Raw genomic sequence first — 62,754 nt, 5'->3', positions numbered from 1 at the left:
AATTTTCGCTAAAGCACACCTCATATGCTGTAGAGAGATTAATAAAATATTGCACTTATATAAAAGATCAGAATTGCTGCATTCTAAATTTACAGGAATGCTAAAAGCTGTTAGGGTAAAAAAGTACAGCCAACTAAACAGTCAACAAAACAAAAGGAAACAAACAAACAAAACCCACAACTATGTACATCAACATGAAAATGTACGTGCTTTAATTGTGCAAATAAAAATGCAACAGAGTAAAATTCTGCTACCAGAGAGCACATAAACAGCAACCTGACAAACCAACGTGCACAAGGTGCACAAGAAGAATGCATAAAAAATTGTAAAATATGTTTTATACCATAGAAACATAGTACAACTTATGTTCCCGAGAATAATTTTACTGAAACCTCTTCAGTATTACAGTACCTATAATTTAATTCCTAAAGGAATAAATTCCTCCTAAAGGAAAATCACAAGCATAATTTGTAAATTAATGAAGTAATGGGAAAATCACATAACTCTACAGAATAGCATACAATGATTTCCCCCAATAAGCTTATTGATACTGTCAGTTTTCCAAAACTGAAAATTTCTCTTATTTTTCTCACACGTAGCAAGGTTGATCACTTCATACCTCATCTTCATGTCTTGCACAATAACTAGATTTTTTCAAACGAAAGTGTCACTTTGTACCCTCAACCATTACAAATACCACTATTCTACCTTCTACTATTCCAGTAATTACAAAATGTTCACAGTACTTCTGGAGTACTGTGGAGTACTACCCCGGTTCTTACTCCTCTCCTGACAACACTGAATATCAATCCTCACTAGATTCCTGAGGCTATTCACCTTTGGGAATAGATTGATATCAAATGATAAAGCTTTGTGATGATTAAGACCTTGTAGTTGATGAAATATACATTTGGCTTTCATATCTTTTAGAAAAAAAATTGTACAGCTGAAATTTTTTTGCCTTTTAAACAACCACAACAACTGTATTTTTTATTCTTTAAGTTGCTCTTTTTGGAGTCTAAATATGTAGATGTGGTTTTGCACATCCAAAGCTCCAGAGTAACATCTTTTTATTGGTATGTGCCTGTGGGGATTGGCTCACTTATGTTTTAACAAAAATTGTGCTCTTTAACATCCATTTGTAAAGCAGAATTCTTAAGCACCTTTGTTTAGCAGCAGATGTACATTCTGGACATGGAGATGGGATGCAGTGCTGTGAAACTTCGTTCTTGAAAGGAAAGTTTCCTGGAATTCTGAGACAACAATATTCACATAGCCTTTCTTACAAACGGTAATCTGATTTTTGTTTTTCTTCAGTAAGATAAAATAAAATAAATCTTAACTTACGTGTACTTACTGTATAGATGTAATATATCTAGAGTTTTTAAAATCACATTTGACTCCAAAATTTGTTCTTAAACTTCTGTAGATTTGTAAAATATTATTGATGTACTATGCTGTTAGCTGCAAGGATTGGAGAATACTACAGATGGAAGATCAAATGCATATCAAAGATTTAGGTAGAGAAAGATAACAAAGCAGGCTCTGTGAGGACAGAGAGTTAATACCATATTGTTAGCAAAGATCAGAAATATACAAAATGAAACATGAAAGTTATTTTAAAGCAAGCATTTGAAAGGAAATTACTTGAAACACATGCTTAATGACAGAAAGAAAGCTGGTATGATAAGAAAGCCCCAGGCCTCTCCATATCTGAAACCACTGCTCATTCTGTCTCTTTTTTCCTTCCAATTGCAGTCTTGTTCATTGTTCATTTCCTGTTGGTCATCTGTTCTTCGTTGTTTGGCCTTGCTTAGACTGTGAGTTCCTTGAGAAAAAAAACCTATTTTCTTGTATTCAGTTAGTGCCTGACATAAATAAGTCTCAGTTCCTGAATTGGATTCAGATTCACTGTGATAATGTATCAATCAAATAGTAATAATTATTTGACCAACCACAGGAAACAGTGAATTGGACAAGTGTGTGTAATAGAATAGAATATTACACATACAAATGACTTGATTTTGTACTATTTTGTTTTTAAAAGAGAGACATTATAGGATAGTTTAACAGTTCTTCTCTTTGCATCCAGTCTACAACTAAATATTTAACTACTATTCGGTTTTGTGAGGCTCAAGAAGTAGTTGAACTGACAAAACTCTACCAACAAATAAAAGATACTGCAGACAATACAACCTGTCACAAAACAGTAGGACAAATAGAGGAATACAGATTTTAAATGATGTAATATATATAATATACCATAGCTAACTCTTTGCTGAAGTGGGAGATCATGATAACAGTCTGTGAATATCTTGAGAGCAAATCCAAGGCAGGAGAAGTATTCAGAGCAATAAACAGGGATTTATACAGCAGTAATAGGATTAAAGTAAGAGGGAAAAAGTTCAAGTTGCGTATCAAGCTGCCTTTTGATGGCTTATTAGCAAATAAATCAACATAAAGTACTGTACACCACCTCTGTACACCTAGAATCTTAAAACAGAAAAAAAAAAAAAAGGAAAAGTAAACTTTTTCCTATTTTGTTTGTGAGAAACTGAAAAAAACTTTCAGGTAAGGAAAGTTGTAGGTAAATTATTAATTAGGATTTTAAAGTAAAAATTTACGAATAATCATCAAGTGGAAAAAAAAATTAGCCAGTGCAGAACCTAAAATTTATTATAACCCATTGCAGCTTGGTTAATCTGACTTTGGTGTGTCTTTTACAGCAATCCTCTCAGTAGATCAATTAAGAGATAGAATAATAACCATGCCTAGAAGAAAAGATGTCAATTTCATAGAATTATGGAATCACAGAATATCTTAAGTTGGAAGGGTCCCATAAGGATCATCAAATTAAATTCCTGACTTGACGCAGGACCATCCAAAAATCAGACCATATGACTGAGAGCATTGTTAAGATGCTTCTTGAACTCTCAGGCTGGTGCCATGCCCACTACCACGGAGAAATTGTTCCAGTACCAGTTCCAGGTGGTGAAGCACCTCATCTTCCTCTTCAGCCTGACCCTCCCCTGACACAGCTCCACATGATTCCCTCATCCAAAGCAGACTGGAAAGAAGAAAGCACTTGTGAACGCTGTTGTGGAATTATCTACTAAGAGCAGCTAAATATCCAAAACTAAGACAATTTTGCTTTCTAAGAATATTAAATAAACTCAGAAGAATTAGATTTATTTTCAGCCTTAATATCTTCCTCAAAATTTCTGTACTTCCTTTATTTTTCTTTAGAATGAGCATAAACCAGATATCTCTAGTCCATACCCAAGTCTACATCTTATGTGAGTTGAAATCATTAATATTGTGTAGACTAGTCAGATACAGTGGCTTATATGATGCTGTGCTTTGGATTTAAGATGAAATTATTGGTGACAGCATACTGATGTTTTAGTTGATGCAGATCAGTGTTTACACAAAGTCATGAACTTCCTTGACAGCAGGCAAGCTGGAGGTGCACAAGAAGCTGTGAGGGACCAAACCAGAACAGCTAACCCAAACTAGACAAAGGGACATTGATAGAATCATAGAATCAAAGAATGGCCTGGGTTGAAAAGTACCATAATGATGATCATAAACTAAAGGAACTCAGGCTGTTTAGTAAGGGGAAGAGGAGGCTGAGGGGAGAAGACCTTATTGCTCTCTTCAAATACCTGAAAGGTGATTGCAGCGAGAGCTGTGTTGGTCTCTTCTCACTGGTGACAAGTGACAGGATGAGGGAAAATGGCCTCAAGTTACGCCATAAAACGAGGGTAAGTTTAGGTTGGATATCAGGAAAAAGTTCTTTACAGAAAGGATGGTTAAGCACTGGAATAAGCTCCCCAGGAAGGTGGTTGAGTCACCATCTCTGAATGTGTTTAAAAACTATTTGGAAGTGGTGCTCAGGGACATGATTTAGTGGAGAGTTGTTAGAGTTAGGGGAGTATGGTTAGGTTGTGTTTGGACTTGATGATCTTTAAGGTCTTTTCCAACCTGAGCAATTCTATGATTCTATGATTCTGTGATCATCTCTTCAACCCCACTGCTATGTGCAGGGTCATCAACCGCTAGACCAGGCTGCCCAGAGCCACATCCAGCCTGGCCTTGAATGCCACCAGGGATGGGGCATCCACAACCATTCCCTCTTGTCCTATCACTATCCAGCTACGTAAACAGTCGTTCCCCTCCTGTTTATATGCTCCCTTCAAATACTGGAAGGCCACAATGAGGTCTCCCCAGAGCCTTCTTTTCTCCAAGCTTAATTCCCTCAACCTTTCTTCCTTTCTGGAGAGGTGCTCCAGCACTCTGATCATCTTAGTGGCCCTCCTCCAAGAGTTCCAAGTCTTTCTTGTGCTGGGGGCCCCAGGCCTAGACGCAGTACTCCAGATGGGGCCTCACTAGAGCTGAGTAGAGGGGGACAATCACCTCCCTCTCCCTGCTGGCCACCCCTTTTTTAACCCCTTTTTAAGGCCTTTGGGGCTGCAAGCGCACACTGCTGGCTCATGTCCAGTTTCTCGTCCACCAGAACCCCCAAGTTCTCCTCTGCAGGGCTACTCTCAAGGAGATCTTCCCCCAGTTTGTATATATACCTGGGATTATGCCCTGGCCTAAATGCAGCACCTTGCACTTGGCATTATGGAGCCATGCTGAACAGCAAAAGCTGGGGTAAAGGAGAAAGGATAGAACATTTAGAGTGATTATGTTTGTCTTCCTAAGAAAACATTACACATGATGGGCCCTGCTTTCCTAAGAGTGGCTGAACATCTGTCTGCCTATGGGAAGTAGTGACTGAATTCCTTGTTTTGCTTAGGTTGCAGGTAAAGCTTTTGCTTTAATAACTAGACTGTCTTTATCTCAGTCCATGAGTTCTCACACTCTTGCCTTTCTATTCTCTGATTCTTTCTCCCATTCTATCTGGGGAGAATGAGTGAGTGGGCGTGTAGCGTTTTGTTGCCTGCCAGAGTTACATTACAACAAGGAACTTCATTAAATATTGGAGTTTGTGTCCTAAAATCTGATTCAGATCCAAACCTAGGCATTAGAAAAGTGAAGAGTTCAATGCATAGAATTGACAATGTGAAACACCTTCCCACTATCATTGTAAGAAAGAGAAACTTTATTCTGCACAGCATATATAGTCAAAATGGAAGAAACCTTTTCTGAATAAATAAAGACTAACTTGTACAAGTGTGTGCTATTTTCATCTGGTATATTTGCATTTGCACTAGAGGTCTTGCATAGCTTTACCTGTGTTCAAATAGCAAAGGCAGTGTAGCTTGCATAGAAATAAAAATTTCCAATAAAGATGGAGATGCATACTGAAAGCATAATGCCATGCACTTTCTCATTAGACTTCTGAGTGACCTCCTTTGTATGTTAAACAGTTCCTTTATATGTTAAACATAATTCCTCTGAGAAACTAAATGAAAAAGCAAGAATTTTTTACACCTGTTCTTTGAGATATCTCCTAGAGAAAAGAACTGCTATCCAGTTCAAAAAGTCCCATGGATAGGAAAAGTCTTTGGAGAATCAGGACAAATGTGACAAAAGTTGACTTATATTGAAGGCAGAAATTAGAAATGAATGGAAAAAATATTAATCAAACAGTGAAAAACAGAATTTATACAGGAAACTGAAGAGAGTACACTGAAATATTGGGTCCCAGGACTAAGGAAAATAAGGTCTAAATTCTAGGAAAGAAAGAAAGAAAAACAATCTGAAAACAACATAGAAAAAATTACTTGTGCTATGTTTTTTTTTAGTTGACGGAGATGATGAAACTTGTTCAAGAAATTCTGGAAATAAAAATTGCTTTTTCAAAGCAACCTTACCAAAAAACAGATCAAAGAGATTAGCTTTAGCAACCTGAATTCCACCTGTCTCCTGCAAAATTATAAATGTAGTCTGAAAATTGCCCTAAAAAAGAAAAAGAACAAGAAAAAAAGAAAAAGAAAACAAGAAAGGAGCAGAGAGAGGGAGGGAAGGGGAAGGGGAAGGAAGTGGGGGGGATGGGAGGGGAGGGGGCAGAGGGGAAGGGGAGGGTCTTCTTCCCACTTCAAGTCTACAGTCCTATCAGGAAAACAGAGATATCAGTGAAAAAGTCATGAAGATGTAGCTTGTGTCATGAAGAAGGGCATGTGGTGGAGAAAAGAAAGAAGGGAAAGTGTAAACAGAACTGCCAGCATTTGAAAAGCCACATCATCTGTGGCTCTTTCAGTCTGCAGTCATGTGTTGCAGACCTATCACATCAAGTGATCATCAAGCAAATATCATGTGGTGTAGAGTCACCTCCTGAACTATCGTGTTCAAACATTTAGGAATAAATCATATGAATAGAACATATTAATACTAATGGTATTTCCAGAGTGGTGGACTAAGCAATTTGTCAATAAAGGTAAATAAAATACAGAACAAACAAGTGCTGGACATTGTCTTGCTTCATATCTTCATGTTAAAACAATATACATTTCAAGATCTTGAGATTTTTGTTCCTCATCAGAAGCAGATAACAGAACCACAGAATCATAGAATGGTTATGGTTGGAAGGGACCTCTGGACATAATTTTGTCCAACCGCTTTCTCAAGCAGAATCAACTAGAACCTCTTGTCCAGGACCATGTCCTAACAGCTGTCCAGTCATAACTATGTGACAGTCACTACGATCATGAACATAAAACATTTCTGTGTTCCAAAGGTTGAGGATATTAATATTATTCATATCCATACTAAAATGCACAAGCCAAGACACTAGAGAACTGATATCATTATTATTAGTTTGGGATGCAGAAAATCAAAGTCGGTGCTACTTTTTCCGTAAAATCCGTGTACAAACTCTGCTCTGAGGCAGGTATTTTGTATGAAGAGTAAATCCTGCTGTGTTTTATTATCTGTTGATCTGACTATATGGCACATACAGGGAGGAAAGACGTCTGAAACTTAAAAGGAGTAAAAAAAGTAGTTACAAAAATAATACCAATGGGAACAAATAGGTAAAAAATAGCATAAGCAACAGTAATAAGCTGCAAGTTGAAGAAAAAATATTTTAGACTGGTAACTTTGGATGGAAGAACCTACTGAATTAATATATGTTTTGTATAATTTCATATATGATCTCTATCACAAAATGACATTGAGGAGCTGAAAGCTATGACATACTGTAATAATACTTTGAAGATACTGACATAGATGTATAATATAAATCTTTTACCAAAGGTATCTCTCATAGCATATGCAATATCTTTGTGAATTTAATCACACAGCAAATTAAATAAAGATAATAGTCAGAGTGTCTTTTGAATGATAATGCTGTGTGCCCATATGTGGTAATGATCTTGAAATCTTGAAATATAACTATGATAACACAAACAAGTTAACTGAGAAGCATTAAAATACTGTTAAATCACTTTCAAAAACCATTTGGAAAAAGAAAAAAATCAAGATTGTGTGATTATAAAGTAAGTGATAGTGGCCTGTGGATGTTAGCAAAATATCTGAAATTCCCCTGAAATATCTACTTAATCTGTGCTTAAACTTGGCAGTACCAGTTTAAGGAAATTCTGTATATGTCTATTTTAAATTGCTACTGGAATGAAGACTCAGGATGGAAATGCCAAACAATGTTTTGAAGATCACATTTTAACCATTTCTCCACACAAGATCTGCTATTTAGCTATAAATATATCTTTGATATTTTCATGAGCAAAGCTATGGAGTAATACTGCTGTCAGAAACATCACATTAATACAATCAATAGAAAAACAGTTTTTCAAACAGCAGTTTTACAAAGGTTGCATCTTTTAATAATTTGCTATTCTTCTTTTTAATAGCATTGTACTTCAAAATGAAGTTCAGTTTTCACAATTTCTTTTCCAAATTGCTTTTTGATGAGGATTAATCTAAGGAAGACTTTCCTACTATTAGCAATATCTCCGTTAGGTACAATTCCTCTCTCCCAGAACCATTTCCATTCAAACTTCTCCATGGAGCAGCAGGCTGCAATTTCTGAGTCTGTGCTGTAATTCTACTGTAATTCTTGCACAGAAGCCTACTCAATCAACCCTGTCCTCCCCATGCTAGTCAACTGTCCTTTTTATACAGCAATAGTGTTCAGTATGAATTGAGTGAATAGAATTGCTGTGCTAGGGGGACAGTCAGCTACTACAGAGATATAGGATTGATTGACATAAAAACATATGTGGTAGAGTTATAGAAGAATTACAGCAGAATCACAGAAATTGCAGTCTCCACACTTCATGAGAGAAAAAGGAAGCTACAAGAGGCACCATTAATAAATAAAATTTGCCTTCCAGCTACAGCTGCATCACAAAGCCTTTTTCTTTTTTTTTTCTATCCCCAATTTTAATTATTAACTATGTAAACTATGTAAAAATTAATTATGACTTCAATTCTACAATGGTTACAATTCTAGGATGATTTTAATTCAAATTCAGATGACTTTTTTTTTTTTTTTAGGCAGGGTTTTCCTTATTCATTCTTTATCATTCTCACTATTGATGGAGCTGGAACAACATGGGACTTGCATATGTAATTTATTTATTTTTTTTAGTCTCAGAACAAGAATGTATTCCTTTGCAAAAGTATTTTCAATAAGCACAGTTTCTATTTTTTCAGTTGTAAAAATATACATAATTGTGTACATATGGTACTATATATTCTAATTATCCAATTATGTTTTCCTTTAATAAGAAGTGCATTAGGTTATAGAGTCACAAAACCATACAAGAGTCAAGACTGGAAGGGACCTCAAAAGATCATGAGGACCAACCTTTTTTGAGAAAAGAATGTTGAGCTGAGATTATCAAGCAAGGTTTACAACCTCTAGCAACTTGTAAAATCACATCTTGAAAATTTCCACTGGCTGGGATTCTGACATACCCTTGGAGAGACTGTTCCAGTGATTATTGTTCTCACTGTAAAACAAATAACTCTTATACCAAAATAAAGCCTCTCCCAATGCAATACATTTACCCACTGCCTCTTCATATGGCTCCTTGTCCTCTTTGTACACGAAGTACTAAACTGTTGTGATAAGGTCTTCCCTGACAATTCAGTTGTGTTCCACTGTTTCATGGCTGTATATTAATCTGTAGGAAAAGTCTGCTTCTCCATGCCAACTTTTGCCTAACTATACACAGTTGCTTCACTGCTGTGAATTTTGCTCCAAATTTTTCAAGAAAGGGCCCTGTGTCTTGTTATCTTTATACTGATGTTCTCCTAATTTCTCTCTAAGATTAAACTCTTCCTAATGAGATGACAAAATAAAATGACATGGCAATAGGTGATGGTGTCCAGAACAGGAGTATATCTGTTTTTTTTTTTATGATCTCTTTTCTGTCCTTCTATAGTGTCAGAGTTATCTGTTGGCTTTGTCTTCTTTTTCTGCCAACATGTGTTAAAAGGAAGATGCATGCTTCATCACTGCTGAAAAAGTTAGTGGTGTTTCCATACTTGTAGCATTTTCTTTAAGTACTGGACTACCAGATTATGAAACAGACAAAGTAGCTCACATGCCTCATGAATACTTTTTCCAAGTCTTCGTAGGCTCAAATGGATAACGTGGCATGATTTTCTCTGTAGTTCTGCTAGTTTAAGTTCTAGAAACACTTTTTACTGTTTTTTAGATTTTGAAAACTTTATATATCACTATGAAGGTTAATGCCAATATTTTATCTAATTTAAATCATATGGAGAGAATTTTTAGGTTTATGCTTTTTCTTTTTTTATCACTTTTGTAACTATCTGTAATGTTAAAACTTAACAAAGAAGTTCATTTGAACTAATATAAAGTTTTGAACAATCTTACTTTAAATCTTAAGAGTTCTGCAGTATTCAATGCAAAAAAAAAAAATTGCTTTTCTGAAGTCACTTAGCATAGAAAGGAAGAATAATTATATAATGCTTCATGAGATCATACTTTATTGATCTAATCAGCTTAAAACTATATGGATTTTTATGTGGCTACATTTCTATTTTATTTAACTGATACAAATGTCTGAAAAATGTAAGAATTATTAATGCTTAATTTTAACATTATTTGTTTTGTTTTGTTTTGTTTTGTTTTGTTTTGTTTCTTACAGTGATCTCCATGAAACAAATCATCCACTTCAGGAATACATATTACATAAATCAAGAGAAAAATCATTTATGTGAGTAATTTCCATGCAGTGTTTAAAATTAGTTTTGTGCAGTTCTGAGTGCTTAGTTTTAAAAGAAGTGGACCAGAATGAGAATAGGTAAAGTAAACTCCTGACTTGTAAAGAAAACTGTTGGAGATTAGAGGACTGCTTTCTCCTTGCTGTTGTGTCTCCATAGAACAGGAGTAAGGAAGATCACAAGATTGCTCCTAACCAAAATAGAATGAGTATTCTGAAGATTCATAGAATCATGAAATGGTTTGTGTTGGAAGGAATCTTAAGGATCATCTGGAGCTTTTAGAGATTTTGTGGAGCTTCTGAAACAGCACCAGAGGAGCGTCATGAAGATGATCAGAGCGCAGGAGCACCTCTTCTAAGAAGACAGGCTGAGGGAGCTGGGCTTGTTTAGCTTGGAGAAGAGGAGCCTCCAGGGAGACATCATTGCAGCTTTTCAGTATTTAAATAGAGCTTATGTACAAGCTGGAGACCAATTTTTTACTGGTCTGATAGTGTTAGGTCAAGGGGGAATATTTTTAAAATAAAAGAGATTAAGATTAGATTCCAGGGGAAAAATTTTTATTGAGAAAACAGTGAGGTACCAGAACAAGCTGCCCAGAGAAGTTGTGGATGCCTCAGCTGTAAAGAGGCGAGGCTGAGTTGGGGCTGTAAGAAATCCAACCTATGGTTGGCAAATCCATCCATGACAGAGTGTTTGGAACTAGATATTTGAAGTCCCTTCCAACCCAAGTCATTCTATGATTCTATGATTCTGTGATATAGTTCCTTGCCTCTGCCATGGGCAGGGTTGCCACTCAGTATAAGTGGTTACCCAAATACCCATCCAATCTTCCAGAAATGAGACGTTCACAGCTTCCTTGGGCAACATGTTCCAGTGCCTTACCTCCCCTTGCACCCTCACAATAAAGAATTTCTTCCTAATATCTAATCTAAATCTATTCTCTTTTAGTTTAAAATGCTTACCCTTTTCCTATCACTGGCAGACATTTCTATTGTTTATTGTTTTTCTTTCTTTCATCTAGTCAAATAAAACATTTAGAATTGGGGAACATGAATTTACACCTTGTATCTGCCAACTGTATCCCCAGGAAGGTGAGAGCTGTGTTCTTTCCTACACACCTAGCAAACAAGACCCTTGCTGGCATTCCCAACTGTAATATACTCTTATTATAGAAAATAAAACCAAGATGAGAAGAAGGTGGAAAAAACTGTCTTAGAGATATTCTTTGGTATAGGCAGTCATAGAGCATGTACTGTCATGTTTACTACCTCTGTAAAGAAGTATTTCAGAATTTTCAGACTGAATGTTTAGAGAGTCTGCAACAATCTTCCAGTAATGCTAGTTCTGTTACCTTCCCTCTCTGGATCTCTTTTTCTTAGGCATTCTTCACCAGACACAGAGACTCAGTAAGCAAGATAAACCTAACTTAAAAGTACAGTAGAAATATTTGTTGGCTAGTACTGATAAGATGTGTCTAGAACTGATATCTTCTAGAACAAACATTAGCTTGGTCACACAGCTGACTGTCATCTACCAGGTAGTGAAAGGCTGATTTCCATAGCTGTATTACACCACTGTCTTAAAAACAAAACAAAACAAAACAAAACAAAACAAAACAAAACAAAAAAAACCCCACAATTTTATATTGAGTAGATAAGCTTGTCTACTTTCTTATTCTACCTCAAGATTTTTTTTCAGTAAAATTGAGCAAAGATTTTGCAGCTGTGCTACATCAAAATGTGTACAGAAGTACAGGAAATAAAACCTTGTGCTGAGTGGTTAAAGATCTTCTGAAGGGACATTACACAGAAGCAGAAACAATCACGTAGAAAGACAAAAAAGTACCATCACTTATAGCTGCTTCTCCATCTACAAGAATAACAAATGAGTCCCTGACTAGGCCTTTGGCCACTAGACAAAACAAACCCTATATTTAAAGGATCAATCTGGAGTCAAAAGAGACATAAACATCTATGTTTAATGATCTGCTTTCATAGTGGTAGAAATGAACAAGTAGAACCAGGCGTCTTTGTAAAATGATCAAGAAAACTATTAATTACAAACTATAGAATATTCCTCTCTACATGTAAACATCCTAGTCAAAATTTTGTATTAATCATTCAACTGGAGTGTAGAGCTGCTGTTCTGGAGGACCTTGACAGCCTGGAGAAAGGAACTTAAAGAACCCTCATCATATTCAGCAAAATCCTGCACTTGGTCAGGAATAATCTAATAGAGGATAAAAAGCAGCTTTGCAGAAAATACCCTGAGCGTCTTGGTAACAAGAAGTTGAACCTGAAATAGCAGTGTGCACCTACAACTAAAAATGCCAGTATTCTGGGCTGGATTAACAAGGATGCTGCCAGCAAGTATGGTAATGCATTATTTCCCCTAATTTTTCACACTTGTAAAGTCAAAACTGAAGTACTATGTACTTTCCAGTAAAAGAAGCACATTGATACGTCTAATACAGGGCAATAAAATGATTAGGGGTACACGACAAGAGAAGATAAGAATAAGAGATATTATTCAGTCTTAGGAGGACAAGTTTTTTCAGACATTGATCAAGATACTTTTCTCCTAGTTGAACGGTATGGAGAAGATGGAGATGAAAACTCTTCTTTAGATTGCATAGTATTAGGACAACAGAAAACAGAAGAAATGCATATCATGGAGAATGCAAAGTAGTAGTAAGGATCTTTTTTCTTGTCTATGAATGTGATCAGCGAGACTGGAATCTCTTGGTATTCAAAACACATCTGGATACCATCTTTAGAAATCTGCTGTTACTGAATTGCTTTGAGTCAAATGTTGGACTACAGGACTTTCAGAGGCACCTTTAAATATAAATTCTTTTAAGATTCTGTGACATTTTCCAGAGTGTGCTGCACTGGAATAAGTATCCATTGAAGAAGACAAAAGAGGGTGGATGATTATATGGAAAGGGCAATAAAAAATATTAGAGGCAAGTAGGAAGAGGTGTTTGCAAGAGAATAACCTAAAAAAGGCAACAAGAGATGTAGATGAAACAGTAAGACACTAAAAGTATCTAGCTTCAATAATTCCATTTTCATTTGCACTTTATCAAATAAATTTTCCATGTAATTAAAAAAAAAAATTCTGGACATAAAATATGGCAGTTAGACTTAGTTTTCACATGCCTTTAAATGACTTTTGGAAACGTAAATTGAAATAAAATTGTTTAATTTTAAATATCTCGATTTCATTCCCCTTCATCCCTGATTGAGTCTTACACAACTTTTCTGAATATTCATACTTACGTTAGGGGAGAGAATGATATATGTTAAAAGAAATATTATTCTGCAGACTCTAGAAGCCTGGAAGGCTTTATCATCTGAATATGAGCAAGTTCACTGTTGTCATCGATGTTCTCCCTCTAAATAAAGATGTTAATTGATTTAAAGCATGTCAAAATCATTTTCAGCTCAAGAGGTTGCTCGGTACTGATCTTGATGATAAATGTAAGGTCATGTGGAATAGATTTCATTGTAACTTAGATTAACTTTCTCCTCTATGAAAGCAAATGCTGCAGAAATATGTCCTCTTGCTGTTGCAGCTTTGGAAAACATTACAAAGCAGAACCAATGATTCTTTCAAATAGACTGTGAGAAATATGTTCAGAGGATTGGTTTCATCATGGACTTTCCTTTTCACTTTACTTGTATTGTTTTAATTAACTCTATGCCTAGAATATGACTGTTTCATTTTTCTCTTCTTGAATTAAAACTCAACCAAACAAATAACAGCTTTTCTAGGTTAAGACACAAACTAAAGAATTATTCTAAAGAAATAGATAATTCTAAGTTGTCCCTGTCAGTTAACTTCATTATTCCCATTAAATATGAATAGTATCCTGGGTCATCCTGTTAAAAATCTTGTCTTGTAAGAGAACCTGGTTTTTCCAAATATTAATTTGAAAGAATTTCTAAAAATTTTCATTTTAAAAAATATTCTGTTTTATAGGTGCTTATGCAATAAACAGTTGCTCATAATCATAATTCTTCTGTATTTATCATGACGTTAACCATCCTAAATTTCACCTAACATTTAAAATACCCTTAAGCATTATATCATCTCAGGTTTTCTTTTAGCTGTTTCTGTTAGTGTACTTACTTATTCTTAAAATATTTATTTAACCTTTTGTCTTCAGAACATGTAAATTATGTGTTCATTTCCACAGCAAAATAAATGAAGTGGACAAGAAGAAGGTATATGAAATCACTAAAGACATTCTATCCTAAAATAAATCAGAATATTTTAAGAATAAAGTAATGAATCCATTTCATTATTTCTTGCAATGAGAACAGCAATCTGAACATTGAGAAGTTCAGAATGTAATGAATCATAGACTTCCATATAGAGAGCAGAAAAGCAATTTTAATAAATAGGCAGATCATATAAAAATGATTTGTATCAATATCTATCAGTCTGAACTCTGACAGTACTGCACCCACTGTTTCCCCCAAAGTAGGCAATAATGAAAAAGTGTCTCTTCCATTTATGCATTAATTTCAGGACTGATTGCACCTAACCACATTGAATCTGTCCACATCCTTTTCAAGCATAGCAACTAATGATCACAATTCCTGTCATGTAGATCAGTGCCTCAACATCCGGTTGGAAATTGTCAACTCTGCATACTGCAAATCTATGTTCTGTCAATAATACAAATGGATAAGTAGGCAGGCGCTATTTCAGAAGTCCTTTCACACTGCTTTAAGTTGTGCTGAGCCATTCTGTCAAATAAAGTTCTAAAATGTGTTTGAGTTCAAAAATATTTGTTTATCTTTTCCTTGTAATATATGTTATTACATTCATTCATTACCTTTTCTCTTCCTTGAACTTGATTAAATTCAAAGTTCTAATATAATCTAACACACATTTAACTGAGCAGACATTTTGCTGTAAAAAATACCTGTTCAGTCCAACTTTAGGCATACTATCCCAAACTAAACCATTAGGAAAACTTCAGAATGCTTTTCTGCGCTTGTCTTTCAACAACTCATACACAAGGCAAGTCTTATGGAGCTTGTTCAGAAAAAATCTAAAAAATTCATATTCCTTTATTTGGCTTCCTTTTTCTTAATTCCCAAACGCAAGGATGAAAAGAAAAAAAATAAAAAATACAAAAGGAGAAACAATATGTGAAACAAAAATGGCATTTAATGAATAATCTAAACTTTCTTTAATTATTACATGGAACTTAAATTCTACTTTGAAATTAAAGATGATCAGTAAATTGGATATTGTTAATTATGTCAAGTAAGGGACACTGTAGACAATTTAGAAAATATTAGTAAAGAGTAAAAAATTACTTGATAACAGAGTGTTAATTTTTCTGAAGAGATACAATTTCAAAAAGAGAAAAAGGATGAATACTGTCAAATTAAATCAGAGGAATTGTAAATCTCGATTGTAACTCAAGAAAGACAAAGGGATAATCATGCTGACATCGAAACGTATGCATAAAATAACATCTTCTGTTAAAAAGTATAAAGAATTTTATTTGTAATGAATATTTTGACAGATATGTCACACAGATTTCACCTTTACCACAAATTTCCATTTTATTAACCCAAAAGAACATATGCAACAGAAACATTTTTGGTAGTACAGTAAATGCACATATGTATGCATAAATATTTTGAGATATATATATGCACTCAGAATTTTATTGATGGTTAGAGTCTGTGGTCTGATTGTACAGGTCTGCTCTGACTTGTTTAATTTATTAATCTCCTACTTTTGAGTTGACGATATCTCCTATAGGAAACTTTCATTGGATTTCTATTTCCAAAAGACATGGAAGGCTGCTTTAGCTGCTTAAAATATGTTGTTCAAAACCTCTCAACCACAGTTAGAACAAGAGCCTTTTTCAGGTCTTGGATTTATCATGCAGAAAAGAAAGGATTGTAATTTTTTTTTTTTTTTTTTCATAATGAAAAAAATAGGATCTGATTTCTGTGCATTTTAATTTGCAGTATGATTTGCTTCAGGATATACCAGTGTGGTCCACTGAAAAAACTGTACACAATTAACAGAACTCAACACAATTCTATATATATAAATAAATCTATATGTATCTACAAATAAGAACTTCCACACTTTGCCCATTTGAAGTCTGTCATGGGTTGATGCTGATCATTGGACTGACACTCATTTTTACCTCTTATTTACTGCAGCCTCTGATGAGGAAAAAACAAAACGAAGACAAAGTCTTGTGGATCAAGATAATGACATCCTAATTAAAATAAAAATAATTTAAAAAAATTTAAAAAAGGCAGAAACATCATGCATGAGAAAAGGAAAAAACAATATTCAGTTGGTGCTTCCCATCAACATGTAGATTTTCAGGCTCTTCCTGGGATGCAGGACCTTACCGTGACTGGTGCTTGGGAAGATGAATATCAAAGCTTTGAAGATCCTGTTTTTCTATACATTTCCTTGAGCTTTTTATTGTTGAGCATTTTGTCAAATTGTATGGAGTGTTATTTTAGTCAGTTTGGGTCAGTTATATGTTCTCTCCCAGACTCTTGTCTAGACACCACATACTCATTTTTGTGGAATCTGAAAGGAAAAGAGGAAGCTTTAATGTTATGCAAGCACTACTCATCAGTAGACAAGCATTGGTATGTTACCAACACTATTGGTAGCCACAAGTGAAAAGCATAGCAATATATTTGCTGCTATGAATAAAGTTAGGTCCATCTCAGCAAAAATCAGTTCAAAGTCTCACTTTATACTATGTGGAAAGAGACAATTATTACATTGCCCTCATCTTTCAAACTGTTACCTTTTTGCTCAAAGAGAAAACTATTAGACTAGATCAAGAGCAAACCTTAAAGATAATATGACAGCAAGAAAAAGTTGTCAACTCCAGTCAGTTTGAAGAATATTTTTTCTGGTAATGGTAAGCAGAAAAGAGCCAGAAAATATGGAGAAAGGAAAGTGTACTTTTAAATTTGGTCATGACAGTCAGGGATAAAGTCTTACTATATAAATGACCCTAAGATATCTAAATAGTAGATAGAACCAGCAGAACTGTGGTTTATACTTTCTATTATTGTATTTTATTTATATTGCTAATATATAATAGTTTCATATATGGAGAACATATCAGTGTTTAACAGAACCATGGCCTTGTTGAACATAGAAAATAGGTGGACATGTTTATATCAAATGATATCCAGAGGATTTTTCAGGAAGCTTGCTATTAATTTCTAGACTCTGTATTTCTGTATTTATACTACGTGCAGTAATACTACCATATCTGTCTGAGTTATGTAGACTTTAAAAATATTTCCATTTCATTTAAATTTAATACATTTCTCCCAAAGACTGCGAAGCAGGGGGAGCAACAGACTGTGACTACTGTGTAGAAATGATCACTGAATAGAATATAGCATACAATTCTAGAATTATGTCTGAAATCATATACTCACCTGTAAAGTCTCAGTCATCCAATGGCAGGCCTTTACATATGTGAAAGCAGTTATGAAAAGACAAGGACTGAGCTTTCCAAATAAATAGGGAACTCCTTATCTTCTATCAAGTGTGTCTCTCCAAAACCATGTGCACTACACTAATGTGGCGATTCTGTCCTTTACTGCCAAGCAACACAGCTTAGTGGAGAATTAGTATCTCAGAATAAACTACAACGAAGTATTTTGATCAATATAGGGAAATGCTTATAAGAGTGATCATTAAAACTACGTTACAACATAGACTTTCTGCTGTGGAAAAATAGATTAAATCTGTCTCAAAATTCAGTTAAATATCTATAGTGCACTGAAGATGCTTTTTGTTTTCTTTTCTTTTTTTTTTTTTTTTGGAGGGAAGGAATAGTAAATGTCAAGTTGGTCATCGGACATTTTTAACAGAGAAAGTGTTATACATTATCTAACTCAAATTGATATTATCACTAACAAATATGTTGCAAGATAACAAAAGAAACAAAAAAATGCAGACTGAATACAAAATCTTTAAATAGAAAACAAATAATATAAGGAAATTAGGATGTCTCTGGAAAGAATTACTTGACGCTATTTGCAGGAGATTTCTGTGATTAGGTTTTAGGAATAATAAACATTTTTTCTTTGATAATGAACCCAGAATCTCGGGGAAAAAAGTAGTAAAATAAATCTTGAAAATTATGCTGAGATTTTGTAAATAGATGTATAGTAAATTATTCTGCTCATTTTTCCTTACTCTCTTCAACATTCAAATGACTTGAAAAAGAGCAAGTAAGAGCTCATCTTCTTCCTCTGAAAATAATTAAAGATGAATATAAAATATGCTCTATAAACGCTCACACAAACAAAAGAGTGGAAATAAGATTTCCAATAAGAGAGACAAGCTTCTCTATTATTAGTATTACGCCAAATGTACACAGTACTTTCCTTTAATGTGGAAGAGTTAACATCAGTAGAAACCTTTCCACTCACTTTTAATGTATAGTCCGAATAATTACACATCTTCCGAAGGCTGTGTAAACTTTACACTTCGAAGGCCTCTGGATTCTGTGTGTGTTTGTGATGCTGTTGCCAGTGCACTGTTTTCTGTCAAGGTAATAGAGTATATAGCCAGTTGGTTCACTGACATTCAGAAGTCCATGACTGCGCATTCTCATGCTAAGTAAAGGAGATATAAAATTTACATGTGTACAGCAAGGAAGTCAGCTTGAGAAGAAAAGAACAAAGGTTATGTTAGTGTAAAGAAAATCAAACATCTTTGCTTACTTCAGAAAACCAGACATCTCTTCAAATACAGAGAGATGTTGCAGGTGGTGAAACAGCATTTTCTTTGAACAGATGTGAGACATCAGTCTAACAACCATATATTCTTAAAATAGAACAAGAGAATTCATAACATTAATTTAGGTTCATCAATGTTATGGATAAAAGACTCTTTAGTGTAATACTGGGAGAACACTTTGTCAAGTTTTAAATCAAATTGTTTGAGCTACAGTCACAGGATAGCTGTTGAAGTACAAAATACAGTGCAAGGCCTCTCCCCTCTCCCCATTTGTAGAGTATAATTTACAGCTGCTACTGAACTGAAAATGTTCTTTCCAGGCTAATGCTGAAAACAAAGTAATCAAGTATAATTTTAACTCAAGTCTGTCTATACTACATTGCACTACTGCCATAACTTCATATACCGTATCAAACACATAGTGCATTGCACTATGCAGAGCTCCTGAAGGAGAAAGGAAGACCAGGAAAAGTTTAATTAGGGAAAGAATTAGAGAAAAATAACTAATTAAACTACTGATATAGAGTAGAAAATGATGACTATATTTATACTGATGAACTTCCTGAGAAATATGCAACAGCTCTTGCTATTAGTGATTGAGATGCAATAAGATGGCCTTACTTTTGATTAAGGTGCAAAAGAAGGAGCCTCCATACACATGACTCTCTGATGCACTAAACTAATTTTTCGAAAGTCCTATGTTTTAGGGATTATTCTTTTTCTTCTCTTTTATTTATTTATTTTTTTCATTTACTAAAAAGTGTCCCTACTTTTCAGTAGTACTGGGGAACACAATGAAGCAAAGGAATGCAATGCAGCCTTAGTACCATCAACTGAATGCACTTCAACCAACAGTCAGCTTACCAAGTAAACCAAGGTGCTTTTCCTTAAAAGATAAAGGTGCACTTGAAAAAAATGAAATGTACAGCAGCTAAATAAGTCAGAAGATGTTCAAAACATATGGTCTTTTAGAAACAATCAGATAACATATATACAATATAATAGATATTGATACAGCAACAGTAACAGTAAAGAACAACAAGAAAATAATAGAACCTTGTTTTATAATGTTTTGTTTTATTCTGCATTAAAAAATATATAAACCACTGCCTGTTTTTTTTTTTTTTTCCCCACTCTGAAGACTTAGCTCTTTATTAGATTTTTCTCAATTATAATAAGTTTTTTACTGCATTGTTTGCAAACAACAGGTACTCGACAGTATGCAAAAACAAAGAAATCATGAAGTCTAAATGAGCGGAGGTAAAAATTTGGTATAGCAAATATATGTTTTTACAATTGCTAAAACTGTCATATAAGTTTGACTAAATCCATCAGAAACCCAGGCAAATATGCTTTTAACAATTTAATACGCATATACGCCACAAATAGATGGAGTATATTATTCAACGCATCTTCTAGGCACGTGCCTCAACATATTTTGTAATAAAATGTGAAACTGCCCATTTGTAAAACCATGAAAAGAAAGGGGAGAAATGAAAAGAAATTCCATCAAAAAGAAGAAAAGGAAATTTTCACCTTCAGAATAGAGTTGTTTGCTAAAAGGAAACAAAAGTAAAACAATCAGCTAGTGGTACCGTCTTTTTAAGATAGAACTAATCAGTACAGCTTTTGTTCAAAGTTTGGCATTAACATTTAATTGTGTAAGGTATATACAAGGAAGTTTACTGATAATGCCACTGATATAAAATTACTTATTATTAAGACAAAACACAAACACTGTGAAATTCTGTTCTAATAATCACTATGCCAGTTAATTACTTTCATCAGAGGAAAATCAAAACAAAACAAAAACAACACAAAACAACAGCAGCAGCAACAAAAGCTAGTCATTTAAATAATTTGATCTAATGTCACTGGCTTCTACATCACTAGTGGAACAACATTCTCAAAAACATGATAAACAAAAGAGGAATGAAGGGCAGAAAAATCATTTTAAGTTACCTGACTTATAAACAGCTAAAAGTGACTTTGCAAAGACATTGAAAACAGGATTTTAAAGATGAATCGGAAGGGAAAAAGCTTGGTTTTCCTCAGAGACTTAAATAATTCTGGTGTGTTGGAGCTGTCATCCTATGCTTAATAATGTATCCATTACCTTTCAAAAATTTTAAATAACACCTTCACAGATAAATAACTTTAACAAACAAACAAACAAAAAAAGTAATTAAAAATGCTGCTTACTTTAATTTTGCACATGAATTTAAGATTTATGAGTAGGAAAGGATTATGTTGCTGAAATTCAGTTGTTTTTTATATAAAAGTAATTTTGACCAAGTAATATTTTTGAGGAACAAATAACCCCCCTTTTTTATTTTACAAGTAATCTCCACATAAATGTACTCATGGTCGTTGATATGCATGCACACATTCATGTTCATACAAACAAAAAAGTATCTGAAGAGAGAAAAATCTTGTAAAGATGAAAGAATAGGATGAAACTTTTTGAGGATCAAATATTTAAGTATAAAAAAGCAATATTATCTTCAAGAGCACTATATAGATGACAAAACCCCCTCCTCTCCACAAGCCCTCCTCTTCCCGAAGCAAAGTAAAATAAACAAACGAGCAAAAAGTAGAGAGAAGGAACTTACTGAAAACAAAGTAACAAAAGTAACAAATCTGTAACAGACATGTTAATCTAACTTCAGTACTGTTGTAGTAGGCATTAACGAGTCATCGGGATGTGAGGCGGTAGGACCTCTGTTACGCAAATCATGACGCACGCTTGAAGGACATAGAAGGGGCGTAGACGAGGCACGTAGGATATATAAGTCGCTGTTTAGTTGCAATAAATGCCATTTGCTACATGCTCATATTGGTGTCTGTGTCGCTGTGGCCCTAGCGAGGGGAGATCGTAGCCCCCGGCAGACCGAACCTCAAAAATGGGGACAACAAGTGGAAAGCACGGAACCTGATGATGCCTTATCAGACTGACACGGAGTTGAGGGAAGAGAACGGAGGGGGGAGGGTGAAGCAACTTTGTCTTGGGGAACTAAGAGGGGCACATTAACAGATTGGGGAAAGGTCAGATCTAGTCTGATAGATGAAGGAAGGTGACTGGAAGTTTTCCCGGTTACTGTAAGCAGTGGAGGAAACCTTGAGTGGGTACCTCTTGATCCAAAGGGCATTACCCGCCTGCTAGACTGCGTGGAGAAGCGAGGCTTGAGTTCACCCCTCACCCTGAACGCCTTAGAGGCCATGACATCTATAGGTCCCCTTCTCCTTCACGACATAATGAATTTGATGCGCATGGTGCTGTCACCAGTACAGTATACATTATGGTCCTCAGAGTGGATGGCAGGATTGTGAGCGGCTGTAGGGGCCGCGGAATTGAGTCCTAACCACCCATTACAAGGGTCCTCGTTAATGCGCTTGGTGGGAATGGTCAGGGGAATGTAAACCCCCCAGAGACAAGCAGCCAGGCTCAGGCCAGGGGAGCTTATAGCAGCTACAGACTCGATGATTGAAGCATTTAAGAGAGTAGCCAAGGGCATGGAGTCTGTGGGCCGCTGGGTCACTTTGGTCACTCTTACATTCCAAGTAAGATGCTAAAATGATGAACACTCAGCACGCTGTATGTTTTACTATTGAGGCAACCTGTGAAAGATCATCATGAATTCTCTAACATTGTATACTCAACATTGAATTCTCTAACACTGTACAGTCAAGAATGTATTAAAAATATATGCTCCTTTTTAATATGCTCCATTTTAATCACATTTACTTAGACACAATGTACTACTTAATTCAATGAAGTCTTGTGGCCTGCATTGTGCCACATATCAGATTTGATAAGAGTGTTTCTTCTGGCTTTATGACATATGAATCCATTAATATCTGCAGAATTAAGCAGTTTTATATCAAGTAATTAAAGTCTCGTGTGACTGCATTAAAACAGGCTAAAAAGTTAACATATTTTACTGTAAAATTCTTTCTAATGAACTCTTTATGTAAGTAAAGGTAATAAATATAGTCTTCAGAAAGATGAAACCTTGAGTGTACCTTCCCAAGCTACCTAGCTTCAGAAAATAAGAACTGACTAATTCAAAAGCTTAATGGAGTAATTTGCGTTCTGATACATTCATAATCCTAGTTTTATCATGAGTAACTATTTCAATTGCTTGATTAGGATTTCACTGTGTATTTTTCTTTACATTAAATTTTCTATACTCTCAAATTATTTACTAGATAAGTATATATTCAAGAAATTCATCAGGAAATTACTATATTTTTAAGATACATACTCTAATGACATTGTGTAATAAGTATTTAAAGTGCAAAGCATTTCACATGAAGCAAAACTGAAAAATTTCATTCAAATATTTCCACAATGTATCCTTGACAAACTGAATTGCTTCTAAACATTTTTTAACTGAACATTTAAATGTTTCAATACAAACACTTTGATAACACAAGCCTAAAGATGATAAGAAATTAAAGTTCAGTAAACTCTATTATACTCTGAGTAAGGTTCAGCCAAACCACAAAATTAGCACACTACTTTAGTGAAATAATACAGCAGAGAATTAATCTTTTTGTTATCTTCTGACAATGCTAGAGTAGAAAAGGAGTGTTTTCATACTACTAATTCTTTTGGTTTTCCCAAGTCTCATATCTACTCACATTCTCTCATACACAGGAAAAAAAAAAGTATGTATTATTTTAACTTTTATTTCTCTCTGGCATTAATCATTTCCTTCTAACCTTGTGTATTTATACACTGGATATTGCCCAGATCGTTGACCAGTATCTATGTGTGTCAAACATCTAGTACACTTATGAATAACAAAAATAGATAAATAAAATAATTCTGTATCATTTAATGAATCACTGCAAAAAGGCTCACTTTTCCAATCTAATTATTCTTTCATAAATTTGTATGTCTGCATTAAGATTATGATGTGTGAATGTATTCTATTATTTTCAGCTCCTTTGAAAACCTTAATGTTTGATTGGATCAACACATTCATAGAATCATAAAATGGTTTGGTTTGGAAGGGAAATCAATCTAGTTCTAACTACATGCTATATCATGGACAGCTTCCGTAAGACCAAGTTGCCGAGAGCTTCACCTAACCCAGGCTTGAACACTCCCAGAGATGGAGCATCCACAGTTTCTCTGGACAATCTGTTTCAGAATCTCACTGTCCTCATAGTGAAGAATTCCTTTCTAATCTCTAATCTAGTTTAGTTGAAGATAACTACCCCTTGTTCTATTACTATGATGCCTGACAAAGAGTCACTCTCCAGCTTTCCTGTAGGTCCACTTTAGGTACTGAAAGGTATTGATAGCCCTTGATTTCATTGAGTTGAATAAGTCGTGACCTGGTGTAGGGAACCTGCTTTGGGTGGGGGGTTGGACTCGATGATATTGTGATACATTCACTGGTGTTTCTTCAAACTCTTAGTTTCCCTTCCACATATTGTATCAAGGCTATTACCTGAGTAGGGTGGCATTTAATCAGTTTTCCCACTTCAGCATGGACCAGCTGGCTAATTTTGAGCTGAAACTCTTGTTCTGAAGGCTCTTTCTTTACATGGCAGTATCTTTCTGTGCCTTCTTCTAGTTCTGCTTTGTGATTTTCATGCTTTTTAAGCTTAAAAAGTAAAACAGTTTAGATTATATGATGTAATTTAGACGGAAAAGCTTTCATTCCTGCCAAATGGTTGTCCCATAATTATTATCCAATTTAAACAAAGAAAGAAGAAGATCTTAATCCTTTTAATCCCTATTAATTAACAAATGCAAATTATGAGAAATCAAACCTTTTTTTTTTTTCACAACTTTGTCAAGGTAGAAGTAAAAATACATGGACAAAAGAGCATTCATATGTATAAATAAACATGTAAAACATGGAGACAGAGAGAATTTGTTCTCTTGCAGATTATTTGTCTTTATTAATAGAAATGAATTTAACCTAAATCTTCAGAGTGGGAAAAAAAATTACCATGAAGTAGTACAGAATGCAAAGATGCAGTCAGTGATGTAAATTTTGCTTTGGTTTTGTGCACCCTTTTCCCAAAGTAAGGATGAGATAGCACTTTTTTTTCATTGAAAAAAATAGAAAATTACCTTCTTTTTAGTACATACTCTCAGCCCACATAGACCTCTAGTACCTCTAGTAGCTGGCTTTTGTGAATTCATTACTTGTTTGTTTTTGTTATAATTTTGGCTTCTTCACATGCATCTATTCAAGTGATATTCTTTTTTTTAATCTTTGCTGCTACCAAAGACAATTTTCTATCCTGTGATTCAGAAAAAAAAATCAATTTTATATCTCAAAGTACATATATAACTATATACACACAAATAAAATCCTAGTAATAATTACACATCTTCTGAAAATATGAAATCTCTGACTGTAAACTGCTCTATAAAAACTAAATTATTATCACAATTATTATACAGGCTTTTTTTTTTTTAATTGCAGCTTTTTTATTTCATCCAATATTATAAGTTATTAAATATTGCGACTGTATCTCTGTCATGGTTTTATCGGTATTCCATGTCGTAACATCATGCAACAGGCTGTTGGATGGAGAGACACAGTGCACTGTGGAGGTGTGTTTCCTATTTATCTCTAGCAATCTCATGTGAGCTCTGACTCCCAAGGGGAAGATGCACTGGGATGTACCGCATTTTCCAGGAGCCTCCACATGCTTTCCACTTCCAGGTTACAGGGGAAGAGCTCTCTTGTCTTTTCCAGGAAGAAAACATTGGAAGGCCTGCTGACAAAGACTTGGATGGATTCTCTCTCCTCCAGTTCCATTTTTGGTTTTCTTTGATTTTTTACTCTTATTTATTCTCTATTATCTCATATTCCTTTTAATAAATTAGTTTCTCCTACCTCAATTGGATTTTTCCCCCTTCCTTCCCCAACCTCTTTCTCCCAAGGGAAGGGAGCAGTATCTTCAAACTGCGACAAACCGAAGTAATAGTGATATTCGATAGAAGTGTTACAAAATGCCACGAATTTTTTTTTTTTCCACAAATATAAGTGTAAATTGAAATTGTATTTATTGTAAGAGCTCTGTCACAATCTTAAGGAATTTCTGATAGTAGGTCCAAATAATAAGCTTCACTTTTTAGTGATACTTTGGAGCTTTCAACACACTAATTGACACAAATTCAATTTTTCAGCAATAAAAAGAAAATGACTATTCCAGCTCTTTTTATATTGTATACTAATGTGTTACAAGATCTGGAAAGTGTATCTAGTAATTATGAATGTCAATGTGCACAATTTGTATTTGCAATATCCAATGGATGTTTTTTTGTTGTTGTTGCGTGTTTTTTTTTTTTTTTCCATAAGTACTTGTGATTAAATAAAATAAAACCTTTGTTTTTATTATTTCTTCTTCTTCTTTTTTAGTTTTCAAGAAAAATCGCTATCATTCTATTTGAGTTCATAGATTTAGAAAATTATTTGTCCACTTTGTCAACTTTGTCCACAAGTTATTTGACTTTGCACAGGATGAAAACAAGTCTTGAAATCATACACTTCAGTATAGAAAAACCCTACGTCATCTTCTTCACCTAAACTGCACAAGAGAATATTTTTAATTGCTCTTAAAATAATGATGAGTATCTTTTATGATAAAATTACTATGCTGTTATTTGCCTTTCTACACAGTTTTTCAGTTTAGTATTTGAAAATGAAGCTGCAAAACAAATCTACAGAAATCTATTTATCTTCAAGGACTTCATATCTATTAAAGAAACATATCAGAAGAAACAGTGGTCTAAAAGTAATTAAGGGGTCTTACCTGACATTCTTACAGTTATGCAGGCCTCAGTGTTGGATTGTGTTGGATTGTTCATATTCAAATTCCGGTTCATTTGAATACCATCCTATGTGTCTTCATACAATTTCATCTCACTCTCCACAGTACTCAGATTCTTATCAGTCTCATATAATTAAAAACATTTGGTGCATGGAGATGAGAGAATAATTGTGGAATTTGTATAGACAATTCTCAAGAACTCATTATCAAGCAAATAACTATTCTTCATTTTTTTCACTGGCAACTGCCTGGTAATTACCCTTCCAAAGACTCTCCAGAAATGCAGGAAGTTTTTTTTCAAGTTAGTTACTTAAAAACAAACAAACAAAACCCTACCATAATGGAGTACTGATGATCATACCTGAAAACATTCCCACTGATTCCTCCTATGAATACTTGAAACAGGAACTCTAAAAAAATACTTGGGGTTGGCTGAGGCTTGCTAGGAACTTTTCCAGTCTGTAAGAAAACAGCCACATTGTTAAAACACACCTTGAAATATTTTGGAGAAATAAAAAATTTGATCTTCAAATATCATATTCATCAGCTGCATAACAAAATGCAGTCCTGTTATGGATTTAGGCTGGGTATTAGGATATTTTCTAATTATTCATCTAGGCTACATTTCTTTTTCTGAGTTTTCCTTTACTAATTACTGCACTACCATAACTCAACATTCTGCAAAACCTAAGCACCCACAGTATCACTGCATGACTCTCCACTCCAAATTATGGAAATATTAAGCCACTTCTGTTAAATAACCAATGTGTTTATGCACTTCTCTTTACAAAACATGGTGAAAGTAGATGCAGATACTATGACAAATACTGCTTACACTGTTCAGTGATGTTAAACAAAGAGAGTTGGCAGAAATTTTTATGTTGAATAACAAACAATCTTGCATTCTATTAGTGGCAAAATAAAATAGAAGCAAATTTCAGTGAGGAAACAGCTATCAAATAGTTATAAAAGAATACACAAACTTTTAGAAGCAATGAAATGAGGATAAGTGAAAAAAATGTGTATCAGATCAAGGAGACATCTCTGATTAAAGTAATAAAGTATTAATTATTAATTAATTATTAATTAAAATTCAAATAATATATTTTTATTTTATTTTTTAGGAAAAATATTAAATTAAAAATATTAAAAGAAATTATTTGGCGATAAGACTCAGTGATTTTGCTTTCTAGCTGCAAAGAAAAAAAACAACAAAGTCATTCTGACAAATTGTATTAAAACAGTAGTTACCAATATATCTTCCACAGAACATTTAAGTCTCCTGAGAAAGCTATAAGGACAAGGATGGACTTAATACATATCCTGCGATAAAAAATTCTACTTTAAACTGACTGCCTGAATTGTGAGGCTCATGGAGATTTCTACTTAAAATTATTCTACAAAACAGGATGTAAGAACAGATGCATGGAAATTATGGAAATAATTTCTGGTATTTTTTACAGGCCTTAAAGGACTTACAAATTCCTTAAGGGCCCTCATGTAATCTGAGGGGTTGCTAGACTTCGAAAAAGAACACATATTGCTACTATGAAATTTGACAACTGTAATATCCATATAAAAGGGAAGTGCAAAACAACTTAAATGAATTAACTTACACTCAAATCATAGAGAACCAAGGCCTCCTCTTAAGCAGAACAACTCATGTAAAACAAACAAACAAAAAATTAAAGAAAGAATCAGCTGTTGGCTTTCAAAGAAGAATGGTTTTATTGACTATAATGATGGATAACCATGCCTTCCTCTATAAATCTGAGTAAAATCTTGAAAGATTGAATAAACAAGAATAGGATATTTTCCTTGTTTTAAAACAAGGATTATATATAATAATTTATATAATAATTTTTATATTATATGTAGTAATTCAATGAGCATTTTTGTATGCTATTGCAGGCTCTTATCCTTAACGGAACTGGCATACAATAGAGCTCTGACAATTATAATCAAGGGAACATTATGTTTCAAGTTTAAGTTTCTTCCATTATGGATTTTACTTGTTGTCTTCAAAGTTCCATTTGACATCTATGAGCGACAAAAAGCCTTCACATACACTCATCAGCTTCAGCAAGATGATGTTGTCAGGAAGTTCTGTTGATTTGTTTTCCTCTCTTGGCAGGATGGTAATATCTTGGTATATCGTTGTGCTGCCTATCATAATTTTTTCATTATAAGACACAGTTTTCAGTTGCTTAGTGCTATGCCAAACTTCATTTGTTTATATTGAAATTTGTCTTGCTGAGTTTTTGCTCAAGGCCAAATTATCTTGGAAAGTTTGAATGAAAATAATATGGTCTTTTCCAAGAACAAGACGTAAAAAAATGTATATGAGTGTGTGTATGTGTGTGTGTGTGTGTGTGTGTGTACAGAGAGAGAGGAGAAAAGGGGAAGACCTTGAATTCTGATATGCATTTTGTTAAAAAATTCTGATTCCTAACATCTCAAAGAAAGGTGGCATCTTGATAAGATTCTTTTTTTCTGGTTTAGATATTAAAAAAAATAAACTTTCTTTTTTTTTTTTTTTTTTTTTTTCAGGCAGACCTATGATTTTATGTCTTAAATTATCTTGGTTGGCACAAGGTGATAAAAAATGACCAAAGAAATGCATCCCAGAATGCCTGTCCTCTCCTTCTTTAGGAGTTTAGTAATTATTGAAAGGTAAAGGGCAAATATATTATCTTAGACAATATAGTGAGAATACTTGATATATTTATATAGAGAATACTTTAATTTTGCAACAGTTCTGAAAAATTTTGCCCATGCTAAAAAACAAAGCAAAATAACATTTTTGTCTACTTGACAGTTCATATTAATCATACTCACAGAACCACAGGTTTAAAAACTTTTCAGTATTCTTAAATCATAGTCCTCCGCTCAAACTTTTTTCTTAGTATGCTGCATCTTTTAAATACGTGCTTTACATCTTTGTCATCTGGCTCTGTCCCATGTTGAAATTGTTCCCTGCTGTTAATTAGAGGTGACTATGGTTTGATTAATCTCAAACATGTGTTATATGTGCACAATATGGAAAACTGTATTCTATATGTTTCTACTTAAAATATGCTTGGATGTAATGGAAATAAGCCAAACAATTTTTAATGACTCAGGACCTAATCTTATCACAATGGACAATATGGATATGATCAAAATAAGACATTCTAATCCATCTGAAGTGTTAAAAGTTCACAGAAATATGCACTAATCATGTACAGTATTTCTCAATATAATACAAACAGGATTTCAAATAAATCAATGCATACCATCTGAGCATCATCGCTATGTGTAAATCTTAAGTTCTCTACTTCTCTTTCCATTTCCACAAAGTTTTGTCTCAGTCTGACAATTTGACTTTCCTGGTCCCACACTGTTGGCATGATTCCCATTTATGCTTTCTTTGAAGGCATTACATTTTTCAGACCTAAGGAGTTAGCAGACAATGACTATAACGTTTTCATTCTGTTTTATGTAGCTCTTGGTCTTGAAAGGCCTTTAAGAGCTAGAGTAAAAATGTAAGCATGCAAGTAAATTCATTTATTATGCAAAGATTATTCTTTCACTTAAATCAAATTTTGAAGTTAATAATTATACTAGTTACATGATTTAAGTTCCCTATGTAAGGAAACTTAAGCATGTGATTAAATGTTTTCTGAGTTTATAAGCGTATGTACAGATCACTCATAGGGAGAAAAGTTGTGAATATTTTATATCACATTACTGTAGGTGCACTATGCACATTCATGAAAATAAAAGCATTGTAACTATTAATGGAAGTTCTGTAAGAGATTTAGGCGATTCAGAAGATATTTTAAATAAGTTAAATAAGTTAAATAAGTCAAATGTAATAATTTTAATTCTTAAAAATGATTATTTAATTTGCTGGGGGGTTTTGTTTGTTTTTTGTTTGTTTTTTTTTGTTTTGGTTTGGTTTGGTTTTTTGTGCTGAACTTTGTTGTTATAATTATTGTTACACAGCCTCCAGTGGTAAATGATATATAATTGTAATTAATTTTTCTTATAGATGTATACAAATCAACAACTGTAAGCACCCCAAAGGAAAAATATGTTGAATGGTCCTCCAAATTCCTAATGAATGCAAAGAAGCTGACCTTTCTCTAACAACTATGAATATTGTTTCACAAATTTGGTATCGAAATTGCTGTAATCAGCAATTACTACTGTAAATATGGAGCCAATACTAGTTGTAAATAATTATTCATTACAAGAAGAGTTATTATAGATTTACAATAGTGAAGAAACTTTATGCTTTTGGGACTTAGTTTCCTACTATATTTTGCTGAATTAGGTGTTCAAAGAAAATATGAATATTATATGTACTTTATATATATATTCCTGAAATACTTAAATTTTGTGTGTATTATTGTTTGAAATACAAACACCTAGGTCACTCAAATAGTAATGCCTTGTATTTATTTCCATGGAAACTCCAAGAAATACAAAGAGTAAAACAACGCTATTTGATATTTGATCACTATTTGATACAGCAAATTCTCAGCTACAAAACATTATTTTACAACATAGTTACTATGATGAACTATGCATTTTTGGCTGCAATGAACTATAGCCTGCATGATATGCTCATGAAAATCTGCACCAGCGGAAGTGACACACTGTCACCATTGCTGAAACACACCACCCACCACCTTACTGTTCTCACATTCACTATTTGGTCTCCAGAAATCACAGAATCACAGAATCACAGAATTGTAGGGGTTGGAAGGGACCTCTAGAGATCATCGAGACCAACCCCCCTGCCAAAGCAGGTTCCCTACACCAGGTTGCACAGGTAGGCGTCCAGGCGAGACTTGAATATCTCCAGAGAAGGAGACTCCACAACCTCCCTGGGCAGCCTGTTCCAGTGCTCCGTCACCCTCACCGTGAAGAAGTTCTTATGCACATTCGTGCGAAACTTCCTATGCTGCAGCTTATGTCCGTTTCCCCTCGTCCTGTCTCCACGTACCACTGAAAAGAGACTGGCCTCACCACTATGGCCACCACACCTCAGATATTTATAAACCTGGATCAGGTCCCCTCTCAGTCTTCTTTTCTCAAGGCTAAATAGACCCAGTTCACTTAGCCTTTCTTCATAGGGGAGATGCTCCAGGCCCTTCACCATCTTTGTGGCCCTCCACTGGACTCTTTCCAAGAGATCCCCGTCTTTTTTGTACTGGGGAGCCCAGAACTGGACACAGTACTCCAGATGAGGCCTTACCAGGGCAGAGTAGAGGGGGAGGATCACCTCCCTCGACCTGCTGGACACGCTCTTGTTGATGCACCCCAGAATGCCATTGGCCTTTTTGGCCACGAGGGCACACTGCTGGCTCATGGCCAACCTGTCGTCCACCAGGATGCCCAGGTCCCTCTCTGCAGAGCTCCTCTCCAGCAGCTCATCCCCCAGCCTGTATTGGTGCATGCAATTATTCCTCCCTAGGTATAAGACCCTACACTTGCTTTTGTTGAACCTCATCCGGTTTCTTACTGCCCAGCTCTCCAGCCTGTCCAGGTCTCGCTGAATGGCAGCACAGCCTTCAGGCGTGTCAGCCAATCCTCCCAACTTCGTATCATCAGCAAACATGCTGAGGGTGGCCACTATCCCCTCATCAAGGTCATTGATGAAAATGTTGAACAAGACCGGACCCAGCACAAACCCCTGGGGGACACCACTGGTTACAGGTCTCCAGCCAGACTCTGCACCACTAACGACGACCCTCTGCGCTCTGCCAGTCAGCCAGTTCTCAACCCACCTCACTGTCCACTCATCTATCCCACACTTCCTCAGCTTTGTTATAAGGATGTCGTGGGAGACAGTATCAAATGCCTTTCTAAAATCAAGGTAGATTACATCCACCGCTCTTCCCCCATCCACCCAGCATGTGACAGCATCATAGAAGGCCACCAGGTTGGTCGAGCACGACCTCCCCTTGGTGAACCCATGCTGACTACTAAATGTTCAGCAAGTGCCAGTGAATGTTGGTGGGTGCCATATTTTCCATGTGGAGGTACTCAATTACATACCTTTTCTTCATATGCACTTCTAGGTCAGACGCCGTTTTGACAGACTGCCTGTTCTGTTGCCATCTGTCACACAGCAACAGCATGTAACAGAATATCGTTGGGAAGGTTCAACTTCTACTGCCATACCACCCACATTTGTGTCTGATATTGTAGGCCAACATAAAAAAAGCAAAGGCATTACTTTCGGAGCTGTCCTGTATTTTCAAAACCTGATAATAACAACTTTCTGACAACAGTACCCTTTTTATTAGAAAGGTGGTCAACTTGAAATGAAAAAACAAACAAATGAAAAAAAAACAAAACAAAACTATGATTCTATATTTATAAGGGGCAACAGTACGTGAAAATGCAGCATTTCTCATGAGATGATATACAAGTGTTAATTAATTCAATAGACAATGAGCTACTGCAGTACTGCTACATCTAGGATTTTTTTCTTCATAAATACTTTCAAACAATGCTGGATGAAAATCATGCAGAAATTAAAGTGGCAGCACATTTTTATTTATTTGTTTGTTTGTTTGTTTGTTTGTTTGTTTCATTTAATGAAAAGCCTGTAAAGGCTTAGGTAGAATTGAAATTTGGAGCATTTGCAATAGATCCTTCTAGTTTCTATAAAGCAGTAAAAATATCTACAAAAATGATGTTTAGAAAAAAAACATATTATTAGAAATAATAATACTTAAACATGTTAATTGGAGATGCATGTGCCATTTTATGAATAAATAAATTAATTAATATATTTCAAAATCTTTTTTTAAGACAGAATTTACTGAATTTTTCAAAGTAATTTTAGTAATATTATTTGTTTTCTTTTTGCTATTTTCATGTTTTATAATAAATAAATAGTTGATTTAAGAAGTTTTCAGTGTTCAGAGATCATGATAAAATATCAACTAATGTCACCTTTTTGTAATATGTCACCAATATTTGTTATTTTTAAAATAATAGTCCTTTTTTCAAGATCTCTATTCTCATACTTGTAATTCTTTCATGTTCAGAATGAATCCCTGCTACATCTCACTCAATATTGATCTTCAAGGCATTTCTCCCAATCCTTTTCCCAGTGTGGTCACTGAACAGTATAAAGTTCAATAGGAAGATCAGCTACTCATCCACTTTTTGCTAAAGCAATTTGTATTATGGATTTATTTTAGCAGTCTACAGTGGCAGTTGCTGTTTTTACTATTTAAATGCTTTGATTATCTGACCTTGCTTACTTTATCTTTTTAAGTGCTGTGCACGGGCTTTAAAGTTGATCAATAAATGGGGATTCCTCCACCACATTATGTTGAAATCAATCCTGATTCAGACTATTTGTATTTCACTCTTATGAGTCTATCTGTCTTTCTTAATTTTATATTCTCTTTTCTTAAATAATTTTGCCTGCCACTGTAAATGCTTACTGTCAGGTATATTTCCGTTGCAATCAATTCAGCTTTTCCCAGTAGTAACTACATTCTACACTGCCCAGGAAGACACAAATATGTAGGATCATATTCTACTCTAGGATGGTCATCTGCTATATTATTACTATTATTGCAGTTATTTATTTATGCCTTTGTGTCAGAGGTACTGTGAAATTTAATAAACATAAATTTTCACTTTCAAGTCTTCAATTTTACAGTAATTTTAAAAAAGCATAGAGTTCATTTGTAGCTATACCTTTATAGTTCTATGTTTATGATTTATGTCTTATGCATTAAAATCCAACTAATACAAGACAATTAAAATGGTTCAGATTTTCTTTTTTTGGGAGGGTGAAACAGGTAAAGTAATGGAGTTATCTGGCCTTAGTTATGCCACAGATAAACAGATTTCTCAAGTCAAATGCAAGAAATAAAATAAGTTGTGAATTTGTGCAAATGCACTTCCTAAGAAACATTTTGCTATACATGATATCTAACTTACTTAATATAGATAAATATCTTAATTATTTCAAGGTTTTTTTTTTTTAATTTCCTTTAAATTTTAAAATTTACATTGCTTTAATTCATGATAAAAGGGTTTTGGGTTTTTTGTTTCTTTTACAACTACAAGAAGCCTCAGCATGCATATTTCAAAGCAGAAAAAAAAAGCAGGAAACTGTACATGAAATTGAGCAATGAAGCTAACATGCTGTTCACAGAGGTCTGACTACTATGGTGATTATCTACGGAGGACATAAAAAGCCTACTAACTTACTACTTTGTTCTCACTTAAACATCTCTACAAACATTCAGAAGAGGGAATATGATTTCCTCCTTCTTCAACTAAACCACATGAGCACGCACGTGCATTCTCACATGAACAAATCACATTCATTTGGATTTTTGTTAAATTAATCTAAAGTAAAATGATCAGTTGTTTCACATTTTCTACAATCATCATGACTCACAATGTAACTTCTATAATAAAGCATTGCAATTACTAAATAAAATAATGAGTAATCCTTAATATTAAAACAATCTTCATCTTAAATCTTGCAAACTCAGGAACAGTTTTTCACATGTTTATGGGGTAATTGGCTTCATGAAACTGCTGACATCTATACATGTTTGAAAGACTGAGGCCTAGGAAGCCATTAGGATGTGATGTTACTTTTCTCATATTGCTATACAATATAGTTTGTCCACTAGAAAAATAGAATTCCATCCACTTTTTACAAATTTTCTAGTTATTCATCTGATCGAGAATGATTCTGTTTCAAGGTTATTTCAGGTCCAGTGGGTACTGAGGCCTTGAGTTGCACTCTTCTTTTCTCCAACTTTCTTTGATCCTTTTATTCTTACCTTAAAGTTCCCCACACAATTTTCTGATTTTTTAGGAGAAAATAGGATTTATTCAGTAAGAGATTAGACAACTGTAAACGAGATGAACCTTCTGTAATCTATGCAAGTATTTCTGCTTCAGTGTCTCCATACAGTGCACACTGGGATGTATATGATGAGAAGGGGAGGATAAAAGGAAACATGACCACAAATATCTCAAACATTTAAACAAATATTTTAAACATTTAGACATTTAGAAGACACTAGTAATAAAATATCTTTAGGAAAAATAATGGAATGACAGAGATCTAAATCATATTAGCACCAGTGGCAATGTATACGAATACTTGTCCTATTTTGTGAAAGCTGTCATTAAACTTAAATTTCAAACATGATCCAAGTAAAAGTTACCATAAAGTAAAAAAAAAAAAAAAAAAAAAAAAAGATGAAAAAAAGAAATAATAGATTGAGATTATTTGCTAGCTAGCAATTTTATCCGCATGAAAGAATAGTGGGGCTTGGGCATCTGATTTAGAATGCAAATCATAAATCATACTGCGAAAAAAATCAGAAAATATGCAACAGTTCTTTCCAAAAAAGCAAAATGTCTGGGTTTTTTTTTCCTTTTTTTTTTTTTTTTTCCTGGAAATGAATAACTTTGGAAACATGAAATAATGATTTCTAAGATTTGTCTGTTTACTATCCCTGTACATATTTTTACATTTTTAAATGATAGATTGATAATTATACTTAAATACTTCCCCTTCTGTATTTTTACAAGGAATTTTATTTGATACAGGCTGTCACTCTTAAAAATGAGTATTCTTTTATTCACATTTTCAGGGGAGCACTTATTCTTTTCCAGTAACTAATAAAATCACCTATTTAACTATGAGACAAATTCCATTAAGCACTGCTGGAATTTGTGGTGTGAGGAGTGTGACTTTTTTTTTTTAGCCCCTTAGAAAATAAAAATAAAAATAAAAAGGAGGATAAAATTACTAGAAAGTATGAAACAATAGCATCTAATATATGGGGTGGGCAGTTCAACTTAGGTAATACTAACATCATTTCTGAATATTTTTCATTTTATTGCTGCAGCAGAGGGTAAATTTTGAAGAATTCACTGTGTCAAGTGTTATGCATTTCTGCAGAGCACAGCTTAAAAGAGACAACTCCATACTGTTTCCCTCAGGTGGGTAAATGTTAAGAGAGAAGAATTCAAGTTTCATGATGCAGCAGCACAAAGCTGGGAAGTGAAAATTATGTTGCAGCAGAGTCTTGAAAATATGACTGTAAAAGTTAATCAATAAAATGTCTATTCCTGTCTATTCACTAGAGGCCCCAGCTGCATAGCTTCACACAATCGATACTACAAATTATTACGATTTCCAGGTTCCCACTGGACATTCCGAACAAATCTTTCAAGTGTAACAGGCTTATATTGGAGGCTGGGGGAGTGTGTGTAACTTTAGGTTTATTTCATCCGGAATAAGTATAAAGCAAACAAAGCTTGTGACTACTTAAAACTTTTGGTTACACCTGGAATGGATGCATTTTCAGAATCCAGTAGAGTTAGCATAAAATATTTTTATTCTATTTTAGAAATAATTATTTTTGTAAACTAACAAAAATAATGCATGTTTTATTGTTTTTTTTTTTTTTTTAAATGGTCTTCAATGCTTTCCTTTTACACTGCTTCTAGGAGAAATATCTTTTAATGTGCGTTTACATAACAAGAAAATAAAAGCATGCAAAAATTGACTTTTTCCTAATAGGCGTCACAACAGCTATAGCAGAATCTGAACTCTCTGGATAGTTTAAATCCACCAATTTATGCTGCACTGCATTTTCCTTTGCAAGGTCCTAAGCTCTCACCTTGATACCAGCTGCATTTGCCAGAATTGCTAAGTAGGGTGGTAGGTAAAGTCCAGGACTATATGACTTCGAATAAGTCAGCACCAAAGGGACGTTACTTTACAACACGTGCTGTACCCTTCATAGTAAATGAACATAACCTTTACGACATGCCCTGTCCCAAAACACCCAAGGGAACAGAGATCCATTGTTCTTTCTGCCTCTCAAGGAACAGAGCACAGCAGATACTGTCTGGCACATGTTTGTTTTCAGGTATTCACTAAAATGTTATCTTTAAGGGGCAATTTAATATCTAAAATGTTCAATTTGGTTTCTCATTTTTTATCTTTATAATTTCAACGTTATTAAAATTTTAAATTTACTGTGTTAATTTTCCTAACTCAACAAATAATTCTCTATAATCCTACAGTAATATCACAGTACTTTTTAAAAACAAGTGTCACAAACTTAAACATAAAACTTAACCTAAGAGCCTATAAAAAATAATATTGACAACGTATAGAGCTATAAACTGAAGACTCCCATAACTCCAAATACATTATGCTCATGTACTAAATTAACAAATCTACAAAGCCAGTAAGCATAACAGTTTGGTGAAAATATAAATAAAAAACTAGAACAGAAAAAGAAAATTGAATATAAACAGAAAAAAAGGTGGGTTAGTTAATTTTTGTATGTTAACAGATTAATTCAAGTTTTGAATTGTTCACACAATGTATACTATGAAATCGTAAAAAAAAAAAAAAAAAAGTGTTTCTCAAAGTCTTGTAATGTTTATCATTTGGCTTTCTATTTCAACAATAGAGAAACTCATTTCACTTTTGCAAAATTCCTGCTCTATCAAATGTTGTACTTCATCACACATTTGATCAGATACAGCTGGAGGTTTCAATCCTCCCACATCCCCCATCCTTTCTACCACTCTATCTCGCAAAGTTACAGCCAGTAGTTCTAGAAGATTTTAACCTTTTAATTTTGAAATAAATATCTACAGGAATTTGCATAACATGGCATTTTGGCAACTGAAGAATCACTTGAAATGGTTAAGAAAGCTTACTGTAGCAAAGGAGTCAAGATAGGTTAGCAAAGCAAATCAGTGACACTAACCTCCCTAGAGAAGTAGTAGTAAGGTCTTTAGAGGTATAACTAGAGGTTGAAAACCACCAAGCTATTTTATTTAAAGAAATGAAGACATATTGCTGAAGACAATGTTTTTGTTCTTGTGCATTTTTTCTTCCCATAGAGATTTTCCAAGTCTTCAGCAGAAAAATTGACTTTACACTTTTGAATACAGAAAGAGTGAAGTTCCAGTCTAGAAGCCATTTACACTGAGCATACAAATTATAACATTGTCATATTGTGATTTTGAAACATTATGTTTACTGCATCTAAACCTAGCAAAGCTTCTCTCAGAGGAGATTTGTAGAGACAGACTTTGATGTTGCTACAAATCTGAGATAAAACATTTATCTTTAAATGTTCAATCTACCACTGAATGAATAAACTTTTTTTTTCAGTCATGCTATCTTTATAAAGCATTTATCTGTGCTCTACGACATTATAAAACAGCTTGAGTTTCTGTCTCTATATTTAGCAATTTCTTAATATAACATTTGTAACAGTTTGCATACAAAAAGGCAAAAAGAAACAGTAGTGAATCATTTTTACCATCCTGTAAATCTTGAAAAATCTGAAGAATGAATCAATTTGTGCCTCAATACAAAAATACATTTAAAGCCATTATAATTTATAAAAGCTACTTGATGAAGATTAGTATTTTTTAATTAAAATCTTCAGAGCTAATATTTTAACTTATAGATACTATTTTTTTTTTCTGAGAATAGAGTTAACTTTTTTTTTAAACTTTTCTTTAGTATGCAATCTCATATGTGCTTTACTGTTGTGACTAAAAGTTTAAACACTAAATTTCCTTTTATTTGGCAGTATCTTGCTTAGAGACAGCTTCTAAGAAAATTAAAGAAAATAAAATGCATACTTAAACTTCAGTCTCTAAAAATAGGAAGATGAGAACAACATTAAGATAGAGGTAACAAATATTATTTTACTTTAACACCACAGAATCTTTTTCTCCTTTTCATTCCAAAAGTAAAATAGACCACTAACAACAGTATTTTTTTTTTCAAATTTTAAGTGCAAAATACACACTTTAAAGTACACATTAATCAGTCTTTTAGATTTAATAGTTTATTCAATAGCTATAGAACACATTTACACTACATCTCACCTGAAATAAACACTTAACATAATACTTATTAAAAGAATTTGCTGCTGTCTTTAATGTCTTCTGTTTATCAAATACTATAAAAGCAGTAACTCACTTGTAATCACTAATTTCTTCTTCAGAAGCTATAATACGTTCTCTCAGGATCTTCATTCAGCTCTGTCTGTGATTTTCTACTGTTCTGTTCTTGGTGAACTGTTTCTGCTGTTTGCTCACTTAGCTGCTCTTGAGTTGCTTTCAAGCTGGATTCCATTAGAAGAAGTTTTTCATCTTGACTGGCAAGTTCTTGGGCTGAGAGATAAAAAAAAAAAAAAAAGAGAAAAAAAAAAGGAAAAGAAAAGAGAAAAGAGAAAAGCATTACATTTTAAATCTAAGCTGAGTGATATTTTTGTTTTAAAAGTAATACTGTGCATTACAACCCTCTGTAAAGGCTAGACAAATGTTGTTTGCAGGAGAACAGCATAATTCTGTTCCCAAATCATTAGAGAAAATACAGCACAGATATATTAATAGTTGACTTAAGACTCTTCCCTTGTATTTCAGTAAAGATAAATAGTCTTGGATTCAGTATTTTGAAAATATTTAAACTGCTACCAAATCTTACTGTATATATAAAAATTCAATATTTAGCTCATTCTAAAGCAAATGTCTATTTCTATCATATTTTGTTAATGTAAGTAATTCTAGAATTCAAAATCATAGTTTTAAGAAGATAATAGGTCTTGTACCATTTTACAATCATAATGTATACAATTTAACCACAACGTCTTCAATTTCAGTATGTTGTGGGTTGGTTTTTTTTTTTTTTTTTTTTTTTTTTTTTTTTTTTAGCGAATTACGGAGTACATACATAGTAAAAACCTGCTATTTTCCAAGGTCATCCAATAGATGGCAATCTTTCCTTAGACCAAAAGAAAGGAGAGCAGTACAGCTCTCAGAAAAATAAGTGATTTAAGACAAAGACATTTTTCCTTTGTTCTTTGTTGACCATTTTCCTAAAAGATATATGTTCATAGGTTTTAATTTAAATTTTTGACCCTTAGTGTGTGCATGTACAAGTTGTGACGGTGCATGGCTGTATGTGTACATGTGCAGACACACATATGAATTTGTTTTTATACTGTTCTCTAAATATATGGCTTCAGGCACACAGGCACATTTAGTTACTAGTTTTAAGATATATTGGAATTGAACTGATCATTAAAGCAAGTGCTTCAGTACAAACATTTTTCAGGATGCATTCCCATCAATAAGTAATATTTAAATTGTTTTGAAATTCGACACTAGAAAATTTAAGAACTGAAGAAGCTTTTAGTAATAGCAATTCAGTAAGTAGCATAACAGGAGTTCACATGATCATAAATTGATCAGGAATAAAAAAAAGTTTTTTTAAATGTGTTGTCATATAATATTAAAGAGTGATAAGTACACCAGGTGTCAATGAAGCCAAAAAACACTATTTTTCATCTGAGATGGATAGAATTCTTTAAGGAAAAACATTTGTGTTCTGTTAAAATGATTCTGCATTTATTATCTTTAATGTTCAACAATGTTGATCATATGTGCACAATCTAAACTCAGCTATCACATCTACATTTATGAACTCAGAACATCCATGTTAATTTCTTTAAATAAAAAATCACTTTATTCTTTTCTTATTGACAGGAATAGAACTCAAATTCTTACAAAACAATACAATAGCCACCATTACTGAAAATAAATAAAATACTGTATATTAATTGCCTAAATTTGTGCCTCAGGAAGGCACAGAAATGACAAGACCAGCTACATTTTTAACAAGCAGCATATATCACCTACGGCTCATCTTTACTGGATTTCAAACACATCTGAATCTCTGTGAACTAATGAGTTAAATATTTAGTAATGCCAACATGAAAAAATAACAATACAGTTTAATAATCAACTTATAACAAGTTTTCTTCTTTCATTTAAAAACCAGCTGTTTAGGCAATTTTGGTATGTATAAGACTAAGCTGTCATTATTAAAAAAGAAATATAAGACAAAATTCTATTTGTCATGGATTTTTGGACCCATTTCTTTTATAAATTTATATATAACGGTTCTGAGGTAGATGGCTTCATTAAAACCAGTATGACTGCTTATATGAGTATAGTTAATTATCTATAGGCTCCTACTATTGGAGTTTGAAATTAAAAGAACAGTAAATAGTTTACATGCAATACATATCTTTCCCCTTTAAAGTTTTTTAGTTGTTGATTTGTTTTAGTAAAAGAATATTCTTTGTATTTCAAATGAAATGTATGCAGATTTCAGAACTTATTAAGTGACTGTGAATTTTATTTGAAATAACATTTTCTGTATTATCTAGAAATAGACATTTAAAAACATTATAAAACTTCTTAGAAGTTGTTTAGTGATGTTGCCTGCTGCTTGGAGACCGAAGTTTATTCAAAAATGTATTTTATTTATATTAGTTTTCATTTGTAAACAGATTCAACAATGCATATTTTGCAATTAACATACCTACTTACAAAAAAAAAAGGTTCCTCAGTCACTATTTTTGATAATCTGTTCTAACTCACGGTGTCCTGATAAAAAAGGGTTAAATTATTTTAAGTTTACCTATGCCTTGGACTTGAGCCTTGGTTGATCCCAAGCCAGAGGCGCTAGCAGCTGCATGCTTTATTTACAATCCCTTTGTCAGACTTACAACTGCCCCAGGCTATAACATAGTGTACCTAATGTTCAAACTGGCAGGTAATCTTATGTCAAACATACTTCTTTGATTTAAAGTGATCAATAGATTCTTGTAAAGAGGTAATTTCTCTGATGTTTCCACCTTGCCTTTCTTACAGGTGATTCACACAAAAGCCTGCTTATATGATGTACGAACAATAAACAGAAAGCTATAATCATGTTTTTTCAGATGTTTCCGGTGCACAACGATTTTGGATCAATACCCTGTGTAATACAATTATCTGCAATGATCTGGTTGTATTGAAAAAGAATTTGCAGCAGACCTCTAGGGGGTTTTATCCAGAAACACGTATCTGGCAATGTTGTGAATAGTGGAAGAGAAAATTAAGGGGTTGACACAGGCTGTCTATTATGTTCCAAATGACTTCATTAATATTTTATTTGCTAAAAGTAGTATATTTCAAACTCCACTATACTGTGACTTCAAAATAGTCATATAGCAATTTCCTTTCGCATTTGCTTATTTTGAAAACTCGCTGTTTTACAGTAGCTAGTACGAAAACCAAATTTATGAAACAAAAATTATTTAAAGCAATTTTGGGATAAAATAAAACAATTGCTTATTTTTTCTATCTGTTTTTGGTTTTATATATATTATTCTTTCTTGGAAAAGAAAATCTATATTCATTACTGTGCTGCTGCAAAAACTGTTAGTTTGTCTATACTAAGGGTCCATCATACTAGTTTAAAAAGTCACCTAAAATATTATCAATATCAAATTTCTTACATTAAATTCATGCTTTGCATTGCTTGTGAATGAGTAGTGCTCAGAAGATAGATGACAGAAATAGATGTTTTACCAAATTAATACAAAGACCATGTGACAGAAATAGAAAACAGCATTTGTGTTTATTTAGTTTTGAGATCATTGTCTGTATCATGAATTTACCCAAAAGCAGTACAGAAAAACTTCCAGTATTCAGTTGATTGCATACATTATATAAATAAGAAGGAAAAATTTTCAATTAGACTATTCTAAATTCATATTTCCGTAATATTACTATTTTTATACATTATTACCTGTCCTTCTGCACTGCTAATGCACACCCTGCAGTTTCTGATTTAGCTGCTGAATCTCAGTTCTCAGTATGGCAGTTTCTGTCTCTGTCTGATTCCTTTCTTTCTGTGTGTCCTGGATACTGGCTTTCAGTTTCTTGACCACACTGCCAAGGTGCTCCACCTCAGCCACTTTTGCTTTGATTCCTTTCTTTGCCCGCAGGAAATCAGCTTCCGACTTTCTCAGAAGGTCATCTCTTTTGCGTATTGCCTGTGAAGACAAAAAGCATTCCAATAGTGCTTTTTATGATGTACTTTTTATACTGCATCCTGCTATTTTGAGCTATGGGGTACGTGAGATTATATAGCACCTCATTAGCAACTAGGTCAAGTATCCACAATCTCCTCCAGGATCAAAAAGTTACAAGGACTTTAATTTAGAATAGCCTGTTGAAAAAAAGATTCAGTATTACAATAAATGCATCATTAATCAATACTTATAAGTTCAAAGGCAAATATATATATATATATTTTTCCATGCAATTGTGAGAGAAATGCAGTTTGATCTAAATGAATGATTTTCCTTTTTTTTTTTTTAATATTTCATGAATTAAAAAACAAAGTAAAATAAAATAAGAACTGGGGATTGTTAACCTCTTGGTGCCAACTGCCACAGAGCTCTTTCATTTGGTACTCAGGCAAATGCCCTAGGTTAATATGGCCATAGGGGTATACCAAAGCCATTGGAAAAAAGATGTCATGCTTGTTTTCTCTTTTTTTTTCTTGTTTTTTCCTTTACTTTTTTTTTTTTTCCTTATAGTTTAAAATTCTGAACTGTGTAAAACAACAGTGACTCAACTGTATTTTATTATTGCTTGAATTTGTCATATGCAACTTAGAGTCTGGATTTAGACAAGTCCATTCTGTCAAGATGCAGAGACACAGTTTTAATTTCTGTATGCACGTATCTTAAGCATGGGATGCAAGTTTATAGACATAAGTTTATAGATAAAAGTATCAATCACTATTGAGTATTCATGACTGACTGTGTGTTATTGGCTTGATGCCACACCTTGATTCTCTATCATGCTACATCATGCTTCCTTTAATCTGAATATTTAGTACTCTTTCATGTCTTAATTACAGCAAATTGCACACAGTTGGCACCATTTCTTGAAATTAATCCCAGAGTACTTTGTTTCTGTCAAGCACAGTCAAAGCCTTGGAGAATAATAGTAAATGTTATTGCAGATCTAAATTTAAATGAATGTCTATGTATTTAACTTAAGCCTTTAATTATTCGTGCAGCACTGTTTTTGGTTCCAAATTTAAACATCCTCTTTTGAGAATTTAAAATTGTTTCAGACAGCTTGAAAACTGTGATGTTAACATGACAACAATTATTTGTTTTAACACATTTTTTCAGGTGTGTAAAACTTAATAGACATAATACCCTGTCACAGTAATGTTTCCATTTCATTCTATTTATTCAGTAAATAATAAAAAGGTTCTAATTATAAGAGTTTTGCTGGGAGGTTAATTCCTTCTGTTGTCCTTTTTTGGCTAAGCAAAAAAACAAATAACAAACAAACAAAAAAACTAGAATATAAACAACACTTTTTCCTCAATAGCTGATTCTTAAAATGTTTGTAATTGTATGTGCCTTGTACATCTCTTTCTAAAACTCATTGAAAATGAGGAGGAGTTGTATTTTTCTACTTTTAGTATATGATTAAAAAAAAAGATTTCGGAAAGTAGAGAAACAGAGTATCTTAAATGATGTAATTTCTAATTAAAGTCATGAATTTGAGAAAGTTTCTATAGAACTATAAATTATCTCACCATATTATGAGGTGTAGTAACGTATTATACCATAAATAAAACCCAAACATTCTCAATTTATGAACTTCTTTGCACAGGAAGGATTCTCTGAGCAAGGTAAAAAGAGTAATTAAAACCCCTATCAATTCTTATACCATGAAAAAGTACAACATTTCTGACCTTGAAAATGAGTATAAGGGGATTTGCAGTTATCTACAAACTTAACAGAAATCATATTCTTATGTTCACACAGAATCACGGAGTCACAGAATTGTAGATGTTGGAAGGGTTGAAATTTCTCCATAGAAGGTGACTCCACAACCTCTCTGGGCTGCTTGCTCTGGTGCTCTGTCACCCTCACAGTAAAGATCTTCCTTGTGTTTGTACGCAACTTCCTGTGCTCCAGTTTCTGCCCGTTGACCTGTGTCCTCTTGCTGCACACCACTGAATAGAGCCTGGCTCCATCCATTTGATTCCCACACTTTATTCATAAGTGTTGTAAGGTCCCCCCTCAAGCCTTCTCTCCTTCGGGCTGAGCAGTCCCAGATCTCAACCATTCCTCATAAGGAAAATTCTGCAAGACCTTCATCCCAGTTGTGGCCCTCTGCTGGACTCTCTCAAGAAGCTCCATGTCCTTTGTTAACTGGGGAGCCCAAAAATGGAAGCAGTACTCAAGATGTGATCTCAATCTGCTGGATGTGCTCTTTTTAATGTGCTCCATTTATTTATATCAGCATGCATTTTGACAGCATTTCTACCACAAATTCTATCTTTAATTTATAGACAAACACCAGAGAAATATCCACTTAGAAAATTTGTGATAAAATATTTTTGCCTAGAAAAGTAAGCAAGTGTGAAATACTGCATGACTAGCTTCTTCACATTCTACTTTGCAATGTGATTTTTTAAAAGATAGCTGTTTTGCTTGTTCTGATAGCAAGAGCATACCTGATCTTTTGACTATGAAGTTTCCTGGGCATCTGCAAGATCTCTTTTAAGCTGTGTTATCTGATGTTCTAGCTGAGCAAATTTCACTTTGTGTTTCGGCTGGGAAGCTATTACATCCAGATGCAGGGACTTCAAGGTTTTCTCTACTTTTTCAATTTCAAGAACAGAACTTTTTTTCTTTTTTTCTTCTTTTTCTGTTGGTTAAATATATTAGCAGCTTCAGCTTTTTTGTTTCTGTAGGATCTACTTATATCCTTCAAATCTGGATGATTTTTCAAGATCAGAAGCCCATGTTTTAAATTAGAAATTATTGTACATTTTAGCAGTTTTTAGATTCACTTATCTACCACTTAATAAACATAAAAGATGATTTCATTTCCAGATTTAAAATGTGGACCATGCTGCTGCTTGTGATTTGTACATTAGTTTTGATAATTTTTAAAAATAGTTATTAAATGTATTATGTAATAATTCACATTCCACTAAAAAGCACAGTTGAATCTTTCTTACCTGCAAAGACAAAATTAGATAACAGTGCTATATTATCACCCAAAATATATATTTAAGTGGTTGTTTATTTTGAATTACTTGAGCTAGTAAAGTTCTGTGGTTTTGCAATATATTTGTTTATATATTATAACAATTCAAGTGCAGAACCTTCACATGAAATGTCCAAGATTGATATTCTGTGAAATCAGATTAAACTTGAAATATAACACCCTCTTCTTCAGAAATATTTAAAAAGTACATAAGATTTTTTTATATGCATAATAGATAAGACAGACAACTCCGTCCTCCTCCTTAGGAATTTTAAGACAGAATATCTGTGGTAGCCCTTGGGAATTTCTGTACGTACATCTTTTTTAACTCCTCTGTGATAAAGGCAGCTCTTCCATCAGCTGGTCAATAACATTTTCAAACTCCTTTTTCCTTATTGTAATGTAGTTATTTGTTAGTTTAGTTACAGGGATGTCAACATTATTCACTTTTAGTGTCAACAGTATGTCCAGTCAATATAATGTAACAGTATAAAAAGTACTTAAGTGTGAAAGAACAGAGTCTCAAAATAAAAACATGCATAAAAAGTTTTTCTCCTAAACTTTGCTCATATTCAGATTCATAAGGCACTATGAAATGACTTTAAAAAGACATATTTTCTAAGCTTTTAAAAATATCTCAGATTTTCTAACAACTTAGAATGATCTTGCTGGGATTTTTGTGACGACTTCCTAAGATAAATATCTAGGATTTGATAAAGCTTCTTCAAAACTCAGTCATTTTCTAGGTAGTTTCTAGGCTATGGATATGAGTCCATAAGCTGGTGCATAGGAAGTTCTGCACCAATATGCAAAGGAACTTCTTCGCAGTAAGGGTAACTGAGCACTGGAACAGGCTGCCCTGGGAGGTTGTGAACTCTCCTTCCCTGGAGATACTCAAGACCTGCCTGGACACCTACCTGTGCAAACTGCTGTAGGCGGCCTGCTTTGCAGAGGGGTTGAACTGGATGATCTCTGGAGGATCCCTTCCAGCCCCTACAATTCTTTGATTCTATGATTCTGTATCCATATACAACATGTGTAGGAAATTTCCCCAAATTCCTCCCCTCCCCTCCCCTGTCATTCCCTTCCCTTCTCTTTCTCACATAGAGAGAAATTCCAAGTTACTTGATCATTTCATTACAATTTTATTTCGGAGTTCTTTTGAAATCTATCTCACAGAATTCCCTTTGATCAAAGAAAACATGACAGAGTTTAAAACAATAAAATTGCAGATTAATGACCACTTATTGTTTATTCTTCAGTAGCAAAAACTTGATAGGATCTCATAGGTATTAATTTGCTCCTAAAGAGTAAATGCTTTTTAAAAATTAAATTTGCTTTCAATAGATTATAAGTTTACTCACCAATATTTTAAAAATGACCCATTATGTCTAATAAGAAACATAAAAGTATGATACTCATAATCACAAACTAATATTTTTAACTGGGAATGACAATTTTACCTGTTCTTCTACATAGAAGAAGGAATTTCATCATGAATAATTTCTGTCCTGTGTCTTCTCTTCCAAATGATGTTTACTATTAAGAAATAAATTCAGTATCCTTCAGTAAACTGCAGGTGTACAAAGAATCTACTCTGTTCCCTGATAGTTTGGTAAAGGATGCAGTAACATATACTGCTTTTTCTGATATGAATTTTTTCTGTCTTTCTCTCATCATTGAAACACATTGTCTTCTCTTGGATTAAGGGGATCTTTTGCCATCACTAATTTTCTACTTCAGCGGCTTCAGTGTAAATATAAATTCAATTTTACAAAAATAAATTCACTTAGATATTTTTTCTATGGGTTAGCTTTCTGGCTTGAGATCATTGTAATAACTTCTGAAACCATCTGTTTGCTTGCTATACTACCTTTCAAAGTATCAGGCAATCACTATATAGCAATATGGAAGTAACAGCAACTTCTATTTTCATACAGAAAATGGTAATATCTCTGGAATGTGTTCAAAATTTTCATGGTTATAGATCACAAATCCTTCTAATGATGTATTCTAGTAAAAGTATTTAAGAGCTTTATTATCCTACACATCCTTACTTCAAAAAGTGATCTCTCATCCTGAAAGCGTATGTTTGAAGAACCCAACCAAAACTTACATCTAAGTAAACATGCTTGTATACGTGAAGCACGTATTTATATATGTCTGCCTGTAAAACAGTCAGAAAAACTGACTTGTGTTTTTCCTTTATCACTTCAGCATTTTTGTTTCTTCTGCGCACTGTATCAGAAATAATTTTATCTTCTTCCACACCACTGAAAATGATAAAAACTAAAACGTTTTCCAACTTTACTATAAATGCTCCATTAGCTTATACTTAAAAATGTATCACATTTGATATTTCAGTTTATTGCCACTGTATTTAATGCATCCCACACTGACTGTGTAGTCTTCCTTTTAATCAGAATATATGTGGTATTTCTTGGTGAAAAGGGAATTTTTCACTGAAAGTATAATTCCTAGCTAAAATCTGTATATTGTCAATATAGGTCACTGTAACTGATAACAAATAAATATTTACTAATATTTTGTGCAGCAAGCTTATGGAAACCCTCAACTATTGTGATATTAAACTTGCAAATTGTGAAATATTTTGTTCATAAATCATTGCTTAACTCTTTGTTAACCTTATCTGTATGTATTTTGAAGAAAAAATGACTCTTGGAAACACAGTGAGCTGTACTTATATAATTGCATGGGCCAATGCCTGGTTATGCAGGCAGAACCATACCTCAAAGTGATGATTTGAAGCCAAGTCTGTGAAGCATTTTATCAGTGTTTCTAGCTCTGAATTTTAAGTTGAGGTCTCTTCTCAAATAGATGCCTCTGAGATGTGAATGACCCATACATTCTCATAAATAACAGAAATTAGAATCTAAAGCCTCCTAAATCTCTTGCACCTCCTTTCCCCTTCCCTCTCCCATTCTGCCGAATTGTGGATACCTGGCCTCTTAACACAGCTCTATCAGATAGAATGTGAAAAGAAAAACAGAAAATTTACTTAGCAGAATTCCTCGCGAATTTTTGCACTAAATTAAAACAGATATTGAGATATTTTTTCTGTGAAAAACAATGCTGCTGTGAGACACTGCTTAATATGGTCTCCTCATTTAATATGAAAAAGAATCTTCTTAATGGCCTGTTTCTCACAGAAAGTCCTTTTTATGTACTGTGATGATTTCCAATCCAACTGCAGAGAGACTATTCTGAAATAGACATTTTTATTTTCTTCCTGCTTTCTGAACACTGATGTTTCTTTCATGCTTATCTGAGGAGGGAAAAATATTGTCCTATATGGATAGACAAGTAGTTGGAACACGATTAAAGCTGATGATCAGTGAATTTATTTCTGTGAGCTTTTCAGTGCTGATCTAATGGGGTGTCAGATGCTTGACAATATGTCAAGCATTCCTCCTGGCTCTTATCAAGAGGGTATTTCAGTAAACTTGCTTTTGACATAAAACCACAAAATAATGTTTGGATCATTTATGGAAATACTGCTGTTTCTGTGACCATACCATGAACCAGACAGGGAAGATCATCCAGACAATAAGCCTCACTGTTTGTGTATTTATTCTATTTATTTATTTATTCATTTATTCATTCATTTATTTATTTATTTATTTATTTATTTATTTATTTATTTATTATTTATTCTTTCTGAAATATCTCCAATAAGCACCTTGATTTGGTTCATCAAGTGTTTACAGAAACAGCAGTGTCTGAACAGCATATGGAAGAAGGTTAAGGAAAAAAAGTATGCACTGGAGAGGGAAAAGTGTGTTTGCCTAAGATATAATTGCCACCTGGGTACTCAGAGAACCACAGCACTATTCAGTTTCCTTTTAACATTTGCAGTCATCTACATCATGATGGATCTTATCATCCTTCTCTATTAACAAGTAAATACCAGCTTTTTTTTTCCCCTATGTCAATCATACTTTTAGAATTCTGTGGGTTTTTTTTCTGTCTATTAAGCTTTATTTATCTGCTGTTTGGACTCATGCCTCCTGTCATTAATTTCCATGCTTTTCAACTCTAACCAAGGTGATTTCTAAAATATGAATATTTTATTAATAGGAATAGGAGTATGAGTTTGGGGCACATGGGAAAGCTTCCTCAGATAATTCCCAGTTACTATTTACAGCTCCAGTCAGCCCATATCCCAGGAGAATCCAGTGACTAGACGGAAAATAAAAGGGGGAAACGAAATCATACTTGTTTCTAAAATGCTTATAAAACATAACTAATAAATAACCATTTTAAAATGTGATATGGGTTATTCGGATAATATTTCCTAATGTCATAGAAAATGACATAAAACATAAGAAAATGATATGCTAAGTGCTATTAGATATCTTTTGCAAACAAAGTCAAGACAATTATTGTCCTGTAGAATTATCTATGTTTACTACTCAAGGTGTAGATACCAATGAAAACAAATAAACTATTAAAATAGAATTGTAAGATTAATTTTCTTTATACTGAGTTAAGAATTATGCTATTTATTTAAATTCTTTCCTACAACAACATGATGCTGCAGCAAATAAGGGTAAAGTTTTCTGGCCTGAATTAGGAGTACTACTGCCAGCAGACCAAGGGAATTGATCCTTTCCCTCTACTCAGCATTTGTGAGGCCAAACCTAGAGTACTGTGACCAGTTCTGGACTCCCCAGTAGGAGAAATATGGAACTGCTGGAGAGATTCCAGCAAAGAACAGCAAAGATAACCAAGAGAACCTAGAGAATCTCTCATATGAATAAGACTGAATGGGATGGGACTATTCAACCTGGAGAAGAGAATGGAGAGTGCAAAGAAGATGAAGCTAGGCTTTTTTCAGAGGTGCTGGGACATAAAAGATTCCATGTGGATATCAGGAAACACTAATTTACTGAAAGGGCGACTGAACACTAGCACAAGTGTACCAAAGAGTTTGTGGAGTGGTCCTCCTTGGAAATATTTAAAAAATGACTGGACATGGTCCTGGGCAACTAAATGTCTCTAGATGTTCTTGCTTGAACAGGGGACATGGACTAAAGCATCTTCAGAGATTCCTTTTAACCTCAACTATCCTGTATCTATTTCTGTCTTTTCTATATGTGAGTTTTGTGTAGCATTTTTATGTTTGCGGCTATATTTACCATTATTCATTGATAGTGTTCTCAGAGGACTGCCCTAATAGACAGTAGCGAATTCCAAATTTTAATCCTATACAGTCATGAAATACTAGACTTGAAAGCAATGAACAAACTTTGGCACAGGAAAACTTTTCTTCGTGCAGAACTAAAGCTTTCTGCTTTTATGTCTCAGGAGGGTGAAAAAACTTTTCTGAAGGATGATACAGCAGATTACCAAATAGGATATTAATTATTACTAATTATTACTAATGCAATAGAGGACTTAAAAATTTATTCATAAATGGATTTTTTTTTAAAGTTGTTACTACTAGAAAGTACTGAAAAACAAGGAATATTACACAATTGCCCGAGAGATAGGTATTTAACATGTAGAATAAACACCATAGTTTTGTGGTTCTTACAACTTTTTATCATCTTGGTGAATGTACATACAGTTAAAAATAAATAAATCTAAGGTTAAATCCTTGGAAAGATGGTGTAGATATATTGATACACCAATTTAAAAGCATCAGAGAACACCATATAATGAATGAAAGGTTGTATACTTAAGCGCTATTGAGTTACCTCAGCCTGACAGATTACCACTGTCAACTGATATACCACAACTGATTCCAGGTGTCATCTTTGCTTATTCCAAATGGAAGTAGTATGCATTTGTTTCAATCGTCTTTACTGACATTAAACATTTTGATTGACAAAGACAATTTCCACAATTGATCTGAAATGCAATAACATTTCTGGTTATGTGTCCATAATTTGAATGAAAGTATGCACCTATGTTTTAAATACTTTCTTAAGGTACTTTTCTAGTACTGTTTAAATACAATATATAAATATATTTCTATACTTGCACAAATATAAATACACACGTGAAAAAAAAATTAAAAATCAATCAAATTAAAATAAAAAATATAAATATTTAATAAATTAAATTAAATAAATATTTAATTTTACAATTTTGTGAGAAACAAAGAGTTTTTGGGTTTACAACTATTACTAAATTACCAGATATTTTTGAAATATTATGAAAGTCCTAGCCTAGTCTTCAGCATTTAAATAAATAAAGAGAGGAATGCTTAAATGGGGGATCAACAGCAGTTAATCTCTTCTCCCAAAGGTGCAAAGTGCTTCACTGTAACTTACAAAGAACTCTCCTAAAAGGTTTAGAAGGTTTGAAAGAGGAACTAAATGTTGTGACACCTGAAATTTCTATTTCTGATATCATCTGATAGCATCTTACATAGCAAAAAAAAATAAAATTCACAATACTCACAAGGAAGGTTGACAATAACCAAGAGACCTGTTTTATTTTGACAAATTAATGTGAAATGTCAGCAGTGAGATTATTTCAAGTTGCCTCTTCAGTATCTATCAAGTACTGAAATCAGGTTAAATACAAATAGAGGTAATGACAGACATTTGGAAAGCTCTTTTATCTAATTTCTGCAGGACTAGATGGTGCTAAACTCTCGGCAGCAGTTATGCTCCTTTACTGGATCTTTATTTCACTTTTGCAAAGTGGTGAAACTTAACAGCAGTGGTTGTATAGTTTTTGCCTTCACTGCAATCTCTGCAAAAGAAGCTGCTTACTCAGGCCAATGTTTGACTCAAACCCTCTTCAGGAGACCAGATCTGCCATACTTCTTCAAATGTTTCTATCTCAGATAGGAGATATCTATGAAGGCTTTGGTAAAATCTTCTGCCACTTGCATGTTGTTGCTCTCAGGTGGTCTTGTTTAGGTCTATTCCACTTCAAGATGGGACTCTGATTCACTTAAGAGGAGCTAAAGAGTCTGTGACAATCATTTTTATGATCAGTAGCCGTAATATTTGAAACAAATACTGAATCAAAAATTTAGCATCCCCTTCTCCTTCCTTCTACCATACTTCAATAGAAAAATATGATGGATGAAATGCAGATGAGGATGGGCTGTATAGTACTTTTCCTAACATTCCCTTTTTAGCAGCATAGATAGCATTATTTTCTGCTACCTGAGGAACTTATTTCTTCCCACAGAAGGTAAGGGAATTTGGTCATCAAGATCAAGGCTTCCACTTTAGACATGGGCTTACTGAATGCTGGCCATTACCAACTGTCAGTATCATAATGATAAGTCTCTGTAGAACTAGTACTCCTGATAAGTTTTCAATAGTATGCTGTAGAACTAATATCATAATGGAGTTTGAGAGAGTTTTTTGAAGTATGGTTTAAAAATACAAATCCTATACATACTCTAGTGGAGTACCTGCACAAGATTTAATACTTATGCCTGTACTAGGCTCCCTCAATCTTTACTCTTGCTTTCCATGGAAAACAAGTATGGCACAAGGTAGTATGTTATATTCAAACCATGAACATGGTCTAACTTCTCAGAAAATGAGTATCAGTGGGACTCAGGTTGAAGTCAGCTTAGAAGATCTCATCAGCAGATGAGATTACCAACAGGATCCAATATATGCAGTCAGAATCCAATCATACATAGGCACACATAGCCTACTAATGGATTTCCAAAAATTTTGCTTTCATTTGATGTGATTTTCTGTTTGCATAATGGTATAGAAAACTTACTTTGTGCTGTAAGGCAAGCAAATTCACATGAAAACCAAAGACATATATGGCCTCTTACAAATACAGCTACAGTATATACACATCGAATTTTTAACTAGGATATGTGTTTGTTTTTTTTTACAATTGTCTGTGTAATGACAGATCACTGTGTCCCTTTAGAGCATCATGAAATACTCCATCCCAGGTGCATCATCTGGCATTTCCTTTGTTGATTTTCATGCCGTTGCTGATCGCTGTTTTCTTGTGAGAGGCCATCATCAGCAAAAACAAGTACAGCACAGTTCAGAAACCAGTTTTTCAAAATGGTGTTGAAAAGAATGCATGCATAGAAAATTTGCCAAAACTCTATATCACCACTGTAGTTTTAAGGCAGGGGTTATTATTGCTCCAGAGTTCATAGGCAACAGGAATAAAAAAAGCACAGCTGGTGGCAACTATGTTTATTTTGTATAACAAGTTTTGAGGGCATCCAAAAACCTATGCCTTCCAATCTCCTAAAAGAAAAATTTCGCTATCCATACTTGTAATCTTTTTGGTATATAAAACCATAGTGTACAGATGATAACAATAAACAGAATGAGTAGAACAGAAGTATACTTAGGAAAATTTGAGAAGAAGGATAAGAAAAGAATGTTAAACTCATAGTTAGAAAAAGATATGACAGCTAAGAACTTGTGTTTCTATTATTGTATCAGTTCACATTTGTGCTAGATTTCCTTTCACATACAAAGTTCCTTTCACATGTATTAAATTAATTGCAACTTCATAACCAAACTATAGAACTTAGCTAATAGTAAAAATCTTAACTTTAGTAGAACTTTTAACAGTATCGCAACATCTTGGGGAAAAGTCATATCATGACTACAAGCAAGTTTCACAAACTATGGGTTGCAAGATATGAAGCAGTGAGGAATTAGTTTACTTTATTCAATATTTTCTGCCCTTTGTGCTCACAAGCATTAACGTTTGTAAAAAGATTAATCAACCATTTAACTTTTTTTAATATTGATATTTTCTAAACTACAACTGGAATGCTTATCCTATTTTTCAGGATCAAATAATAGCAACTTCATGAAAAGTCCCACTATTTTGATCTATCTTGAATATAAAATAATAAGTGTTCATAATGGATGCATATATTTGTTATGTGCACATAATACACTTGATATGTGCATTATATATCAATATATATGCAATATATATACAATATACAATTTAATTTTCTTCATATTTTGAAAATCTTTATCTTCCAATGAATACATATACAACAGATAAAAAAATCAACATTTTTTTTTTATTTCAGGCAATTAATTACAGTATGAAATAAAAATATTCTACAAAATACACAAGTGCTAAGTATTCTTGTAACAAGAACTAGTGTATTTGGAGTTTACAAGAGATTTTATAGCAATTAAAAATCTGTAATATAAATAATGAAACAACCCCGATACTTTTAACATTATAGTCCTAGTTCTTGTTCAGTAATTCTAAATTCCCAAACCATTTCAGATGTTCTACATACTACAGAAAGGAGAATCTCTATTGCCTTTTGTTAAGAATTTTGGGGCTTGGTAACTGTAGAACTAATGTTTTATCAAACACCACTCTAAAATACAGTTTTTATGGCTCGAGTAAAAGTGTAGCTCTAAGGTAGTTGTAAATTTGCCTTTGTGCATGTATGTGTTTACATCTCTTAAGTGAGAAATGATTGTGATACAATTTTTGATAGTATAACTCATACTTTCCACTTCTTTTTTCCTCCCTAAAAAGTCAGTTTTATAACTCAAACTCCATTTTTGTAACATTATGCCTTGTAACCAATGGATGAATTTGTAGTAGACATCATTGACAATTACATTTCTTTCCTTGGAAACCATGTGCATCAATGATAACATCATAGTCTTAATGAGTACTTTGGAACAACATGTAGTTTATTTCAAGTGGTCTCAAACATTTTTTCTTGTCTTAAAGCTTTTCTCTGTATTTTTCAATATATGAAAATGAATTGGAGTCTTGAAAAAAAACAAAAACAAACAAACAAACAAAACCCCATGCATCATGTTTATTTGTGCTCTAAAAGCTCTAATTGCATGTTTGAATCTATTGTAGATTTTTAGTTCTCTTTATTTGGAAAACTACTATATTGTGGCATCATTATCAGGTAAAACACAACCGATGATGCCCATGACTAGTTATGCCAAGATTAGTTTCTCCAGTAAATTTTCAAACTTTATTGCCAGGACAATTAGTTTGGACAGTAGCATAAGTAATATTATATAGAATTATCAAACTCTATCACATCCTAAGCTAGTTCACGGCTTAAGAAGACTTTACAGAACATGCTAAAATAGTGAACAAAGAACAACAATGATATCATTCACCATTTCTAAGCAGGGACATTGTACTCATTTAATTGTTATTATCTACATTTTAATGCATACCAGCATCAGTTTTCAGATCAGCTTTCTCTTCAAATGTCATCATTTTGCAAGTACGTCTATGTGAATGCTGAAATACAATGAAAAAATATTTGCTAATTTGGGAGCAAGGATTTTCAGGATTTGAAATCTATGCTAATTATAGAGGAAAAAAAAACAACAACAAAACAACCCACCCAAGTCAACTCTCATAACTCTAAATCTTGATTTTCTATGATCATGTAGACCCTTTTATTCAGATCAAAATTGTCTTAATGAGCAAAACAAATTAGAGCAATGATATTTTTGTCAACTTCAGAAAATACTATTCAATTTCCATTCACCATTAATTTTGGTATAATCTTTCTGATTTAACATTGTGTATCACCATGTCTTACCAAATTTTTAGGTGGCCGAATAAAGCATATAATACCTGTTCTATATAAATCTCCTATTCCTGCTTCAGTTCACTTTCTCAGCTTTATTTAGTTAATATTTCTGTTCACTGCGTTTATGATGCTGCTTATGTATTTAACTCAAGTTTTTGCCTCCTCTAGTTCAGTTTACTGACCTTAGCCATTTTAAATATTCAGCGGTTAAAAATGAAGATATTTAATTAGTGAGGCCTAAAGGATCAATGGGTCTTTGCTTTAGAAATTTTTAATTATTTTTAAACAGCACTTCTTGTGACTTCATTATCTTATAAGGAAAAATAAATATCTGCACCTGCAAAATGTTTCTGTTTAAAATTACTTACCTGTGCCATCCATTCCATTCTGGAATGGATAATTTTTTAAAAACAATAAATTCTGGTATTCAGAATTTATCTTTTACTTCTATTTGCAATATAAAAACATATTGCTAGAACACATTAAATTGGTTTAAAAATTACAGTGAATTTTTTTTTCCCGAAAGAAATCTTGATAGTATTGAAGTGTTGTAAATAAAAGAAATGAAAGATAATAAAAAGAAAAAAAAAAAACAAAATTTCTTCTAAATATCAAATTAACTAGTATATTTCATTCTCCAAATTCCTAATATCATGGCTACTTAGTTTCTTCTCTCCTCTTTGCACCAGCATAACATGTAAGTATGAATTTATACATTGAGGTCAATGAACAAATTCTAACTGACATAAGTGGCAAGCAAGATTTTAAATGAAGAATTGAAGTATATCACCCAAAGTCAATAGAGAAAGGTAGTGAAGTTTAGTACAACTCATTTTTTTCTCTTTTTCCACCATCTATCCAAATTCCAAGTCTAAGAGTGCTGAATTGTTCAGCTGACAACTTAGTAAATATGTCACTGTAAGAAATACAGTGGTGCTTAAATGATTATCAAAATATCTGGATTAAAGTTGAAAAATGCTAAAAATAACTTACAGGTTCCTATTCAGTGGAGCCCAGCAAAAGGGCAAGGGGCAATGGGAACAAACTGAAACACAGAAAATTTCATAAAAATGTGAGGAAGAACTTATTTACTTTGAGGGTTACAGTGCACTGGAGCAAGCTACCTAGAGAAACTAGAGTCCCATTCTGTGGAGATACTAAAAACCGCCTGGGCATCTTCCTGTGTAATCTACTCAAAGAAACCCGAAGGGGAATTGGACTGGATGATCTCCAGAGGCCTCTTCCAAGTCCTAAAATTCTGTGATTTTATGATACATTCACAGCTAGATTAACCATTGTGTAGTATGTTAAATAAATAATTATATAAAGTTGTTGGAAAAAAAAAACAGATTTTTGTTTCCTGTCTCAGCTGGCATTATTATATTCTGTAATAAAGCAGGAGAAATATAAATGATTCCCCTATGAAGGAAAATCATCTTTCATTTCCAAGACTTCTTAAAAACCATCAGTAACAGTGGATGTTATCACATATACTTATATATAGGAGAAACAAATCAATAGAAAAAGAACAAAATTTGTGCACATTCTCTGTCAAAAAAAAAGAAAAAACTTCTGAAAAAAAAGACAATTAATTTAGAGAAATGTATCTAGAAACAACAACAACAAAAAAGAAAATGTCCATGCAAAGCACAGAAAAGATAACAAAAATTTTAATGGTAGAAAACCAATTATAAAGTTTCTCAATTATGTAGCTTTAAAAAACAAAAACAGCAACACATTTTTAAATAGTCTGTGCTGAATTTTGGAAATTCTGGACCTTTATATGCAAGGCTCTTTAAAGGTGTAAAATCTGGGAGAGCTAAGTAGAGACTTCCAAGATTAACTGCATAATTTAGTTGAAATGTTCTTTTCGTAAACAACTTTAGCTGTTCCCCAGGTGCAGTGGGTTAACCTCAGCTGGCTGTCAAGTGTCCTCCAAGCCACTCTCTCTCTCCTCAGCAAGACAAGGGAAAAAAGCTCCCCTGGGCTAAGTACAGGAAGATTGTTCACTAATTATCATCAAGGGGAAAGCAGATTTGACTTGGGGAAGATTAATTCAATTTATTGGCAATTAAAGATAGAGTAGGAATAAAGACAGAAGAATAAAGACTTTCTCCTTGCCTCCTTGCTCCTTTTTCCCAGGCTCATCTTCACTCCTGACTCTTCTAGATCCCACTCAAGAAGTGGCACAGGGATGATGGGTAACAAGGGCCGTAGTCAGTTCATAACAGCCTTTGCAACTCCTCAAACTTTACCTCCAAACTCTCCAATGAGAGGTTATTTTTTTGCAATGAAGCTGTTGTAATTTCCAGCATCTTTTACTATCATCTTTCCCATTTCAGCAAGGAGACTATTAACCTTTCTCCTCAACATTTTGTCTACTTCTAAATGTATAAGTCTGTTGCTGGTTTTCCATGATCCTTTCCTAGCCATGTCTTATGCTTGCAGTTGACATGCTTGAGGAAGGGGATGCTATTCATAGAAATCTACACAGTCTTGAGCAGTGGGCCTCATGATGTTCAACAGGTCTTGTGCTTGTTTGTGGCAACACCCACTATAAGTACAACCTGAGGGATGAAAGGATTGAGCACAGCCCTGATGAAAAGGGGTACTGGTGAATTATAAGCTTGATATGAGCCAGCAGTGTGCCCTTGCAGCCCAAAAAGCCAACTGTATCCTCGGCTGCATCACAAGAAACATGGTCTGCAAGGTGAGGGAGATGATCCTGCCCCTCTACTCTGCGCTGGTGAGACTTCACATGGACTACTGCATCCAGATGTGAAGTCCTCAGTACAGGAGAGACGTGGATCTGTTGGAGCACATTGAGAGAGAACCATAAAAATGATCCAAGGGATAGAGTACCTTCTCCATAAGTACAAGTTGAGAGAGCTGGAGCTGTTCAGCTTGGAGAAGAGAAAGCTTTGGAGAACAGTCTTCCATTATCTGAAGTGGGGCTATAAGGAAGAATGGAACAGACTATTTAGCAAAGGCTGCTGTGAAAGGACAAAGAGAGACGGTTTCAAACTAAAAGAGGGGAGACAGATTGGATATAAGGGAAAAGTTTTTTATGCTAGGGGTAGTGAAATGTTGGAACAGGTTGCCAAGAGAAGTGATCCCTCATCCTTGGAGACATTCAAGGTGACTGTGAGAGTGGTGAGACACTGGAACAGGTTGCTCAGAGAGGCTGCGGACGTCCCCTCCCTGGAGCCATTCAAGGCCAGGTTGGATGGGGCTTAGAGCAACCTTGACTAGTGGGATTTGTCCCTGACTATGGCAGAGAGGTTGAATGTCTATGATATTAAAGGTCCCTTCCAACCCAAACTATTCTATAATTCTATGATTGTTGTCTGATGTATCTTTTTTTTTGCTTTAAACTTGCCTCCAAATAGTTTATCTGATATTCCTTGATTTTCTGTTAGTAAAACAATCCCATCCTTATTTTTGTATTTCTTTTTATTTTTTATCAGAAATCTCAGTCTTACAGAATAAATGGTCTTCTGTACATTTCACTACTCTCATCATACTTCTTTGTACTTGACAACAGACAACACTCATACAAATAGATACATAGTGGGAAATAATAACATTAGCCTTACTGGGATCAAAATGTGTTTTTCATTCACAAACCCTATTATATTATCCATCTTTGTTGTTGTTATTGTTTGGTAGAGTAGGTGGTATGGTGTTGTGTTTTGGATTTAGGATGAAAACAATGCTGATAACACACTGACTTTTTAGTTATTGCAGATGAGTGCTTACATAGAGTCAAGGATTTTTCTCCATTTCACACTGCCCTGCCAATGAGGAGGCTGGGGATGCAACAAGAATCTGGAAGGGGACAGAACCAGGTCAGCTGACCTAAACTGACCAAAGGGATATCCCATACCATGTGACATTGGGCTTAACAATATAACTGGGGGGAGAGGGCTGGGGGAGCTGTCCAGTTGCTCAAGGTCTGGCTGGGTACTTATTGGCTAGTGGTGAGCAATTCTGTTCCTAACTAAGAAGTTATATAAAATTGTAGTATAAGCAAGCAAGGACAAAATCATACACACACACACACACCAAAATAAAAATAAAAATAAAAATAAAAAATCAACAGAGGATCATAGAATCATCTGAATTGGAAGGGTCCCTTAAAGGTCATCTAGACCAACTCCCCAGAAATGAACAGGAACACCCACAGCTGGATCAGTTGTTGCTCACAGCCTGGCCTTGAATGCCTTCACAGAGGGGAGATCCACAACCTCTCTGGGCAACCTGTTCTTGTGTGTCAATACTCTCACAATAAATAATTTCTTTCTAATATCTAGTTTAAATCTTTCCTCTTCCTGTTTAAAGCCATTATCACTTGTTCTGTTGCTACATACCCTTTTAAAAAAATTCCCTCCTCAGCTTTCCTGTAGGCCCTGTTCAGATATTTGAAGGTCACTATAAGGTTCCCCCAGAGCCTTCTCTTCTTCAAGCAGAAGAGCCCCAACTCTCTCAGTCTGTCCCTGTAGGGAATCTGCTTTGGCCCTCTGATCATATTTGTGACCCTCCTCTGGACCTACTTCAACAGCTCAGTGTCCTTCTTGTGCTGGGGGCCTTTGAGCTAGAGACAGTACTCTAGGTAGGATCTTACGAGAGCAGAGTAGAGGGGCAGTCACCACCACTGACCTGCTGGTGACACTTCTCTTGATGCAACCCAGGATACAGTTGGCCTTCTGGGCTGCAAGCACACATTGCTGGCTCATACTGGGTCTTTCATCAACTATCATTACCAAATCCTTCTCCTCGGCGCTGCTCTCAAGCCATTCTCTGCCCAGCATGTATTTGCGCTTGCAATTATCCTGACTTATGTGCAGGATCTTGAACAAAAATAAGCTGTGAAACTCATTGCCGCAGAACTCTGAAAATAATGTAATTTGAAAGTTTAAGAAAAAAGACTTCTTCAGAGTTATTATATTCAATAATACCATCTCCAACCAAACAAAGCTTCAAACTGTTGAACATTCAACAGCTGTAGTAGTAAATTAATTCAGCATGTATTTGCACAATTCCTTTACTCATCCTAGAAGCTACTGTTGACCACAGCTGCAGATAAAATACTGATCCATACAGATATTTGATCTACTAAAAGACTATGAAATTGCTTGGAAAATAGTATTCAGAAAAGTAGTTTTCAACTACTAATTGCCAAATAGTAAGGCATACCAAGTGATGCTTCCATGAGAATTTCAGGAATTTAAAAATTTACTGCTGAAACATCTCAAAAACACAAATAAAAATATATCTCTGAACCCAATTTCTAGCAAGATTATAGTAATGAACTTGTTGCTTGTGGGTTATTCTGGGTACTTATTCATCTGCTGTAAAATATGTTTTCATTCTTAGTCCAACAACAGCAAAGTTCAGCTTTCACTCACACTGTTCAACAATCATTGCATTATTGCCTTTTAGAGAATTTTATGATTACTTCTATCCAGCAAGCAATTTCTGCAAGAATTTTAATATTGTACTACTACTATTCACAA

At 33.9% G+C, this 62,754-nt stretch overlaps 1 long non-coding RNA gene across 4 annotated transcripts; it reads right to left on the bottom strand.

Annotated features, from left to right (window-relative positions):
- Positions 1–15,130: 15,130 nt before the first annotated feature.
- On the bottom strand, positions 15,131–40,383 carry LOC104910372 (uncharacterized). 4 transcript variants are annotated; one of them, XR_014882576.1, is made up of 6 exons: positions 39,761–40,382; positions 27,107–27,204; positions 26,728–26,869; positions 25,034–25,206; positions 18,630–24,557; positions 15,131–16,752 (listed from the first exon to the last, which is right to left on the bottom strand). It is a non-coding gene; the product is annotated as an uncharacterized LOC104910372 (long non-coding RNA). The 4 variants fall into 4 exon arrangements; XR_014882577.1 differs by lacking the exon at positions 26,728–26,869 and having other exon boundaries at positions 15,132–16,752; positions 39,761–40,383; XR_014882574.1 differs by having other exon boundaries at positions 15,132–16,752; positions 26,728–27,204; positions 39,761–40,381.
- Positions 40,384–62,754: the final 22,371 nt, after the last annotated feature.

Source organism: Meleagris gallopavo, chromosome 3 (assembly GCF_905368555.1).
Source record: "Meleagris gallopavo chromosome 3, MGAL_WU_HG_1.1, whole genome shotgun sequence".
Lineage (NCBI taxonomy): Eukaryota > Metazoa > Chordata > Aves > Galliformes > Phasianidae > Meleagris > Meleagris gallopavo.
The sequence above is the reverse complement of the archived record's forward strand: the minus strand, read 5'-3'. Positions and strand labels throughout refer to the sequence as shown.